The sequence below is a fragment of the Dermacentor albipictus genome, chromosome 2 (genome assembly GCF_038994185.2).
Source record: "Dermacentor albipictus isolate Rhodes 1998 colony chromosome 2, USDA_Dalb.pri_finalv2, whole genome shotgun sequence".
Classification (NCBI taxonomy): domain Eukaryota; kingdom Metazoa; phylum Arthropoda; class Arachnida; order Ixodida; family Ixodidae; genus Dermacentor; species Dermacentor albipictus.
In genome coordinates this window covers 83,145,330-83,217,418 of record NC_091822.1, presented here as the reverse complement: position 1 = coordinate 83,217,418, position 72,089 = coordinate 83,145,330, and the positions used below count along the sequence as shown (strand labels likewise).

The 72,089-nt window shown below is 43.4% G+C and overlaps 4 long non-coding RNA genes across 4 annotated transcripts; 3 read left to right on the top strand and 1 right to left on the bottom strand.

The window, feature by feature from the left end:
* The first annotated feature begins 5,379 nt into the window (after positions 1-5,379).
* LOC135895856 (uncharacterized) lies at positions 5,380-8,382 on the top strand. The gene is made up of 3 exons (XR_010562499.2): positions 5,380-5,424; positions 7,066-7,145; positions 8,109-8,382. It is a non-coding gene; the product is annotated as an uncharacterized lncRNA (long non-coding RNA).
* A 20,343-nt stretch (positions 8,383-28,725) lies between these two features.
* Positions 28,726-31,749, top strand: LOC135895859 (uncharacterized). The gene is made up of 3 exons (XR_010562501.1): positions 28,726-28,753; positions 30,426-30,505; positions 31,472-31,749. It is a non-coding gene; the product is annotated as an uncharacterized lncRNA (long non-coding RNA).
* A 7,546-nt stretch (positions 31,750-39,295) lies between these two features.
* On the top strand, positions 39,296-63,563 carry LOC135895843 (uncharacterized). Its single transcript, XR_010562494.2, has 3 exons — positions 39,296-41,083; positions 54,745-54,818; positions 62,986-63,563. It is a non-coding gene; the product is annotated as an uncharacterized lncRNA (long non-coding RNA).
* A 1,288-nt stretch (positions 63,564-64,851) lies between these two features.
* LOC135895858 (uncharacterized) lies at positions 64,852-68,613 on the bottom strand. The gene is made up of 3 exons (XR_010562500.1): positions 68,576-68,613; positions 67,097-67,176; positions 64,852-65,130 (listed from the first exon to the last, which is right to left on the bottom strand). It is a non-coding gene; the product is annotated as an uncharacterized lncRNA (long non-coding RNA).
* Between the last annotated feature and the right edge of the window lie 3,476 nt (positions 68,614-72,089).

Sequence of the window (72,089 nt, the reverse complement as noted above, 5' to 3'; positions counted from 1 at the left end):
GGAGAAAATACACAACCAATTTTTCCTCAACAAGTCTTCCTAATACCGCTAAACCGCAGTTGTATTGATGAGTCGCCTTGATTCTGCTGTCACACAACACAACCAATTCACGAAGAACAGTTTTATGCAAACATCGTTGAGCACGGCGTCCGTCGTCCGAACTGCGGAAAATAGTCTTTGACATGGGGGGCTCTACTTTTTGTGTTGTGGACATAATGTCCACTGCTCGCCTAGTGTGTACTTGTGCATTTTGGTGCAGGTTTATCACGCCCATCAATCAGACCAGGTGGATGTCAGTGTCTAACACACAATGTCAGTGACACTGTGCCATATAATTTCTTCGCGCAATAGTCTGTCCATTGCAGAATACCGCAATTACAATAGTCACTAATCCTAATTAGTACGTAGATGGTTAGATTACTCGCAAATATAAATGAAAGGACTAAATTTAAAAAAATTAAATTATGGGGTTTTACGTGCCAAAACCACTTTCTGATTATGAGGCACGCCGTAGTGGAGGACTCCGGAAATTTTGACCACCTGGGGTTCTTTAACGTGCACCTAAATCTAAGTACACGGGTGTTTTCGCATTTCGCCCCCATCGAAATGCGGCCGCCGTGGCCGGGATTCGATCCCGCGACCTCGTGCTCAGCAGCCTAACACCATAGCCACTGAGCAACCACGGCGGGTTGAAAGGACTAACAAGAGCGCATTCATGCTTGACCAAATCTACGTAAACATATGTTACGTGCGCTGATATCAGAAGCAAAGCAAGCGTTTTGGAATCAATGTCGTTTAGGATGGTATTTTCTCAAGCAAAAGAAGGTACAACAACACTTGACATTCCATGCCCATCGAAACGTTCATCATTAGTATGTTTCAGGAGCATAGTTGGAGGCGCTGTAGAATTGCAGCAAAATTTGTTCCTCAAAGAAATAAATCTGGGGGCATATCGTCGGACAATCACTTTCGGTGATACTACTACCTTCGCGTGACGTGGAGCTCACTCCGTCCAACAGGTCATTCTGCCTTGCTCAATCAGTCAAGAAAGAAAGGGGGTTAACCGAGGCACCCGGTTTTTATGAGCCATATAATAAGAAGCCAACAAACACTGACACCAAGGACATATAGGGGAAAATACTTGTGCCTAATAAACGAAAAAAAGAAATGATGAATTACTGTAAATTGAAGTGGATGAAAAAACAACTTGCCGCATGTGGGAACCGAACTGACAACCTTCGCATTTCACGAAATGCGAAGATTGTGGGTTCGGTTGCTTTTTCATCCACTTTAATTTCCATGCATTTATCGGTTCTTTATTTCGTTTATTAAGCACAAGTAATTTCCCTTATGTTGTCCTTGGTGTCAGTGTTTGTTGGTTTCTTATTTTGTGACTAATAAAAATCGGGCCCCTCGGTTAACCCCCTTTCTTCTCAAGAATATGATGAACGATGTGCCATAGATTTCATTAATATAGGGCATAAATTCAAAGATTCGGCCGAGGTACGTTTAGAGCCCTGCATCGTGACCATATTATCCGTTAAGTGTCCGTGCTTAAGGGGAACAAAATAGTTGTGTATAATTTTTTTCTCACATTAGGTCACAACACCTACGTAGCATAAAATATAGATGATTATTGCTTCCCCATTTCTGTTACTGTATGTCATGACTTTGCGGGCATTCCTAATTAATTGAATAGTGTGACATGCGCGAGCTAATCTGATATTTATTCTGACAGACACATCTTGAGGCCATGTTTGAAAGATCGCTGGTTCCTGTATCGCAAACCGAGGGTGGAGACAAGCACAGTAATGGAAGAGGCTACTAGCGTTTGCTTAATGTGCTTCGGTATGGTCATCATAACTTATCTTATACCATTGACGATTGATCCGCCGAGCTCTAACGTACATCTCTTGCACTGCGCCGAAGCGCCTTTAGTGAGAAGTCCGCCGGTTGGGGTGGATTAGTGGCTATTGCGTTGGGCTGCAAAGCGCACGTTCGCAGGCTGAAAGCAAGGCCGCTGCGGCCGCATAATGGGGCATATGAGAAAACGTCTAACTCATATTAGGTGCGCGGCAAAGAACCCCAGGTGCAGAAAAATGAGGTCCCTTGTTACGACTTCCCCGGTAATCAGATCGTGGTTCTGACATGTAAAACCGACGAATTTTTTGTAAGGCACTCTCAGCTGACACACAATAGTTCTCGTTGAGAAACTGTATGAAGTCAACAGGTGCTTCTTCCCTTCGGCAAGAGGGGCCCGCTGACAAGGTAATCCCTCTTGCAAAAGGTAGCGTCTTCCATTGCCTTCCAGCGTGAAACCAGCTGGTTTTTTGCCACTGCATCATACTTGGGATGCTCGGGCACACTGGAATCACTGGGACGCCAGTGAGAACGCTGCAGAAGAGCTGGGTCACACTGCGCGAGACGCTGGTCTCAATGCCATGACTCTGTAGCGCACTGGTTTGTTCTGTACACGTGCTGGTTCTCGCTGCAGTTCGCTGGCTCAGACTCGAAACTGCAGTGGTAGCGCTCGTGCCACACTGGTTCCAGTACGCAAGGCGCTGCTGAATAATAAATGCTTTATATGATTTCATCGCAAGATACTAGTCTCTTGACCTAAATTGTGTGGACATAAGAGTCTATTTCCTGTCGCAGCTTGGAGTTAAGGCGCCTCAGCGGCACTCTCTATGCATGCATAAATATTCGACCCTGAAGATCACTTTCGTTTTTTTTTTCCTTTTTCCTTTCCATTGGGTGGATAGGTACATTCTTGAACAAAACAGAGCAAACGCAGAGAACGCACCATCATTTAGTAGTTTCTACTGCGAGTCATGGCCATTGTCGTAGTGTTATGGAGTTGACACAAAAAGCAGAAGTCGTTCAGACGCGTTTGAACGGAGCCCTGATTCTAAGCCTACTGTAGCTTGATATCATCGCAACCATAACAAAGCTGAGGCCATTTGTGCACTTCCACATTTCCTAGTTTACAACGATATATTAGATAAAAGGCCTTGGGGCTCAGATACATACATTTTAGTATTCGCTAGGTACCAGCGCCGAGATCGTTCCCTTCAAACGAAGGTTAGGCCAAGCGTATGCACCGAGTCTGTCTACACACTGTCGGTCCGCCTGGGCTCAGAAATCAACATATCTAACAAGAATAATTACCCCATATTTCAGCTTTCGCATCAGTAAAGAATTTTTTCGTGTGTACAGCGTCAACGCAAGAAGCGATGAGCGACGATGTGACGCGTTATAAACGTGCGTATATGTGCTGTAGACTAAGGCTGCCTGCATAAGCCTACGCTCCTCGGAAGAAGATATGGGACTAGACAGACTTGTCGATTGAAATGCTTCGTTAAACTAAGAAAACATTGCATATATCCCTTGCGCGAAGAGCAAGAAGTGGTTATCAAAATCGCCAGTAACATCCTATAGATCGTCCTGAGTCGGCGGTTAATTTAGGATTTTTTTTATATTAATATACCAATCGCAAAAGAAAATTGGTGCTGTGGCACTTGCAAGCATACTGTTGAACACGGACAACCTTTTCTTTCTGATAGAGGCGTAAGTTTTAGTTGAGGGGCGACAGCGCATCAACTATGTCTGTGCGAGACTTCTCTCTATGCATATAAAACTGCTTCTGGAGGTTGACATGGCAAATTATCCACGTCGTGCCATGTGCTGGCCTGGTGTACTGGTAAAATACCCAGCTTGAGATATGCAGCTCAGATAACTGAATCATGACTTGCCCAAACATACTTTAAATATTTTTTGCACTAAAATGCTCTCTGCTGCATTTTGTATTAAAAAAATATATACGGTTACGAGACATCGCAATTTTCATGTTGTAGAACTACTTTTCGGACCAGTGTCCAGCGCATCCCAATATTCCACGCCTGACCGGCGCCCCAGCATCCTGCGCGTGACACTGGGCTCATAATCCAGCATCACACTTCACATTGGATACTGGGATTTGCAATAGCAATGCCATGCGCTGCTTACCTTGCGATGAAGGAACAGGGAATGGTAGGCTCATCATGGGCTTATAAATATCTTCTGTGGGCACTTAGTGAAACTGAGAGGCCCGCCAAGTTAAGGCTGTCGAGTGCAGAAAGACCTAAGGCGACTGAGACACACCAAGCCTGCATGGCCAATGACTTAAGAAAAGAACCTTTTTTCTACCTGTGGTGCTATGTCATCGCACGTCCACGCTATGGTCTTTGCAGATCACCGGCAACTAAAACGTTTGGTCGACAACAGAGCTCCACGACAAAAAAAAATTAACATGAGTAACTCTGTAGGGATGCCTCAGTCCTGCTGACCACTGCAGAAGGATGAAAAATAACTGCGAGGGTTCTTGAATAAAGACTGAGATTGATGCTCTAAAGTTTTATTGATGCAAATTATTCATCGGCACTTTCAACCGTCTCTCGTATACTCTCAAGTAAGGGCAATACAATCACTTGACTCTTCCTACGAGTACGGATAACATCATTAAAGCCATCTTTTCTCACTTCCTTCACTATCACCTCAGATGTCCCAACTACACCTTGCTCGCTACAATGCAATGCCTTCTTTTTCTCGCAGTATACAAATAGGTTCTAGAGCCCTGCATCGTCATTGCAGAATGAAGTAAAGGGTGGTTAGCAATGCTTCGTGGAAAGGTAAAACTATTGGCAATGTTCTGAAATGTAACCAGTGGCTAATACATTGGAGGCGATCTTAAGAATGTTGGCAAAGTATGTATTCGAGATCAGCCTCAATAGCGAATTTTCGCAACAATAGTGCCACCGGCGTTAGCACCAGCACTAGTAACAGAGCAATGGTACGTGCATATTATGTACTGAACCATGTTGTGGATACCTAATTAGCGACTTTCACTTATTACGAATTCACAAAGTATTCAGAAACAAATTTATTAGCGCCCACCGAAAGAAATTTAGCACACAAAGCCTCGGATATGTTTTCGTTGTCCATGGAGCAATCCGCTGAGCGGGCGTTGTATACACGCAACGTATTTAGTGGAGTAGTCACAGAAGATTCTAGGACACTTCCTGCCCTTATACAAGTAAAAAAAGAAACTGTGCCGAGTTCAATTGCACAAACCTTGAAATTTTGCCGCAGAATTTTTTCTCCTTTCCACTTCCTCTCCCACTAAAGAAAAGGTGTATCCTGATTCGTTTGCCTGATGTTCGACGCATTTGTTGAGGTCGTGCAGCCAATCGTAGAACAGGTAGCCTTATTTTTGTTCGTTGCCTTTTTATGTTACGCAAACGGCGCTCGCTCATTGGTTAATTATTTGTGCTCAATTCTCCGTTGCCTATTATTTCATTCCCCGTTTTCCCGAACAACTGGTATAAAAGAAGTTGGCGCAGCAGCGTTGATCCATGTTTCGACAACGAGTTTTGGAAGTTACAAACGGTGAGTGTCTGCTTCGTTTCTTACATAATAGAAGTGTTGGGTTTGTGTGACTAATACTAAAATATTACCAAGCAAAGTCAGGTGGTGGTTATATGCTTGGTTTCATGAAGTACTTTGTGAATGCATGAAGTAGCTAAACCTCACGTTACCAGGGGCATTAGTTATGAGTGCCCGCGAGGAGTTACATTTTAGAAGGCAACAAAGCTTTTGACTCTGTTTGTGTAGCGAAATTGTTCGTGTGACGGAAGGTTCTCGAAAAGGCTGTATGCATGTTTTAAAGTGTCCTGAGAGAAGTGTATGATACATGAAGTTTAAGTTCGCTTTGGTTTGGGAGGGCGTCCAGGGTTGACATTATGGATAATGTTTATTTGCATTTGCAAATTAGCGTCTGAAGAAGTGTTGATGAACACTCTTTTTCTGATTGTATCGGGGGTAATCAGATACGCCTTTAAATATGCCCCTGGGTAATAGAAAAACTAAACAATCATTCATACTGCTACGACATCTACAACGTCTTCAATTTTCCACAGAGTGGGCGGCACGTCATAAGACGTCTACATAAAAGTTTTCATTGTGTAGTTTTATTCTGAATGATTCTTTTTGAGGTCCTATACGAAGTGTGTACGGTCTCTTTTGACTGAGTAAACTAAACTTGGCGCTGACACTGAATTTGTATGTCCATGGTGGGTATTTAGAGCGTTTGTGGGAATTTTTTTTACAACCCTATTTGTAAGATTGTTACAATTTTTCACAAGCAATATTTCCAGTCTCCTACGAATAAAACACTTAGCTCCTAGTTCTCCTTTCTTTAATTGCAATGAGGGCAAGTTACAGTAGATGTTAGGCGAACGTTTGAAGTTGTTCGGTTAAATGTGAGATCTGCAGGCTACTCCAGAATACTTATTTAGCCTTGGTTTCTAGTTTATGCCTGTGTGTGGTAAATCTCACGAGTGCTTTCGATGTGCTAAATGTGACAAATAGTTTATGATTGGTCAAAGTAGGAAACATGGTGCGCGCGAGGTAGAGGCGATGTTTACTGTGTCCAAATGGAAATATTTGTTGCAAATTAATCGTTCAAGAACTACAAAGTGTTATCCAATCGTATTTAGCCGCGTTCCCCATTTTCCACGAGCACCAAAATGTCCCACCGCATAAAAATGTCTCATGGCTATAACCTGCCACGTGACTATAACATTACATTATGGTAGATATATAGTAAAAAGCTTATTCAAGCTCTCCAAATTTTTAACGGGCGTTTAATTGACCGCATAGAATGCTTCACAATTGAACAGAAAGATTGGACTGTGGCAGCCTGTCCCTATTCAGTAGTAAAATACTTGCAGCACCACTGGAAATTGTGAAATAAGCCTTATCTAAGCACACGTTTCAATGACATCGTACAACAATGAAATGTGACACCGAGCAAAAACTTGCTGTTGGCACGCTTAAAATAAGTGGTTTAAGAACGGGCGTTAGACGTTATTTGTGCAACTTCTCGAATTAAATTGTTCTGTTGGAATAAATTTGGCTGTGATTTTGCATTAATAAATACGACTGCAATGTTCATTGTTGAAGGGGAGAAATGCAATAAAACAAGCGATAAATGAATTTTCACATAGATGAAAACTCATTTTTTCACAGGTATCATCTACCAGATCAAGCTAAAATGAACGCCAAGGCAATCCTCACCGTACTAGCTGTTTACGCTATTCTTGTAGCAGGTGCGTATATGTAGCATAGTGATAAATCATTGTCTTTCACAGTTGCCGCCTCTATTGTAAGTTGAACTGATGAGCTAACTTTGTAAAGGGTAGTATTTTTGCATCGTTTAGCCCTGAATACTGCTCCCTGCGCAATCTGAAACATGTTCCTCCTAAAACATGTCACCACATCAAAAATAGTCTTTACGACATCATTACCTCAATTGTGGCCAATGACTAGGCTTCTGGTCACGCTGCACCTGGTCACCTTTGCTAATCATCTCCGATCATAATGACCCTAGGGGTTGTGTTCACCTGGCAGTCGCTACCCAGAGCACACATCGTCCTACTACAGCACCTATATTTCAGTGAAGACATGCTTTTCTTTTTTATGACTACCTGTCTTTAGAACGGCATACTCTTGCAGTTCTGCTATAGCAAAGAAATTAATAAACCATTTTACCAACTATACTTACCGCTTTTGTTCCATGTACTCGATTCCACGTAAAATGTTCCCGAAATTTGCAGGTTTCTTGCGTTTTTATGATATGTATGAAATATTCGCTTTTCTTTATGGATCCTTGGAAGTGCTTAATCCGTCAGTGAATTTGACATGCGGTTGATTCCTAGTATCTAACGTGCAAAAGCAGATCTGGTGGTATGACACAAGCCATACTCGAGCACTGCAGTATTCTTAACCAGGTTGCAAACTCTCAGTGCATGTGCATTGTTCCACTTCACCCACACTATACCATGGCCACGGATGCCGAGAATTGAAGCCACATCATCGCGCTCAGCAGGAGAATGCCCTGGCCGGGGCGCCACAGTGGCGAGTGAAAACGGGGCATGCACGTGGGATGAATGCAGAAAAAACGCCTACTTATTTTTCACCTTTTTCTTCGTTACGGACTCCAACGACTTAATTGTTTTCCTAATAAATTTAACATCGCAACAAAGAAATTTATATCTTTCTTCCTTGACCAGGCACTTCAGCCTGTGGCGGCGAGGGCCGCTCCGAATCAGGACGGTGCGGTGGCGGCGAAGGCCGCAGCGAACAAGGAGCTGCCGAGGCCCGCCTGGACAGCGCTGCAATGTCCGGCGAATCGGCTCGCTGCGGTGGCCAATCCGGTCGGTGCGATGGCTAGCGACGCCCTCGGACACGCAGCCGCTTTCACGCAAAGCCAGCAGTATTTGGCCAACTTTTGGGTGGTGGTTTGAAGTCACTGAACGGAACGGTTTCGAAATAAATTGGCTTGGCTTTCACTATGACTTTGTTTGTTTGAATAGCCCACTGTAGCCGAAGTGCAGAGGAAGCACCACAGATGTACTACTCCAAACACGCATGAAATGGATGTCCTCATGCTTCTTACAGCGAAGCTGTTTATGCGAACCCTGTGCCTTCGTTGTCGGAGTAAGCTAAAACCATCATCATCAGTAATGGCTCGAGCGTCGTCGTCTACTTGCATAGCTGGCATAGCGCATTCGCCCCTCGGTGTTACAGGGCGAATGCGCTGGTGCCACAGCTCCCGCGTTCGTCGTCGCCGTCGCTTTCTTCCACAGCTGGCTCCATTGCCGTTCGTCGTTTCAGCGTAGAATTCCATTTCACTTCTTTAGTCGTAATAGGGAGGCCGCGTTTACGGAGGTATGAGCCATTTCTTAAGGGGTTATGAGCAATTCATTGTCATACGTGATGGATGGATGGATGAAAAACTTTATTAGGGTCCTTCAGGGCGCGCACTAGCGCGCAGCGGGCCGCTCCCGCGTCGGGACAGAGAGGCCGAGTCTCTCCGCCGCGTCGGGGGCTGGATTTAATTTTGAGACGATTTATTTTTGAACAACCGTATTTGGCAATGCAAGGCGGATGCTGCTAAGCGCGCCACCCAGCCAACTCGAGACATGAAACGCATGCGACAACGGCGAACTGCTAGCGTACCGTAATTGACGTCGTTCTCACCGTTGGAGCTGAGCTTGTGTGTAACGTCATTAAGAAACACAAAAAAGTCCATTGTCAAACCAATTGAAGCAATCGTCGAAACGATTGCATGCCCGCATCTCCAAGTGGTGGGCCTTGCGACCGATATAAGGAGCTTTGGATTAGTGGTTTCGCACATTTCATTCAGCTACACCCATGGGAAGACCACGTGGCGGAGGAGCTTGTATGCGAAAAAAACAAAGAACAGCAAGAGAGAGAGAGAGAGAGAAGGGAAGACGGAAAGGCGGGGAGGTTAACCAGACCGAGTCCAGTTTGCTACCCTACGCGTGGGGAGGGGAATGGGGAGTGAAAGAGGAAGAGAGAGAACTTAAGTGTAGGATGTCTATAGTCGGGCACTCAAGTCCGTTGCCTTCAGGTAGCAAAAAGCGCTCTAACTGCTTTCTGGGCCAATGAGCTGTGAGGCCAGGCTCCCAAGATCTTCGCTTCCGTGAATGGCCTGTCATCCAGTCTATTTAATGCACACTGGAGAGTCTCACGTTGATTATCGAAGCGAGAACAGTGGCACAGAAGGTGACTGATGGTCTCTTCACACTTGCACTTAGCGCACATTGGTGAATCCGCCATTCCAATGCGGTAGCTGTAGGAGTTGGTGAATGCTACTCCTACCCACAGCCGACACAGCAGTGTTGCGTCACGTCGTGGAAGGTTCGCTGGTAATGTAAGTTTTAGTGATGGGTCGAGGCTGTGTAAGCGACACTTAGAACAGCAAAACACACAGAAAACCTTCACGCGCAAAAAAAAAGACCGGCGGAACTCCAAAGAAAATCACTCATAACGCATCCTCAGCACGCGAAGCACGCAAAAGCGAAAAGGAAAGAAGGGTGAACGAAAACACTCACAATAGAGACCGCTTGCAAAGTTTGACTTGCATGGTGCAACACTCGATGTAACTAACGCAGTTGCGCTGCTCGATCGTCTTAACTGACTAGAAGGGGTGGCGATAGTTTTCTACCCAATGAACAGCTGTTGAAAAACGTGGTACGGATCACCAGTTATGGGCAGCCAGTGTCAGCGTAATACGCAACAGCATCAGCGTAATGCACAACCTAGCGAATGGTGGAAGCAGTTTTCAGAAGCTCATGCTGCGATTTTACGTCAACAATATTACTGCTCATCTAGAGGCCCACATGTCCAACTTCTTACCTAAATGGGACAGCGAAAGGCAGTAGGAATGCATACTTTTCTTATAGCGCGCACGGCCATGAACCATACAGTTTCGTAGAAATCGCCCTGCAAGTTAGGTGGCTCTGCGAGCATCATAATAATACTTGTACGTACTTTCTTAAGCATAGCTTTTCGTATCGTCAAAGGACATTTATTTAGAAAATTCGTATCCAGGATTTTGAGATACCGACCACTACCACCATGAGGGGTGAGGGGTGGGGGAGGGGCCAGAGGTGCTGTGCGGTCAGGTCACTTTATGGGAAATGAATTATGATAATTGACTACACAGCAAAGCTTCTTTATACACTCAGCTATTTTCACTCAAATCATTCTCGCTCTCTGTGCGAAGTTTGGCTTCAGTGCAGTATTATTTCTGAGTTTAATGGAACTTCGTTAAACCTCTACAAATTCCAAAGTGATTTGTATATAGTACCAGAAAAATGGGTGTTCCTCAACCTAATCACTGAAAACACCTAATCAATGTGTCTAACTTATCCTACGTGTGAAGTTTTGTATAAATTTGCAAAGTTTCAGGGGGAGATTAACAAGACACTCTTACAAAGCATACTGCAACAAAGCCCCATTACGGAGTTATGTGTTGTTTATGATAACATCAGACGGCCCAAAACAGGTGAAATTTGCAGCGCTTTTATGGAAGTAGCATTTGTGGCAGGTGTAAACATATCTAGAAAACACAATGGGTGGAAGAAATTCCGTCAAGTGTGTTCACTTTGTTCAATTTTTTTCCTCCACCGAATCACAGAGCATTTAGGTGGTGCAGCGAAAGCAACGCACAAAGTATAGCCAAGGAGTAACTTCGTAGATGCAAAGAGGGGACACTCCCGTAAGCCCCTTGCGCCGATTTAGGCTCTCAGCCCATCTAGCGGAATCGCCGAAATGCCCACCCTCCAAGATGGTCGCCGCACGCCTCCGAATCTCGAAGGACATGATTTCATTCTCGTTTCTTTTATTATTTCTCTTTTGTGACCAACATCACTGCGTAAATTTCATGCAGGTGCTTGTGCTGCGGTTAATATGTGGCGGCGATGAGGGCATAAAAGTGTTTTACTTTATGTTACTTTGATTCAAATTCACATTCGTTATGTTTCAAGCCGCAACAATTATGGCAAGTGTTAATGAGGAAGTAGGAATCTATCATTTATGATACTGCATTTCTATTCACTCATACCAAAAAGAGTATCGCAAATAAATGTGTCATGTTCCTTCAATATTAATGAGGTTGCTGGACAGCCAAGAACACGAAAATAGCAGACAACAATTTATTGCAGCAACATTGTGGGAAAACTAGCAGACACACGAAAACGGTAAGAAAATGCGAAATTCAAGTTATGAAGTACCATCTTCATCGTCATCATCAGTCTGGTCCCGCCCACTGCAGGGCAAAGGCCTCTCCCGTACTTCTCCAGCTACCCCGGTCATGTACTAATTGTGGCCATGTCGTCCCTGCATAATTCTATACTCGGAAATTAATAGCATGATAGCAATAAACTGTCCACAAGCATAACAACACGCAAAAGACGTGTTGCAATTACACAGAGAATGAAAAAATAACAGTACAGGCAAGCCAGTAACTATTTCACTTAAAATTGGATTCCTTTAAAAGAATAAATATGATGCTTTTTATAGTACTTCTATGAATGAGCGTGAGTCAAGGTAGCAAGTTAATGTCACTGGTTGCACGCGAAAATAAAATGGCTACAAAATAATTGGTCATGCACCAACATCCTCATCTCGAATATGTAATCCCGTGAGTCCTTCATTAAACAGCTGCAATATATTGGCATCTCAGTCAATTAAGCACATCCACTGTGTTGGGTGTCTTCACCTGCTTTGTTCGAAGTCTTGCAATCGCCTTCACATACTTGGAAATTTTCCCTTGAACATGCATGATCTCCTTTGGCTGTAGAGTGGATCTTGAGGAATGAATAGTCGAGATTCCTGTAATACGTAGAATGACAGGCAGAAGGACAGCAATGCTGGAGCCTTCAAAGCTTTTGAATGTAGATGCTACGTTCCTTCGTGTAATGCATATTTTTCAGATCTAAGGTCAAGGAAGCACGTATATAAATGCTAAGAAACAAGAAACTTTCTACAGTAAGGACTCCATAGATAACTAAAAAAATGAAAACACGTATTTTCAACACAATGCAAAACAGATAACAGCGCTCGTGCGCTCATAGCATGCTACAGTGGTTGAGAGGGCGCACATCATTGCCATACTGCAAATATTGCATGAGTATAGCTTTAGAAATAGCCACATTTCTTTTGCAAAACTGGCGCACCATGCTTTTTCAGTAGCCGCTGCACGCAACCTTAATGAATAACTCAACATAAACATCTCGGCACCCAACGGCATGTATTCATTGGCCGCATTTCTTAACCAACCATTTCGTTTTATTTTCTAACTTCGTCATTGGTTCGAACGTGCCTCGCAGCACGGAAGCTGTCACGTCCCTGCTGCGGAGGCATCGCTGGCATCGCCACTTCTTGCTGTGCACATTAAAACAAAAGCATGCAAAATGAAATTTTAGGTTGAAAACAGGCAGCAGCTGTTTATGTTTTCAAGGCCGCCATGCCCGCCGCCGTGGCTCGTTCATGCGAATAACATTGACATAACAAAATAGGAAATAAGTCTTTACCAACGTACGAAACATCCTTTTGTGGCCTTACCATGAAACGGCGATGAAGCAGTAGTATCATACACTGGCATGAAAACCCCACAACGATGCTCGCGCGCATTGTACGCAATATTATAACGACGCCGCGAGGCCGACGACGGGGCCTTAATGCGCTTCGCACGTGCCTGGTCATTCCACCTGTCAAGCTGATAGCCACGGACGCAGCCACAACCACATTTTTTATGTGCTCGGCCACCTAGCAGAATCGGCGAATCTCCTAGCTCGGCCACGAAACGGCTGGAGTCTCCACTCTTGTCATTCACTATGTTACTCTATGGTATAGCTACGAACGCACAAGGTGGAACAACCTTCTCCCTAAATAACGAAATTAATCGAAGAGCAGTTTCCGCACAGGAGGTATAAAAAAAAGGCGTTGACCACAGCAAAAGCAGGAATATAGATTTTTGAGCTAATAACGTTGTATAAAACGCAAACATCGATGTCCAAAATTCTAGAGCATGAATCACGTTCAATAAAACATTGCCTTATAAATACCAAAATTCGCAGTGATTATCCAAGTTGGCTGAGTAATATCGTAACAACATCAAAACAAAGTAAGGACACCACTGAAATATGATAAGGATCATGACGCTTACTTGCATCTGTAGGTTAGGTGGCGTCTCTTATTGGTATATCTAGGCTAGGGAACAAATAGTCACTTAGCCTTCTTAAAATAATCAGGTTTTGCTACATCCATAAAAGTCTAGCATTTAGCCCATCTCCTCTTGCAAATATATTTCTTCATCAAAACCGATTTCTCCATCATCTATAGTTATATATGCCTTTAGCGATTCCAGTTCTATTAATATCTTCCTTGAACATGGTGAAGCCCAAGCCATGCTTCATTCTGTCCGCGTTTGCTGTACATTTTACTCTGATTATAAATTCATTGACTACGGTAATATACTAAAATTGCGGATTGACGCTAAGAAGCAAGACAAGAAAGCAGTGGCGCCTTTGTATGCCTAGTTACCTTGTTTTGCAGTTTGTGCTATTGTCTTAGGAAAATAAACCGTTGGCTTAAATTTGTATACTAGCCTACAAGTAGTCGTAATTAAATACTATCTAAAAGTATAAAAAAGAAATGTCAAAGTAATATGCTAATTCTTGACCTCTAACAGCATAGGTGCTGATCACGGGGGGGGGGGGGGGGCTCCGGGGTTTGAGCCCCCTCCAGAGTTTTCCAGGGGGCTGAGCCGAGGCCAAAGCCTCCCCCCCCCGCGCCTCCCCAGGTACACACACCTAAAGTACCATTACCAGAGCTTCGTTACCCACATCATTTCAGATTTCTATTGACTTTCATCGACCTTTTCGCTTGAAATTTTAGTGGGGGTATTAGCTAACTGCATCATTGCTGGCGCGAACATGCACGGCTTTTAATTCACACTTTCGCTCGAACTCTGCAAATCCTCACAATAGGAGGACACGTGCATTAGAAGCACTAGCGGCGGCTGCCTCATCCGTATTTAGTCGCTTCAACATTTTGTTTAAAATTTGCACTATAAAAACATGCACATATACAATATATTTAAACAAACACACGCGACAACTGTTATTATATTTTTCAAAGAAATGGAGGAATCGAATAAAACATATTTTGAAAAGTATGGATAGCCCATGCCTACCGAATGAATATGTTTTTGCATGTTCACCATGCTTCAAATCGCTTTGGATGCATTTTTGACCATGAAGCCCTGATGAAGTCGTTACAATAAATTCTTTATCCCGTTTTCAGGCGCACCTGCATTCATGACTCAACCGCACATAGTTTATTTGCTCCTTTTTTCACGCATTCTGTCCTTTTGCCATGTTGAATTCAAGCGTCGGCATGATTCCTTGAACTGTATGTTTGTATGAATGTACTTGTATGTTCCCACCATCATTAGACCTTGTAAATGATCGCAGTATCTATACACAACTGAAACACAAGTAAAGAAAAAACCTGCAGACATCAGTGACTCCTTCGGCAGAGTCTTATTAATGGCGTGTGAAACGCACTTGAATGCCGTGTGTCTCGGTATTGTTTCTCTTTCCAGTATGCAATACTAACTACCCATGCAGGCAAACATTTGTAATAATTTGCCACATCTATTAGGGATGGCAACATAGTCACTTGCATGCGAAAGTGTAAATATATACAGGCGTCCCAATTAACTATCGTGCACCAAGATCAAAAAAGAGGAATGCGTTACTCGATGAAAACATCGTGCACATTGTTTACATTACAGTGCAGTAGCTGTCAGTAATTTTTTGTTACTGATGTATTATTATGTAATCGTAATTAAATATATAACTCTATATGTACTATCCTGATTATCAAAGTGCCAATGACGCATTTGAAGGCACAGCCAAGGGACATCTAACTGCGCTATTTTCAGCTGCGTACTAATTGCGTACTAATTGTCTTCCGACTGATAAATAAACACGGCGAAATGTGCAGAATACCGCGTGACTGCGCTCCCACCCGGATCATAAGGTATCGTCCTCGAACAGACTACCTCTGAGTTTTCCAGAACCAAATAAAGGAAATAAAGAAAAACATTGTGATCGAGCTAGTGCTTATATGTCGTGCCCTGGCTGAAGTAACATGTCGCGTTTGTTGTTAGTTGGAAACAAGCTGTGATAGCTCTTGTAGACAAAGTGCACGGATGTTGTTGGCTATTTGCCACAAAACCTATCACCAAAAAAGCGAATTGACCAGTCAATGCAAAAGTATCAAGGTGCGGTTTGTTTCGCCCCAGTCGCCATGTCTTTCTCTAATGAATAGAATCTGAACACGACCCTTCTTTTAGGATCTGCAAATAGCAACAACAAGAAGGCCGCAAATGTATATATCAGTCATGAAAGTGTGGCGGTAGACCAAACACATCGACTATCATAAGAATTTATGAAAACCTGAGAAAAATCGGCAGCTTCAAGAAACAGCGGCGGAGGACTCCACCTTTGAGTCATAGCCTACGCACGGATGTTTAAGCATTTATGGCCACAAACCCTCATGCTTGCGTGCGGGACGTTGTCATCCAAGCACCAATTTTCAAGTCAACAGTTTGGATTTCGAGTTCGGAGTCGTCAGTATGGAGTTTGGAGGTACCTTTCAACGGTACCACCTTAACCAGCACCAATACTTGGAAGATAGGGACCTGTAAAATCGTCAAGATTACTCGAATGGGGTCCAAGACACTGTCCTGAGCCCTCATTCGTGGGCGAAATCCGGTCATACACGACGGCCGTCTATATCCTTGCTCAAGATACCAAGTTACCTCGTAGATATTAGTCTTTCCACCGACTGCATACGCATGATGTTAGCGATACTGGCCGATATGAGGCAAGGTTCGCAGGATCCTTTCGAGACTTGAGCAATGACACCACCTATGCTGTCTTCCGCTTTACGGAGATCTCTCCTGTGCTCCAGACGTGATTAAATATGTCCGGAAGGGCTCGCCTTCACTCGCATGGTAGATTTGTCAGCACTTGACTGCTGATCAAATCGGGACCCACTGCACAGCGTCTCTTTAATCAGAAAAGCGCCAAATCGAACTCACGAAAGGTGAATGGCGGGTCCATCGCATGGAATGATTGAGATGACAAAGGATTCGTCATTCCTGGTGATCTGCTAGATTTGTATACATGTGCAAAATCTTCTAAATGGGTTGGTAAATGCTTTCCTTCTTTTAAAGGAAGTACATGGAATGGCTTGTGTGGGCGAATCTTTCCGGACAGGCTATTGATTACTCCCCATATCCTCGTCATGGGAGTAAATGCCGACGAGCTCTCACAGAAAGCAGCCAATTGAACTCATCTTAACTTCTTGCCTTACGACGGCTGACAGCGTTTATCATGTTACATTCAGTTTTCGCAAATGGATTTCCCTTTTTTCTCATTAGTATCCGCTGTGCTCTTCTACGCGCAGTGCAGAGATTCTTTTGTTTCAAGTCAGGAGTAGGGAAATGGCCTGGCAGTTCTAACACTGCAGTAGCCACTCTCTTGCTCCGCAACATATCTCCGAACAGCTCACCAGAGGATTCATTCAATGCTTATCTGTATGTATGCCAGCGGGTTGCAGTGCATAATTGTTGACCAGCAGTCTGAAATCCGATGATGTTAATGAAAATTGCAAAATGGTCGCTGTACATCCTGTCTGGGGGTGTGGTCGATGATACCAAAATGTCTGCAGAGTGTAACACGAGGTCTATGGCGCTCCATGATTCAGGTGGCCTGAAGAAAATTGGTTTCCCGTCGTTTGCCACACATAAGGCAGCAGCATCAGCGGCAGCGACAAGTTCTTTGCCACACAAATCTACAATCTTTTCTCGCCAAAGCGAATGATGTGTGTTAAAATCGTTACAGATGGCGAGGCGAGGAGCAACGAACGCAAATGTTCTTTACAAACAGCTCCACGGATACCTTCCTTCGTGGAATTACGTACACCGACGCCACACTGAGTTTTCGGTTTCCTAGGCACACTTGCACAGCGACGACTTCCAAGAAGGTTGAACGAAGGTCATGCACAGGTAAGGTGACGTGAGGAATTTCGCGCCTGATGTATATCATTGCACTGCCATATGCCAATGAAGGCATACTCAGATTGCCGTGTCTGATTTACCCTGGGATTGTCCTTCTATTTGGGAGACCATCATCCGAGAGGGCTAGAATTGGTATAGCCATGTCTCGAAGGAAAATATTGAATTCGCACAGGCGCTGTAGAATGCCGGTGAAGTTCCATTGCCTTATAAAGGGAGCTTTCGAACGGCGGATGAACCAGGTGGGCGACAAATTCGCAACATGCTACTGAGGGTATGCAAAAGTAGAGCAGAGTATTGATGACTCAAGAGCCAGCACTGCTTCCAGCATATCCTTCGTTGAACTCGCAGGGATGTTCGCGACTTGTGAGTGTAGTGCCGTGAACAAAGCGTGTATCACATGTTGGCACTTTTCCTGCTGAGTGCTTCCAACTGGTACTTGTGGTCAGTTCACTGTGGCTGCATAGGTGCACTTTTCAAATTCATTTGGAACATGTACTCTAGCGGCCTTGACCAGTTGCGTTGGCTCAATAACTTGCTTTGACGGTGTGAGACGCTGGAATTCTTCTTGTTCGATGGTGCGCTTGCATGCTTTGGACTCTAGAGACACATTTTATTCATTCCCCGAGCGGCTCTCCTTGCAGGATATCGGCCGTAGCTGACTGGTAGATCGTCGCCACAGTTTCCACAAATAAAAGTCTATTTACATTCACAAGTATTAAAGTCATGAGGTTCCCCACAATGATTGTATCCTGTTCCGATTGTATCCCTGTTCCCCACGGCAGTACATAGCTACATATCCGAAGTGTTCGCACTTACAACACCGAGGTGGTGTCTCCACGTAGACAACCTCATGTCTCATAAAACCAGAGTTAATCTTCTCCGGGAGCACAGAACTTGGAGCAAATGTGAGAAAGACTGAGTCAGTGCGCCTTAACACCCATTCACATAACGAGGTGTGGACCCGATGGATGATTCTCATCGCATGAAATACTGCCTGAGTTCTAAGGTAGCTGAGAATCTCTTCTTCCGAGTACCATTTTAGGACCCTCTAGCAATGCGCGCGTTTTTCATGTAACTGTGTGGAACACAGGCAGATATGGCCAGGCCACTGATATGCATGGTCTCTAGAAGGACGTTAGCTTGTCCTTCTTTCTCTACATCCAAGAGCAATGCTTCCTGTGCTGTGAAATGGTTCTTCGCTGGGGCTCCATAGAGAATCGTTTCAATCGGAGTATTTAGGATAATAGGGTTGAATTGCCTTAAATCAGCTCTTTCTGACGCTGCAGGGATTACCACAGGAGTGCTCACCGTCATGTCTTTACGATGGCGCACGATTCGGAAGCCAGTTTCGTCCACATCTAGGTCTGAAAGGTTCGCCTCGTCATGGTCCACGATGATTGTTGACTCGTCCTTAGCTTCCCCACTGTCTTGTCGCTTGCAATCAGGCAGGCTTGTACAAAACCAGCTGGTATTACTGACCCAGTGTCTCCGCTTGAGAAGTCATGGCGGAGTGCTCGTTGGTGCCAACTTAGGTTTTTCTAGCACCTTGTGAGACGACGGCTGGCGCAGCATCCTTCGGTCTAAGGTACGGCAGGTATGTTTTCGAGTCGTCCGACGTCTTGACTCGTTCCGACCAGTAAGATGACCAGATAATAACAATAAATGCCAGAAGGCTTAAATATAAAAGGAGCAGCAGCTTCTTCGTTTTTTTTCCTCTATTTTAGGGGCTCCCAAGTTCTTAATGCTTTGTTGTTAATCTGCGGGATTGTTTCCATATTGTCCGCCTAATATTATCAACATCCGGACATGTAAACCCACTTTAGGCCCTGGCAATGAGATTGCACCAGAGGCCAAGTCCGGTAATGTATTCCGAACATGGACAGATTGCTGCGAACATTGCGATCCCTATGATTTCCAGCAACATGGTAATCGCATTTCCTTGTATAGGGAAGAAGGGGAAATCAACTGCTTAGAAAGGACCTCTGCAGTGTTACTGAGGTAGATCTGGCTGGAATCTGACAACTTCCTTGAATATATAAATAAATTTCGTTTTTCACTCTTAGCGCTTCATTAGCACATCCCTACAGCTGGAGGGTTCCAGCACAGAATGCGTCCCCAAGTCCCAACAACAAAGATGTGCAGGCCTATTTCGGTGGTATAAAATGTAGCGCGTGATGGTGACCACCTTGACACTTACTTATATGCCTATGACCTTGTGAAATTTAAAGCCACGCCCTACACCAAGCAAGACAACTGGAATACTGTTAGAACGTCCTTCACCACAAATTACCTTTCACAGTGGTCGCCGAGCGAACACTCCGTTACTGAAAATTCGATTGTTCATAGCTCCAATGCTCAGCTAACGCAATATCCGTGATCCTGTTTTAACATAAACGACTTGTTCGCAAAGGCAAGTAATTCACATCTGTTTTATTCAGATAGTCAACGGGTTTCTTTAAAACTTCATAGAGTTATTTTTTTATTCAAGAGAACTTTTGTAGCCTGTTCTGTAGCTAACTTAGCAAACTCATAACCTTCAAAGGCTGCCTCTTCTGAAGAAACATTTGGCGCTACAGGTTCTAGAAATGTAGGCATAAAAGGATCCCCATTAACGACGAAGCTCCGCTCCATTGCAAACATATTCCAATGCGCGTTATAAAATGTAACATATGTGTTGTTCCCACTGAAGGGTGACCTTAAATGCCCCTGTATCTGCAAAACAAACAAAAATAACACCCTGCTTTCCGCTGACTGCTTGACATAATGGGGTCTCTGGCATCCAGAAAATTTTATTGGCTCGTAATATTTATTGCGCACCAGTTTCACGCCCGATGATGTATAATACGGCTGCACGCAGGAACTAATTAATTATCCTCGTAAAGCAGGCGCTTGTAGCAATGTCAGCAGTCAAGGAAAAGACACAAACACGCACAGGTTTTTTGTTTTCTACAAACGACAGGACGGGCACTGGACTTCCAGCTAGTGTTTGTTTCAAACGATCATCCGTTTTATAGTATGCATAACAGGTACATCATGTACACGTCTTCGTACAAAAGATTGAAAAATTCACCTGTTCATGCATAATATTTTATTTAGTCAATTCGCTCATGTGTGTAGATATTTCGAAAAAAAAAAGTCTCTTCTTTCTCACCCAACGCCAAAGTCGGATAGCTGACACAAACATCCCCTGCTTTCCTTATAAAATACGCTTGAACTGTGTCCTGCTCTGTTTTTGTTTTTTGTTTATTCAAGAAAGCTGTGTTAGCAAGCCTCAGTGTGCAAGCGTTTTATATGGTGTGTTTGGCCGAGTGGCTTCCGCATGCTTTTCAAAAGTCATTATGGTACTGTCTAGTCCTGTCGTTGAAGCACTTGCCAGATTGTTCAACATAAACACATCCGCAACTTAAGCATATCTCATACATAATATCTGATGTGTAGAGGGCGTAAGTAGTTTGGTGATTAGTTTGGCAATGCATGCGTTGCTGCTCCTTATGAAGGTTACACATGGCCCACAACTCCCTGGCGCTGAAAAAACTATATTTACATTGTGTCAGATTGCAAACATTTTTCAATTATTTTAATCTTTATGGAAGCATGGGATTACATGCACAGGTCTGTTGTCACAATTATTGTTTGGTCACTTCCTTGCCTGCTTTGATTTTAGAAGTATTGTCTCACAGGCAGATGAAATAACTGATACTGGGAATATTCCACGTTTCAATCTCTCTATTTCGCCAGACACACTATGCTCAATCTGGTGAACACATGTGTTTCGCGAAGCAACATTAAAGCAAGTGGTAGCGGTGTTTCTCTTCATCAATTTTGAGTGTGCGCAATTGGAAGATAGAGCGATTTTCTTTCATTTGGGCTTGTATCTCCGTCACGCTTGCCCATGTTCAGAAATGAATATCTTAAGGTCAAGAAACTGAATCTTTGGATAGTTAAAATGTAAACCTGAGCCCCTGAGAATTGTTAGCGAATAATTTGAGACAATCTGCTACAGCGTCATCAAGACACAGATGTGGTGATTTCTCAGGGAATATTAGATAACCCACAACTTACCTAAAACACGAATAACTGGTTTTGCGATTAGCTTCGCGTTAGTGCGGTTGTGAAATGACAATGAAAAATGTCACACCATATGGGGGCTATGGACAAACCAATTCAGATTCCTGATCTTTGAATATAATAAGAGCCATTATGACTAATGGCGGTCGAATGTAAGGGAAATTGTAGCAAGATAAGAAAATTGTCGCAGTTCATCAACAGCAAGCCTCAGAATTTTAGTTCAACCATTTCATTAATTCCTTTTTTTTGCGAGCAGCATTTAGAGTACCTTCACGCGTCACAGGGTAGTATAGGTCCTTGACGTCTAATGAGAATGCTGTAGATACTGCTCGAAGACCATCATATACGTCGAAGATAACTTCATCAAAGCACCTCACCAAGAAAGAGCCTACGATTGTTAACCGCTTGAAGCGCTCTTGCAAGAACCATCTTATTTGGAGTGGCCACGATAAATTCTCGGAGACGATCACGTGCAAACCATAATCAGGCTTGTGGGTCCTGCGCCTGAAGAAGACTTCTAGATAACCTTTTTCGGAAACATTTTGACTGCTTTACAGTGCAGTTCAGCTGCGTGTCTCTCAACAATTTTACTGTTGCTTTCTTTTGTTCCTCTGAATCAAATTTGCTCATTTTGAAGTTCTGTATCACTTCATTGGCCTCGCTTTCCATCAGGTTTCTTGGCTGCACCACAAGTACTGCTTCTTTATCCGCTTGTAGATTGGCCTCTTTCAGGCGCGTCACTATCTTGTTGCGCACAGGTTGTGACACCTTTCCATAATAGGTATTCTGTATCACGAAGTTAACGGTGTCACTCATGGCAAGTTAACGCTCACTTTATTCGGCTCTATCACCTACGTTTCTTGCTAGGGCTAAGAGCTGCTGTCTGCTGAGACGAGGCTAGAAAGTGTATTTCGGGACTTTCTCGAGGACCTTACTTACGGTGCAAGAAGACTTCCACCTCCCAAAATGGTGACTCTGGGTGCTTCGCAAATTTTCGCCGCCTGTTTGCTGAAAACGTGAGCCTTGTATTTTCACATATGAATTCCGTAATCTGTCCTGCTAACTTCTTGTAGTAGCTCAGCCTTCTCATTTCTTTGTTCGGATCAATAGCTCCTTTACATAACACCTTCAGCCAGTCATTCAAGAATAGAATTCAGAATAGTGCGTATTTTTATTGCTTAAGAGCTGTGTACCTTGATTGGGCCACTCAAATGGCATGGATTCTTTATATTTTAGCTCTTAAGAAGAGAGTTAACCGCTTTGTCCCAACAAGACTGCCCTAATAACTTTATACCGCAGTGGCATTATTGAGTCGCTTAGATTCTGTTGTCCTAAAAAAAAGCAATTTAACGAATCGTTCTAGGCAAACAACATTGAACACGGCCTCCGTCGTTCGAACTGCGGAGTGTAGTCTTTCACACAGGAGGCTCTATTTCTTGTCTTCTGGACGTAATGTCTGCTGCTTGTCTAATATATATATATATATATATATATATATATATATATATATATATATATATATATATATATATATATATATATATATATATATATATGTTCAATGTGGTGCCCGATTATCCCGCTCATGAATCCGATCTGGTTGGAGTCAGAGTCTAACACGCAGTGCAGTGACACTGTGAGAACGCAATTTATTCGCGCTATAGTCAATCAATTGTGGAATATCGCAATTACAACTGTCAGACATCATCCTTAGTACGCAGGTTGTTAGATTACTCACAAATATTCAGTGAAAGTACAAACAAGAGAACACAAATTGGATTACTGGTATCATACACAAAACAAGCGTTCTGGAAGCAATGTCGCTTAGTTTGTTATTGGCTCAACCAAACATATATATAGATAACAACACCTTACACTGCATGCCCATAAAAACGTCCTTAATTACTATATTTGATGAGCCTTGATGGAGGCCCTGAAATCGTTGCAGCAATGTTTGCTCCTGTAAGAAAGTCATCTAGGGGCGTATTCTCGGACGATCACTTTCGGGGATACTATCACCTTCGCGCGACGTGGAGCTCGACCAACCAATCAGGTCATTCGTTTTGCTCAATTGGTCAAATACGTGTGCACTAAGTGCGCACTTCGCCAAGTGCTCCCAGTTATTCTAGGCAACGATAACTTGGAGACGTTTTTGTCGTCTTGATATCACTGCAGACATCACCTCCTTCATCATCTTTACGATGTCTGGTACCATACTACAAGTTTTCATGAAGTAAAGTGGTAACACTTACGTTACTGTTACATTCGTTGCGGAAATGTAAGCCTGTACGCCTTGCTTGTCGCGCCCAATACATTGCTGATCTATTCAAGCGGGGTGAAGCCAAGCGTTTGCCGTTCTGTGTATGTGCATGTAATTCTTTTTCTTTTTGTCTTCCTCAAATTGTTTTTGTATATTTATTAAACTATGAGTTGCTGTGGAAGAGCCGACAAGGAAAAGCACTATTTCGAATATCACTAAAGAAATCGGGCAATCTGTAGAGCTGCCACACAAAAACTGTATACGTTCCTTGAAACGTGCGACACCCTATTGGGTATGAACCAGTGTTTTTGCTTTATACATTTCTCAAGCATTATTTACGCTCAGTGACCCCGGTGTCCCTAAAGCTTATGCATACAAGTGCATTTCGCGATCTCCCGCAATTTACGACGCAAGCAAGCACTAATCTGTAAACGTTCACTTAGGCAATATGCGCGTACACGTAATCATTCGTTAACGCACTAGGCAATCGTTCCTGGAGAGTTGCTCTGTTTAATGCAAGACATAATTGTCCTTAGCCTTACCGGAACTGAATACGAAAGGAAAGCATGTCGTGAGAAGCTATCGCTGCCTATTTTCTGGGTGATGAGAGCACAGGTGCACTCGTTCTAAAGCTAAGCTTACTTCGCCTGCTTTCGCTGCTTTGTCGGGGCTACCTGCCTACCGGGTGCTGTGTGGTCGGTCGCGATCTCGGCAGATACATTTGTGAGCATCTATTGAAAGCTTATATGTCCCCTCTGAATGAAAGTGCTGGCGCACGAAATAATATAATTTTTCTTTGCTCCTCACCAATTCGCACCTCTATCTTGCGTAACTAAATAGATACCATGCTACGTAATACTTAAATATATATTGTTGGCTAACAGGTACCACTCTAAAGCACACAGATCTGTTTATGGAGCGGTGAATTTCTTTAGTGAGTTTTGTGTTTACTTTATTTGCATTGATTTAGCTGTATGGTAGGCGTCACTGCTGGTGTGCCCAATCTTAGCCAATCCTCCAGAATGGGTTCGTTCTACTTTGACAAAAGAAGTACAGAATCCTTAACTGTGGCTTGGTATAGCAGCTGCCAGCACCAGTCTTTCCTCGACAGGTTGGGTATTGTCATCATAACTGATCTGATCTTAGTCCATTGACGATTCATCTGCCCAGCTCTAATATACTTCTCTTGCACTGCGCCGATGCGCCTTTAATGAGAAACCCACCCTTTGGGATGGATTAGTGGCTATTGTGTTGGGCTGCAAAGCCCACGTTCGCAGCCTGAAATCAAGGCCACTGCGGCGACATAAAGGGGCGAACGCAAAATTGTCTGTCTAGCACACATTAGGTATACACTAAACAACCCCCGATAATCTTATTGTGGTTCCGGCATGTAAAACGGGTGATTTTTTGTGAGACACTATCAGCTGACATACAACAGTGCTCGTTGAGAAATCGTATGAAGTCAACAGGTGCTTCTTCCCTTCGGCAAGAGGGGCCCGCAGGAGCACTTTTGAAACAAATTAAAGAAAAGAACAAAATGTTCTCTCGTTTTTTGGAAACGCGATGCCCGGATGATTTAGTTAAGTTTAAGAAGTTTCGATATTTTATTGTGGTTCCGGCATGTAAAACGGGTGATTTTTTGTGAGACACTATCAGCTGACATACAACAGTGCTCGTTGAGAAATCGTATGCAGTCAACAGGTGCTTCTTCCCTTCGGCAAGAGGGGCCCGCTGGCATTGTAATCCCTATTGCAAAACGTTGCGTCTTCCGGAGCGTTCCAGCGTAGAACCAGCTCGTTTTTTGACACAGTATCGCACTGGGGATGCTCGCGCTCGCTGGGATCACTCGGACACCAGTGAGTACGCTGTATAAAAGCTGGGTCACACTGAACGAGACCCTGGTCTCGCTGCCATGAAGCTAGGATGCACTGGTTTGTTCTGTACGCGCGCTGGTTCTCGCTGCAGTTCACAGGCTCGCACTGCAAGCTTCACTGAATGGTTGGGGTTGTGCTGTAATGGTTCCGGTAAGCAACAAGTGTAGGCTCTGCTAAATATTAAATGCTCCATAGAATTTCATTGCAAGATGCCAATCTCTTGTCGTAAATAACGCTACATTTAGGGGTCATAAAAGTCGATTTGACGCTAAAGATCAGTTCGGTTTCATGACGTTTTCCTTTCGACTGAGTGGATAGCTACATCCTTGAACGAAACCACATAAACGCACAGGACGCCTTGTTATATAGTAGTTTGCACTACGAGTTGTCGCCGTTGTCGCTGTGTTATGGAGTCGAAACGAAACGCAGAAGTCGTTCGGACACGTTCGAACGGACCCTGCGCTCTAAGCCTACCGCTGCTTGAGATTACCGCACCGATAACAAAGCTGACGCAATTTGTGAGCTTCCACTTTCCCTAGTGCACTAAGAATTATTAGATAAACGGTTCTGGGGCTCAGATACATAGATTTTAGCATTCGCAAAGTACCCGCGCCGAGATCTGTCACTTCAACCGATCTAGCGTACCCGCCGAGTCCGTCTATGCACTATCGGCCTACCTGCGCTCAGGAATCAACACGGTAACAAGGATAAATTACACCATATTTCAGCTTTCGCGTCAGTAAAGCATGTTTTTTTGTGTCTACAGTGTAAGCAAAAGGAGCGATGAGAGAAGATGTAACGAATTGCAAACATGCGTTTATGCGCTGTTAATGAATGCTGCCAGCACTAGCCTACGCCCCTAGGAGGAAGATATGGGACTAGACAGACTTGTCGATTGAAACGCATCTGAAAACTAAGAAAACGTTGCGTATATCCCTCCCCCGAAGAACAAGAAATTGCTCTCAAAATCGGCATTAACAACCGATAAAGCGTCCTGCGTTGGCCGTTCTTTATTGCTTTCTCCGAAGTTAAAATACCTATCGCAAAGGAAAATTGGTATTATGGCATTTGCTAGCATAATATTGAACATGGAGAACTTTTTCTTTCTGACATAGGCGTAAGTTTTAGTAGCGTGGTGATAGCGCATTACCCAGTCTGTTCGACAGGTTTCTCTGTGCATGTAAAACTGGTTCTGGAGCTTCACATGGCAATTTGTCTACGTCGTGCCATGTGCTGGCGTGATATACTGGTAAAGCACCGAGCTTGGGATCTGCAGCTTAGACATCCGAATCCTGCCTTGTGTGAACATCTGAATTTTTTTATTGTTTATTACTTTAAAATCCGGTCTGCTGCTGCTTGTGTTATATATATATATATATATATATATATATATATGGGGACCAAGCATCGCATATTTCACGCTGTACAGCTGCCTTGCGCACCAGTACCCAGTGCCTCCCAGTATTCCGCGCCTGCTCAGCGCCCCACTGCCCAGCGCAAAACACTGGGCTCTTAATCCGGCATCAAATTCACACTGGATTCTGGGATTTGTAATACCGATGCCATGAGCCACTTACCTTGCGATGAAAGAACAGGGAATGGGAGGTTCATAATTCGCTTATAATATCTTGTTATTTGCACTTAGGGAAATATGGTGGCAAGGAGTGCCTCGAGGCAAGCGACTGAAAGTACGCCAAGTTAGAGCTCTTGGCTGCTGAAAGACCTAAGGCGATTGAGACACACCAAGCCTGTATGTCCAAAGCACTAAGAAAGGAAGCTTCTTCTACCTCTGGTGTTATGTCATCGCACGTCCACGCTATGGTCTTTGTGGATCATAAGCAACTAAAACGTTTGGACGACCACAGAGCTCCACGACAAAAACAATTAAGATGAGGAACTCTGCAGAGCCGAAGTGCGAAAGTGTACTGCTGGCCACTTCGTCACTATGGGTTCTGCAGAAGCAGGAGAAATAACGGTGACGGTTCTTCAATAAAGACTGAGATTGATGCTCTCAAGTTTTATTTCTCCAAATTATTCATCCGCACTTTTATCCTTCTCTCATATACTCTCCAGTAAGTGCAATACAAGCGCTCCACCGCTCCTATGAAGTGTGGATAACATTAATAAAGCGGTCTACTTCACTTACTTTATCATCGCCTCAAATGTACCAACTACATCTTGTTTGTGACAAGGCAATGCCTTTTTTGTGCGGTTTAAAAATAAGTCCTAGAGCACTGCATCGTCATTGTAGAACCAATTAGAGGATGACTGGCGATGCTTCGTAGAACGGTAACAAAAAAATTGGCACTGTTCTGAATGGCAACGAGCAGCTAATACGTTGGAGGCGACCTTCAGAAAGTTGGCGATGCATGCATTCAAGGCAAGCCTTGGTAGCGAAACTTCGCAACGATAACGCCAGCGACGTTAGTGCCAGCACTAGTAACAGGAACAATGGTACGTGCATATGATATACAGAACAATGTTTTGGATGCCGAATTAGCGACGTTCGTTTATTGTGAATTCACAAAGTATTCAGAAAAAAATTTATTAGCACCCACAGAAAGAACTTTAGCACACAAAGCCTCGGAAAGTTTTCGTTGTCCACGGAACAATCCGCTGAGCCGACGTTGTATATACGCAACGTATTTAGTGGAGTAGTCACAGAAGATTCTAGGGCACTTCCTGCCTTTATACAAGTAAAAAAAGAAGCTGTGCCCAGGTCAATTGCACAAACCTTCAAATTTTGCACCATATTTTTTCTGCTTTCCACTTCCTGTCATTCTAAAGCAAAGGTGTGTCCTGATTCGTTTACCTTATGTGCGACGCATTTGTTGAGGTTGTGCAGCCTATCGTAGAACAGGAAGCCTGCTTTTTGTTGGTTGCCTTTTAGTGTTACCCAAACGGCGCTCTCTTATTGGGTAAATAATTCTACGCAATTCTCTGTTATCTATTCTTTCATTCCCTGTTTTCCCGAACAACTTGTATAAAAGAAGCTCGCGCGGCAGCGTTGATCCAGCTTTCGACAAATAGTTTTGGAAGTTACACATGGTGAGTGTATGCTTCGTTTCTTACATAAAATAAGTGTTGGGTCTATGTGACTATTACTAAAATGTTACCAAGTAAAGTTAGGTGGCGGTTATGGTTGGTTTCATGGAATACTTTGCGAATGCATGAAGTAGCGAAACTTCACCTTACCAGGGGCATTGCTTATGAGTGTCTGCAAGGAGTTACATTTTAGAAGGCAACAAAGCGTTTGACTCTGTTTCTGTAGCGAAATTGTTCGTGTGACGGAAGGTGCTCGGAAAGGCCGTGTGCATGTGTTCAAGTGTCCTGAGAGAAGTATATAATACATGAAGTTTAAGTTCGCATGGGTTTGCGGGTACGTCTATGGTTAACATTAGAGGTAATGTTTGTTTGCATTTGTAAATTAGGGACTAAAGAAATGTCTATCAATTATACTTTTTTGATTGTATTTGGCATTACCAGATAAGCCTCTAAATATGCCCCGGTGTACTTAAAAATGTTAGCTACAATGATTCATACAACTACGAAATCTACAACGTCTTCAATTTTACATAGATTGGGTGGCCCGTCTCAAGGCGTTTGCATAAAAGTTTTCATTGTGTAGGTTTATATTGCATCTTTCTTTTTGAGATCCTATACGAATTGTGTACGGCCTCTTTCTACTGGGTAAACTAAACCTCGCGCTGAAACTGAGTTTCGCTTGTGCATGGTGGGTTTCAGAGTGGGAAATATTTTTGCAAACCTATCTGAAAGATTGTTACAAGTTTTCACAATCAACGTTTCCAATGTCCTACGATAAATACACTTACCTCTTAGTTCTCCTTTCGTTGTAATTACGGCAGGTTAGAGTTAATTTTTGGCGAAAGTTCGCACGTTAAGTGTAAGATTCGCAGGCGAATCCTGAATACTTATTTAGGCTTGATTTGAAATTTATGCGTACGCGTGGCAAGTCTCACCAGTCCTCTCGATGTTTTAAATGGAACACACAATTAGATTGCTCAAAGTAGGGAACAGGGTGCGCGACGTAGAGGCGTTGTTTATTGTGTACTAATGGAAATATTGGTTGCAAATTACTCATTCAAGGACTACAAAGTGTTATCCGATCGTAATTAGCCAAGTTCTCCAATTTCCGCGAGCACCAAAGTGTCCCACCACATAAGAGTTTCTCATGCCTATTTTCTGGCATATGACTATAAAATAAATTATGGTAGATAAATAGCAAAATTTCATTAGAGCTCTCCATATTGTTAACGGGCGTTTAAATGGACTTAAATGGAATACTTGGACTGTGGCGTTCTGTAGCTATATTGTATGAAATCAGTAACATTAGGGTTGGTGCGTATATCAGTGTATTGCCAGTGCCATATTGTGGCTTTAGAAGCAAATTACTTGCTGCACCACTGGAAACTGTTAAATAAGCCTTATTTCCGAATGTTTTCATGGCATTCTACAAGAACCAAATGTGACACCGAGCTCAAACTGGCAGTTCACACATTAAAAGAAGTAGTTTAAGTACGGTTGTTAGACGTTATTTGTACAACTACTCGAATTATACGGCTCTGTTTGGAGAAAATATGGCTGCAATTTTGCAATGTTGAAGACGACTGTTATGTTCGTTGTTAAAGGTGAAAAATACAGCGAAAACTAGGCATAAATGAGTTTTCACATAGATGAATACTAAATTATTTTTTCACAGGTATCCTCTACCAGATCCAACTAAAATGAACGCCAAGGCAATCCTCGCAGTACTGGCTGTTTACGCTCTCCTTGTGGCAGGTTTGTATAAATAGCAGAGCGATACATCATTTTCTTTCACACTTCCCACCTCAACTGTAAATCTAACTGATGCTATAACTTTGTAAAGGGTTGTTTTTTGCACCCCCTAGCCCTTAATACTCGCCCTGCGCATAGTATCAAAGTTCATTCAGAAATTTGTCACCACATCAAAATAGCCTTTACGGCATCATTACCTCAATTACGACTAGGCTTCTTGTCACGCCACATCAGGCCATCATCCCTAATCATGTCCGATCAATATGACCCTAGAGGCTGTGTTTGCCTGGAACTTGCTACCCAGAGCACGCATCGTCCTACTATTGCACCATTATTTCAGTGAAGGCATGTTTTTCTTGTTTATGACGACCTGTATTTAGAACGGCATATTCCTGCAGTCGTGCTACAGAAAATAATTTAATAAATGAGCTGTAGCAACAATATTTAACGCTTTTTATTCGATATGCTCGATTACATGCAAAATGTGCCCTAACCTAGCTGGTTACGTCCGTTTTTAGGGCACGTACGAAATATTCACTTTTTTTTACGGATCCTTGAAATTGCTTAATCTTTCAGTGAACATTACGCGCGGTTGATTCATAGGACCTAACGTGCAAAAGCACTTCGGGTGGTATGAGACAAGCCGTAGTAAATCACTGCAGTGCTCTTAACCGGGTTGCAAACTCTGAGTACACCTGCATTGTTCCATTTCGACCAAACTATAGCATGGCCGTGGAGGCCGAGAATCAGAGAGGCAACATCGCGCTCAGCAGGAGAATGCCCTGGTGGCTGAGCCACAGTGTCGAGTGAATCCTAGGCTTGCATGTGGTTAAATGTGGGAATGAATGCAAAAAAAACGCCGACTTACTTTTTCACCTTTTTCTTCGTTACGGCCTCGAACGACTTAATGGTTTTCCTAATGAATTTTACATCTCAAGGTGGAAATTGATTCCTTCCTCCCTCGCCCAGGCACGTCAGCCTGCGGTGGTGAGGGTCGCTCCGAGTCAGAAAGATGTGGTGACGGAGAGGCTCGCAGCGAACAAGGAGTTACCGAGGCCCGCCTGGACAGCGCTGCAATGTCCAGCGAGTCGGCTCGCTGCGGAGGCCAATCCGGTCGCTGCGATGGCTAGCGGCGCCCTCGGATGCGCAGCCACTTCCAAAAGAAGCCAGCAGTATTTGGCCAACTGATTGGTGGGGGTGGAAGTCACTGAACGGAATGGTTTCAAAATAAATTAGCATTGCTTGCATTCTGGCTTTGTTTGTTTAAATTTCCCACTGTAGCCGAAGTACAGAGGAAGGTCCACGGATGTACTATTGCAAGCACGAACGAAATGCATGCAAACGCTTCTTCGTCTTCTTCTATTTTAAGGGGCTCCCAAGTTCAACATGCCTTGTTGCTAATCTGCGGGATTGTATCGATATTGTCCGCCTGATGTTACCAACATCCAGGGGACGTAAACCAACTCCAGGCCCTGACATTGAGGTTAGACTAGAGACCAAGTCCGGTAAAGTATTGCGACCATGGACAGACTGCAGCGAACAGTGCGATCGCTATGGTTGGCAGTAACATGGTAATAACATTCCCTTGTATAGGGAACAAGAGGAAATCAACTGCTTTGAAAGTACCTCTGCAGTGTTACTGAGGTAGATCCGATTAGAACCTGACTACTTCCTTCAATATATAAATTAGCTTCTTTCACCCCTAGTGCCTCATTCGCACGTCCCTACAGCTGCAGGGTTTCTGCACTGAATGCTACCCCAAGCCCCCACAACAAAGATGTGCAGGCCTATTTCTGTAGTATAACATGTAGCGCATGATGGTTACAAGCTTGACAAATAGAGTTATAGGCTAATGACCTTTTAAAATTTAAAGCTATGACCTAGACCAGGCAAGACAACTGGAATACTGTTAGAACGTCCCACACCACAAATTACTTTACACAGTGGTCGCTGAGCGAAGTCTTCGTTACTCAAAATTCCATTGTTCATAGCCCCAACGCTCAGCTAACGTAATATCCGTGACCCTGTATTAACATAAACGACTTGTGCGCAAAGGCAATTCTCATCTGTTTTATTTGGATAGTCAACGGGTTTCTTTCAAACTTCATAGGGTCATTCTTTTCTTCAAGAGGACTTCTGTAGCCTAGTCTACAGCTAACTTAGCAAACTAACCTTCAAGGGCATAACCTTCAAGGCCTGCCTATTCTGGCGAAATATTTGGCGCTACAGGTTCTGGAAATGTCGGCGCAAAAAGATTCCCATTAGCAGTGAACCTTCGCTCTATTCTAACCATATTCCAATGTTCATTAATAAACGTAACACCTGTGTTGTTCATACTCAAGTGTGACCTTCAGACCGCCCTGACACGAAGCCAACAAAAATAACGGCCTACTTTCCGCTGACTGCTTCATATAATGGGGTCTCTGGCAGCCAGCAAATTTTATTGGCTCGCAATATTTACTGCGCACCAGATTCACGCCCGGTGATGTATAATACGGCTGCACGTAGGAAATAATTCATTATCCTCGTAGAGCAGTCGCTTCTAGCAATATCAGTAGTGAATGAAAAGTCACAAACATGCACAGGTATTTCTTTTGTACACACGACTGAATGAACTCTGCACCTCCACCTAGCATTTGTTTCAAACGATCATCCGTATCATGGTCTGAAAAACCGGTGCATCATGTACACATCATCCTACAAAAGATTGTAAAAGTCTATGAGTTCATTTATAATATTGCATAGTCAATTCGTTCATGTGCATACGTAATTCGAAAAAAAGTCACTTCTTTCTCTTACAACGCCAAAAACGGATCGCTGACACACATATCACCTGCTTTCCATATAAAATACGCTTCAACTGTGTCGTGTGCCTCAAGATAGCTGTGATAGCAAGCGTCGTGTGCTTTCGCAATTTTTGGTGTGTTCGGCCAAGTGGCTACCGTATGCTTTTCTAAAATCATTATGATGCTGTCTAGCCCTTTCTTTGAAGTACTGGCAAGTTTGTCATACATAAACGGACCTACAACTTAACCATATGTCATGCAACACATTTAAAGTGTATACAGCGTATGTAGTTTGGCGATTACTGTGGCATTGCTTGCGTTGCTGCTTCTTCTGAAGGTTACATACTGCCCACAATTTGCTAGCACTGAAAAAACTATATTGACATTGTGTCAGTTTGCGCACTTTTTGAAGTTATCTTAATATTTATGGAAGCATGGGATTACATGCACAGGTATGTTGTCACAATCTTAGGTTGGTCACTTTCTATAATGTGTCTTGCTGCATGGAAAGTTACATAGGATGACACAGCTAACATTAGCCGCGCTGTTCAACGAGAGAAACACAATGAAAGAACAAGGTGCAAGATATGAATAAAAATTCTACGATGTTTGGTCGTCGATTTCACGACCAAACACCGTAGGTACTATAATGTTATCGGTCACCGTGTTGTTTATATAATTTTTGAATGACTTGGCTAATGTTAGATGGGATACACGGGATACTGTTGCACCTGAAGGCGGCAATCTGCATCCTTTCGATGCTTCCCACGAGACGAACCCTTCACCCGCGCCCGCCCAGATGGCGATCGCACCGAACGGCCACTATTTAGGGCAACTAAATACGTTCCCTCGAGGTAACAACCACGGCCGTATTTTTTACAAGTGGTAACGACCGTCAAGCCCAGTCTCCTCCCACTGACAAGAGACCATCATGGAGAGGCAAATAACTGCGGCAAGGAAAAAATGTCGACGACTTTTATGGAAACAGCGTGGGCCTCTGCTTCCCCATTATCTCGTCAAGTATCGCAATGGTGTCTGAAGTTTGAATATCAGGTGGGTTCCAAGGATGGACAAGAGGCCGAGCCCGGTAAAGAGTCGTGACCATGGGCGAATTTAAGTGAACCGTGGAACCTCTCTGATTGGCAGGAACACTCTTATCGAATTCCGCTGTATAGGGAACTAGGAGAAAAGAATTGCTTCCAAATGGCCCGTCCAGCCCTACAGAGGCCGATCTTACTGGAAATTGACTACTTCCTTCAATGTATAAATAAACCTCTCGTTTCATACCTAAACTGAGACTTCCTTATCCCTATGCCTGGAACGTTTCTGGCCTTACTGCATCGAGTCCCAACAATACAGACGCGTAGGTCTGTTTCTGTGGTTTAAAAATTGATGGCAGGTGCCTTGACGCATAGAGTTATACGCCCATGCCCTTGTGAAGTTTAAAGCGACTATCTAGAGGCGACACCAAAGCTGGAATCCTATTAGAGTGCCCTTCACCACAAATTCTCATGCCACAGTGGTCGCAGAGAGAATTCCTCCTTTCTCATAATTCGACTGCTCTTAGCCCCAACGCTTGGTTCATGCGGCATGCCTGATTCGGTTGTAACGTAAAGGTCTTGTGCTCTAAGAGAAGTAACTCCAGCATGTTTTATTCGGATATCCAGGGCGTTCAGGGAAAACTTCATAGAGTCCTTCTTTTCTTCAAGCGGACAGTCGTGGCTCATTCTGCAGCTCAGTAATCGCATAAGCTTCAAGAGCTGCATGTTTTCACTCTGCATTTGGCGCCGGAGGTTCTGGACATGTCGCCAAAAAGGGTGTCCTTCTTTCAGTGAAGCTTCGCTCTACTGTACGCATATTCCAATGTGCGTCATAAAATGCAGCAAATGTGTTCTTGACCCTCGAGTGGCCTTAGGTGCGCCCTGACTCAACGACGCAAACAAAAATAACGAGCTACTTTCTGCTGACTGCTTGGCATTGTGGCTTTTCTGGCAGCTATAAAATGTTGTTGTCCCATAATATTTATTGCGCACCAGTTTCACGCTCGTTGATATATCGTGCCGCGGCACAGCGGAAATAATTATTTATCCTCATGCAGTAGTCGCTTCTAGCAATTTAAGGAATCAAATAAAAGAAAAAAATACGCGCAGGTTTTTGTTTTCTACGTACAAAAGTACGTATTTTTTCTGCTTCATATCTCTGTAGCTTCATTCTTCATTCATATGGCATGGTTTCCTTAGATTTGTGCTCTGCAGAAAGAACTTGAGCAATTTGTCCCAACAAGGCACTCCTAACAGTGTTGTACCTCAATTTCGTTGATGAGTCAGCTTGCTTCCGTTGTACAGCCATTTTACGAATAACGGTTCCACGCACATAACATTGAACACGGGCTCCGTCATACAAACAAGGATGCCTTGTTCACAGGAGGCCCTGTTTCTGGCGTTGTGGAGACAATTTCCGTTGCCTGCATAATGTGTATGCGTGCAGCTTTATCTACCGACAAATCGGACCTGGTTGATATCAGTACTCAACACGCAGTGCCAGTGACACTGTGGCAACTTAACCTCTAAGCGCTAAAGTCAATCCAGGGCTAAATACCGCAAACGAAATGACCTCATATCACTCTTAGCGGACTGCTAAATTACTTGGAACTATTCTATGAAAGCACTAACAAGAGAGCATTTACACTCATCAAAATTTGTGTGTACCTAAGAAAGGTTTGTTGGGATAATAAACAAACCCAGCGTTTGGAAAGCACTGTTGTTTGCACGGTTATTTTCTCAACCATGAAAATAACCGAGAGAGCCCGAAACTGCATCCCAAAGAAACGTGCTTTATTACTGCATTTCAGGGGCGTAGGGGCAGGCACTGTAAAATTTCACCGAAATTTGCTTCTCGAAGAAAAACATCTCGGGACCTATTCCCTAACGATCAGGTCATTCCGTTTTGCTCAACCAGCCAATGAGCCCTAAGTGAATGTTGTATCCCTGAAAGCGACCTCAAGAGAATACCTCCACTGAATATACTTTAAAGATCTAAACGACAATTATAGGGTTGCGCTATAGCTCAATAGTTATCAATGCATTCATTATTTGTTTTTGTTTTGCATTGCAGCATAGTGAAAGTAACATTGTGGCCTCGCCAAGGGCTCTTGTACTATTGACAACGATAACTCGGGAACATTTATGCAGTCATGATGTCTGCGCTGTCATCACCCCAGTCGTCATCGTCATGAAATCTCGTATCACACTACAAGTCTCCATGTAGTACAATCGCAACAGATCAGTAATTGTTACAGCCACTGCGGAAATGAGAGGTGGTAACACATATCTTGTCGGGCCCCATACATTGCTCATCTATTCAAGCGGGATGAATCGGGTTGTGTTCGCCGTTGTGTGATGTGCTTCCCTAATTCTTTCTTTGTTTGGATGATGGAGTTATTGCGGTATGTTTATGAGACAATGAGTTGCTGTGTAGAAGCCCACTAGGAAACGCATCATTTTTAATATCACTATTCAGCCAATTCGTAAAGCTGCCGCGATGAAACGCATTTAGGTTCCATATAGGTTCCATATAGGTTCGACATCACCCAGTCTTCTTGCCTTACACAGTCCTCATAAATTCTTAACGCTCAGTGACGCCGGTGTCTCTACATCTTATGCATACAAGTGCATTTCGCCATGTCCCGCAATTTCCGACGCAAGCAAGAACTAACCGCTAAAAGTTCACTTAGGCGATATGTGCCCAGAAGTAGTCAGTCAATACTGCACTAGGCAATCGTTCCTGGAGAGTTCCTCTGTTTATTCCATGACATAATGGTCCTTGGCCTGACGGGCGCTCTATATCAGAAGAAAACGTGCACTGAGAGGCTATCGCTGTCTGTTGTCTGGGCGATGAGAGCACAGGTGAACTCGTTCGAAAGCTAAGCTTACTTTGCCTCATTTCGCTGATTTGTCGCGCCTACCTCACTTGACATAAAAATTGTAACAGCGCAAACAAATGCAACCACAAAGTACCAAGGAAGAGACACAAACATACCTCGCTGCTGGGTGCTGTTCGGTCAGTCGCTATGTCGGCGGATGCACTTGTGGATATCTATAGAAATGTTGTGCGTCCCCTCCGAATGAAAGGGCTAGCGCACGAAACGACACAAGTTTGGTTTACCAATGACATATAAGCGCCTCTGTCCCACGTAACTAAAAGTATACTTCCCTACTTATTACCTAAATACACAAAGTAAACTCACAGGCACCTCTGAAGTACACAGTTTTGCTTATGAGACGGTGGATTACCTTATTGGGTATTTTAGTTTCTTTATTTCTGTTGATTTATTCGCTTCGTAGGTGCCCCTGGCAGTGATCCCGTTCTCCAGCAATCCTCCAGAATGGGTACGTTCTACTGTGACACAAGAAGTACAGAATACGTAAATGTAACATCGCGTTACATCTGACATCACCAGCTTCCCGCGAGCGCATATGTCTCACACTGCATTCATTTGACTTGAAGTTTTTATTGAGGCGTAGCTTTTGATCGATGTAGTTCATATACATGCAATGTACATGCTATAAATGTGGAGCCTATATGCTGATTAAGAAAACATTTTACGCTATTACACGTTGGATAGCCTGAAATTTAAAAAATCTTTATGCATCGGTGTTAGTTCTAAAGCATTTATTTACAACTTCACTAAAATATTCGTTGGCACAGACTTCAGAAAGAGGGTTGAATTTGCGCATTCCTTAATGGTGATTTTCCTTGTAGGCAGGACTAACGCATCAACGCATCGCTGAGTTTGTCATCAGTAATCCAAATATAAAACACTTTCTTGTTAGTGATACAAAACTCTTTGCTCCCTGTAGATTCAAAGCTCGATGCTCTTCAGCTGCCGGCCAAGCCTTCTAACCACTTAACCAAGTTTTCCCATCGAACTGACGCAACACTGGCTGCTTGTATGCGTGGCATCGCAATGAGAATACTCTCCTTGGGCATAGTTCGTACAAGACTACACTAAGCGTTGCGAAAATCGAAATGGAGCAGCGATGGTGAGAGAAGGATGACAACGGAGCTTCCAATCGTTTCTTCGTTACCCGCAACACTGAACAACGCAGAAGCGACAATACACGCCACATGGCAAGTGTTCAAAAACGGACAAAATTACGACTTTCCAAACGTCTGAAAGTGATGTTGCATTCTGGAACAACAGTTTCATTTCCACGTGTACCCCAACTTATTGAACATTCAACACATCTCGATAGAAATTAAACACACCTCGATAAACATTTAGCACATATCGGAGTATGTGTCAGAGAATTTATGGTATCGCCACATTGTAAGACGGTGTCAAAGCATTGTAAACAATAGCAAAAAATTCATCGGCGTTATACAGCACCTAGACAAATATTATACATTGCTACTATGACGTTTATGGTCCCTTTCGATCAGATCCCAGCATAGAGGCGACAGCTCAGCATAAACGTTAGGGTGCTTATACTATACGCGCGCTCAACGCACAGAGAAGTAGCGGAATCTGGAACGCTGTCTTGGTTCCGCAACCGAGCCGATTGGCCGGAGTGTGGGTGTAGCCCGCTAACCTCGCTTTGTCATTTTACCGGAAAAATGCACCGAATACTTCTGGTGACCATCCAACCCTCCGAGAGCGAGCGACGCATGGACCATCTATAGCAGGACAGCACTACGACGGTAACGCCTACGCCAACCGCAAGAACAGGCCTCGACCATGCGCAAAATAAAATGCGCTGCAAAGTCCTCTTAAACTATGGGGTTTTACGTGCCAAAACTACTTTCTGATTCCGAGGCACGCCGTATTGGAGGATTCCGGAAGTTCCAACCATCTGGGGTTCTTTAACGTGCACCTAAATCTAAGTACACGGGTATTTTCGCATTTCGCTCCCATCGAAATGCGGCCGCCGGGGCCGGGATTCGATCCCGTGGCCTCGCGCTCAGCAGCCCAACACCATAATCACGGAGCAACCACGGCGGGTGTATATAAAGTCCTCTTGTTGATCCCAAGTTGGTCCTTTGGGACCAACCCCAGTAAATCCAGTAGCCGTCCCAAAATGGAGAAGCCGAACAGTTATTGTTCATTCTTTTACCCCCATTTTCTTTTGATATTAGCGTGAATAAAGCTAATATGTATTTTTACTTAATCCGATAGCATTATAGGCGGACTTGACAAACTTTGCACATTTCTCTGAAGAAAAACTCGCAAGTGCATCAATCCTTGTGGTATAGTGCAGTGGCCGCTGTCATGTTATGCTGGGCCCACTATCTCTGTGCTGAATGCGGTCGCACGAAAGACGAACAGTATTATAACGTTTAAACAACTGATTCACAAAAACATTGCTTCCCATAGATTCCGCCATGTGCGTTCTATGAGGCACCATTGTACATACATGAAACATCTAGGCCTTTCAAACTTGAAAGAATGGTATCGCATACATTAACAATTAGCGGCAGCTAAATTTTGCCCGAATTTCGCAAAGTTCATAATCAATTACTTCTTTCCTTCTGGGCTGGAGCTCATGAGGATGTCGCCAAGCGATAGCCTGCAAGCACCGCAAGTGCGTTGACAAGGGTGTGTCTCTCATCAGAGGTTGTTGTGCACGGACTACTGTAGAGAACAAGTTTTCGGGCAATGGGGCGTGTAAATGGTCCTGGTATAAACTGACAAAGTGATCTCGTTTTGTTTACACTACATATATAGTTTGCGCTGTTTTCTTATGGACTTTGTGAAATAGGCCATATTTCCGACTTCGAATCCCTAATGGTATTACAACACACTCACCCGTTTTCCAAGGAAACACAGGCACGTGCTAGTCTTACTTGAATATAACAATTAAGAAGAACTACTTTTTAAGCCGTTTCCATAAAAACCTACTTGGAATGTAAACAAAGCCATTAGGGCACTTTGAAATATGGTGGTGGTAACGATGTTGCTACAGGCGCGGTTAGCTTGCCAGTTCCGGCTGCGAAATGCTCCTCCTGAGCGCTCCTTTCTGCGGTACTGGCGTGAACTTCGGACATATTCTGCATGCGCTACTTCGCCTGCGGCACCGCCGCCACTAGAGAATGCGCTATGCGGAAGCCATGCTTCCCGTGTTCACGCTTCCCTTCTGAACAACCATGATCTGATAGTTAATGCTGACAAAAGTAATGGAAGGACATGCTTCACAGATCTCTGGCTGTCCTAGCACAAACTTAGGACGGGGACAAGCACAATAGTTGAAGAAGCTGCTGGTCTTCGCTGAAAATGCTTGGGTAGACTGGCAGCGGCGGCAGCATTGGAGACACACGGCTCACGCTTGCGTGTCGTATTTTGGTCCTTACAGATGCCTACAATCGAGATGACAACAATTCTGCGTTGACCAAAGCCGCGCGACTGCGCACGTCTTCCCATCGGACATCGTGATCTACGATCGACAGCAGCCGTGACGCCCACTACGAACAGCTCCGGATAAAAGGGGATGCTGGCACCTTGAAGCTTCACTGGCAGCGGCGGCAGCATTGGAGACACACGGCGCACGCTTGCGTGTCGTATTTTGGTCCTTACAGATGCCTACAATCGAGATGACAACAATTCTGCGTTGACCAAAGCCGCGCGACTGCGCACATCTTCCCATCGGACATCGTGATCTACGATCGACAGCAGCCGTGACGCCCACTACGAACAGCTCCGGATAAAAGGGGATGCTGGCACCTTGAAGCTTCACTGGCAGCGGCGGCAGCATTGGAGACACACGGCTCACGCTTGCGTGTCGTATTTTGGTCCTTACAGGTTAGAAATCGCATCAGTACCTACTTTTTATGACTTCTGTAAATACTGCTGTTGCCGCTGCCATATCTTGACTTGTTGTTCTTGTTTTCTGTCACCATATTTCTCTTATTCCGAGCATGACACCTGATCCTGAAATGTTAAAAATGTTGAAAGAAATGAAGCAGGAAATTCGGGACATGCGCGCTTCTCTGGAACGGGAATTTAGAAAGGAAAACAGAGACGTAAAAGCTAGCATGGAACTGATTAACCAATGTTTCGAAGAAATGAAAGCTAGCATGATAGCCATCCAAAAGGAAAACGCAGATATTAAGGTTCAGAATGCTTGTCTTCTGTCTGAGTGTGCACTCCTTAAAGAGCAGGCGAAAGCGAATGAACTAAGAATGGTACAACTAGAACAATACTCAAGAAACAAAAACCTAGAAATCAAAGGTATTCCAGTTTCGCAAGATGAAAATCTCCCGGGGATTTTGCAAAACATTGGCCATGCTGTCGCTGAATCAATTACACAGGACGATGTTGAAGTATGCCACAGGATTCCAACGAAAGGCTCATCGCAGCCACACATTCTTGTACAGTTTTACAGCAGATCGAAACGCGATGCAGTTTTGGAAAAGGCTAGAAAGAAAAGATTTTCAACAGCTGATATTGGTTTCGCACAGTCTGCCCCAGTATACATAAACGAGCATTTATGTTTCGAACTAAAGAAGCTGCTGGGCATGACGATTGCGAAAAAGAAAGAAAAAAATTGGCGTTTTGCATGGACAAGAGACGGCAAAGTTTTCGCGAGAAAAACTGAGTCTTCCCGAGCAATGCGTATAGCTTGCATCTCGGATCTTGATAAGATCGACTAGTAAAAGGATGTTTTCTTTCAACGACGTCATACCTACTAACACCTCTTTTCCTACTTTTCACTCACCTTGCGAAATAGGCAACTTATATGCAAAAAACAAGAATTCATTATCTTTCATTCATATTAACGCACAATCAGCCAGAAATAAGGAAGATCAAATTGTTGCTCTCACTGCCTCGTTTGGTTTCACCCCAGATGTGCTCATGATAAGCGAAACCTGGTATAAAAATGAAATAGATGTGCTTAGGTTGCCCGGTTATAAATCATTCTTTGTAAATAGACCCTCTCGAAGAGGAGGAGGTGTTATGTTGATGGTAAAAAACACCCTGCAGTGCGAACTGATTGAGTCGTTTTCCTTTGTTACTATTGATTATGAAGTGATTTCAATTAAATGCAATGATAATGTATATTGTGTGGTATACAGACCTCCAGGTACAAACATATCAAGATTTCTGTCCTTTATAGAAGAGTACCTTAGCTGGATTAACGATAAATGTTTCAAGCTTATCATGGCAGGTGACATAAACATTGACTTGTTGAAGACTTCTAAACCGCGTGATGAATTTTGTAGGACGCTTGAATCTAATGGTTTCGCAAATGTAGTAAACTCTCCCACTCATATTTCGGCTGACTCAAGTACGCTAATTGACGTCTTCAAAACGAATATTGACGATACAAATATTTTATCCGGTGTTGTAGGCACTCACATCAGCGATCACCTCCCAATTTTTTTGTTTTTTAAACACAACACATCTAGTGGAACCACGAACGACATTCCTTTGACTGTACGGGACATTAATGCACGTAGTTTAAACAATTTTCGCAATGAAATATTGCGCGTTGACTGGTCACTTCTACTGCTTATTACAGACCCCGAGACAGCTTACGAGTATTTTCATGAAAAGTTTAAATCTGCTTACGAGAAATGTTTCCGGTACAAGGTATTGAAACCTGCGCGTAAATGTAGAAAGCCATGGGTTACGAAACAGTGTTTAAAAGAAATACGCACAAAAAATATCTTATTTTATAACTTTATTTCAGCGCGGTCGGAAGAAACCTTGCGTCAATTTAGGGTCCAAAGGAATAAAGTAAACAGTCTTCTGCGTCGCGAGAAAAGGATGTACCTACAAAACTTATTTAATGTTGACGTTATGAAAAAGACAGACATTGTTTGGAAGCGTATTAGCACACTTCTTGGACGAAGCAGTTGTAGTGAGACTATTAGAGAAATTACAATTAATGGCAATGCAATATCAGAAAAGGAACTAGCCGAATCTTTCAACAAGTATTTTACCAATTTAGCGAAGAGTTCTCACGATCCAAATTGTTCGCAATATCTAACTAGAAGAAACAGCCAATCTGCATTTTTGACTCCTACGACAGATACAGAAATAATCGACACTTTCTTATCTATCAGAAATAGTAAATGTTGCGATGCCGATGGTTTTGAAATTGGGCCTGCTAAGTTCGTTCTAGATGCCATCACTCCGGCGTTGACACACATTTATAACCTTGTTTTGTCAGATGGTACTTTCCCAAAACGCCTCCAAGTTGCTAAAGTTAGTGTTACACAAGGGCGGTGATAAAAACGATTTAACTAACTATAGACCAATATCCATCTTGCCAATTTTTTCAAAACCTCTGGAAAAATTAATTCACAGTCGCATTACATCCTTTACAACTAAGCATAAATTAATAACAAACATGCAATTTGGATTTACGAAAGGTCAATCTACTGAAACTGCCCTTCTAACACAAAAGGAAATTATACTAGATTCTTTCGAACGTCAGCTATGTACATTGGGTATTTTTGTCGACTACTCAAAGGTGTTCGACTGCATTAATCATGCTACCCTACTAAAAAAATTTAATTATTATGGTTTCCGAGGCGTTTTTTTGAAGTTAATAAAATCATATCTCCAACACCGCATGCAACACGTAGTTATAAACAGTTACGCGTCGGATTTGAAACCACTTATCGCAGGAGTACCACAGGGCAGCATTTTGGGCCCCTTGTTTTTTTGTATCTATATTAATGATCTAGTGACTATTGACAAAGACGTAAAATTTATTGCATATGCAGACGACATTACAATTCTTGTGACCGAGAAAAATGCTGAAGATCTCATAATCAAAGCCAACGAGGTGCTGTCAAAATTATCATCTTGGAGTATGGCGAACTCGCTAACAATAAATGTTAATAAAACAAAGGCTGTGCTTTTTAGGCCGAAAAATCGAAATATTGACACTGGTACCATCTTACAGCTTAACAACTCTATTTTACCTATTGTTCCTTCTATTAAGTGTCTTGGAGTTATATTTGAGCAACATTTGTCGTGGAATGCCCACGTGGAACTGGTAATTGGTAAGCTGTCTCGAGTGACTGGAATACTATGCAGGTTGCGTTTTTTTCTTCCAGAAAGTATTAAACTTATTTTGTACAAATCACTGTTATTACCCCATATAAACTATTGCCATCTAGTCTGGGGCACTACAACGCTGTCTAATATCAATGCACTGCATAGAATACAGAAAAAGGCTCTACGTTGTATACTCGATGTACCTTACTTAACACATACTAGTCCTCTATTTGAAAAGCTTAATTTGCTGTCAATGCCTAACATTTATGAATATATGTTACTACGAAATTATATGACCAGTATTAAAAGAAACAACGACACCCTAAAACGTATTTCCAACTTAATAGTAAAACATAAGGCGGTCAGTACAAGGAGTTCTGAAATATGGGATCTACCAAGGCCTAGAACAAATTATACTTATCAAATGTTACGTTTTCGACTACCCTACCATTTAAACAAGGCAAACATAAAGTAATGCTTACTTCTTAGCTACGATAAACATATATCTAGATGCGAATATGTACATAGACGTATGAATCTTCTTTTAACAGGCTCAATTCTTGTATAAACATTTTATTCTCATTGTGCGTATCGAATCCTTCTGTATATGTTACTGTATTAAATAATGTTATATATTGTGTCGTAATAACGATGTACATAGTGCTGCATTTGTTTTATTATATCTTGTGTATTTGTGATGTATTTCATGAATAGCTGTTGTTTTCGTACTTTTCTGTGTTTTCGTTACACTTAATCATAGTTATCATGATTAATGTTTCGTAATTATTAGTGTGGAAATCCTATTTTTCCAATTACTATTGTATTTAACCATGCTAATCCTTTGTTGCATTTGTTGCTGCCTGTAAAACGGGGTCATGGACCACGTCAAGCCTTGCTGGCTTTTTGTCCATGGTCCTCAGCATCTGTTGTATATTGAAATAAACTTGATTTGATTTGATATTGTCATCGTAACCAGTCTTATCTTAGTCGACTGACGATTCATGTGCCCAGCTCTCGGCTACTTCTCTTGAAATGCGGCGAAACGCTGCTAATGAGAAACCCACCGGGTTTGGGTGGATTAGTTACACGTGCGTCTAAGTGTATAAAAATTCCTCATGTGACCTGTTCCTAGTTGCCTCGGGGCAGGATCGTTTAGGAATTTTTCAGAAGGCGCGATGGTGGTGCCGACCGACGCCGTGGCGTGTTCGTTCTCGGAGGGATCCATGGTGTGATCGTTCGCTGGCCCGCGTGGACAACGCATTGTTCAGCGTTGCTTATGTGCTTGTGCTTCGGTTGGTTGTAGGATCTGTATTACTTGGCAGAAAGCCTTGAGTAGTGGTGGCGTGCCAGTGCGGCTTTGGCCTCGCTGAGCTCTGGCAGCACAGCATCTGCGTTGTGTGACCCGTACTTGCTTGAGAACCCGGCGGTGGTGACAAGTGAAATGTCGTAGTGGCCTAGTAGCCTAGAACCTAGGCAGCGTAGTTCAGCGAACCGCGATGTGGCATCGCCGTGTCCGACTTTGCTTAACGGTCATTGCGGGATGTGCTGCTCGCTAGAAGTCATGTAACTGCGACTGCGTAAACCATCCACTGTGTGCGCTGAATGTGTGTTTGATGTGGCGTGCTTGGAACGAGTGGCGCAGACGTGCAGTGGAAGTGGTGGAGGAGCAGAGTTGCTTAGGGGCTCCATCTACGCGTTCGCAGATATGTGCACCCGTTTTGGTCTCATTAGCGGCTCCCGCGGGGTAGTGGTGGGCTACTTGCCTAGTATGAAGTTTACGATGCTAACACACAACATGTTCATGTTTTTTCCATGCTATATGTAATTTGCATGATGACCGAGTTGAAAACGAGGCATATGTCTGTGTTCTTTGCGTTTCTGTGTTGTAACTTACTTTCTTTTGTGGAAGTTCTGGCAATCATATTACATAAGGAGTACGAACGTAAACATATAAATGTATTTATGTGTGTCGGAAATTTTGAATTACCCATAATACCTTTTACGACTGATAAGTGGGCTACACGACCTGTGTTATTTAGCTACCTTTTGTTGCGACGCTCTTTCTCTACTGTTGTAAAAGCCATTTGTTTATTCACTGAATATAAATGCACTGCTTCTTCACCGCAGTACATTTCGTTACGCGGTAAAGCATACAAAAAAGTGGGAGGGGGCCGCTATAACCCAGCATAGTATGACCAATTAGGCGACGTCAGAGGCGGCGGGTGCGCGAGTGTATAATTAAAGAACTCCTATTTTGACCAGTGACAGTGGCCCCTTTCAAATTTTAGGATGCTTCACCGCAATACCTTGCTTAGGCTTCGCCGTGAAACCTTGTGTTTAAGGCAATCCTCAAAAGCCCAATTAGGCAACGTTTCTTTTGTAGCTAGACACTGCAATACAGGGGTGTAAATAAGCATTGTGCAATAAAGCATACTAAGAATGGGAAGGGCAGGTACGTTTACACTGTGCTCATTATTTTCAATTGTGATATAATTTGCGAGTGCATCTGTGCTCGTGGTAAGCTTCATTGACAATTTTTTCTACATTAGAAATTCATATTGCAGGGAAGCTTACTAAAGCACCTTCGCAATTATGGAACGCATTATTCACCTTCAGTGCAGGAGCGCAATGCGGATTCATGCCCATGCTTTTGGCGGGACTGCACAAGCTCTTTGTGATCTGATTCGTTGTTCATCAGTGCACTGGTGCTTTAAACTGAAGAGCTCAAGCTGATATGGACGCACAATTTTTATTAAGGGGACAAGATGTTGCCAAGATGGTTGCACCACAGCTTTTTTTTTTCTTCCAAGCACCTTTTCTACTTGAAGCTTCGATTGCAGTGTTTCCAGCCTCTTTGAGCCAGCACATAGTGTACATGAAAATCGGACACTGATTGGGAACATCACCTATGCTCTCTGCAGTAAGCTGTGCACAGGAGACGTTCCTGCCGATCTATAATAAAAAATTGTAGCATGACCAGACAAAATAGAACGGGGTGGGCTGCAGCAATACTGTGTTAAATGGTGTTTTATTCTTTCCTGCGAGTGCTGAACTTGAGCTTGTTGGTTTCAGGCCTCATGGTTGTTACTAACAGAAGAGTGTGGTAAACGACAAGGGCTTGAAGGCATCCATTGACCTTACTTGTCTCATGGTGTCGCTTCATAAACACAGTGAACCTCCAGAACAACTAGGAAGGGAGGTTTGTTGCAATTGCTTCTGAATTGTATTACCACCAAACTAACAGTGCTCTCAATGACAACTTTTGGACAGAAGAATGCTTGCACCCAGCAAAGTCGTAAGAAGGAAGTATTCAGGATGTGCAAAGTGGGCCTTTTGAAGCTGGCAGCATTGCTGAAGTGGCTTTGCGTGTCTCCCCTCTTTATGGGTACACAAACATGATTTCCTCTTTGGCAGGGATTGTTGAAGAGGTTGTTACATGGCAGTAGTGCTGGATGTTTAGTCGCAGAGAGGCTTGTCTTTGTCCACTGTCAAAAATCTGTTCCTTCTCCAGTGCCCTTGTAAAGTGCCTACTTTTTGGACGCAATATGCCCCCCATGCATGGATGCATTTTTAGTTTGTAAAGACGTCTATTACCCCTTGCCTCAAGCTGGTCGTCGCTGATGTCACCCAAGAAGGCACTGGGGAGTATGGCGATGCACACTTCCAAAAAACTGTTGATACCAGTGAAACCAGATTATTGCAGCTGCTGTTTTTTTTTTTGTCCACTTCATCCTCGTTAGTTACAATGAGCAGTAATTTGTCCGAGCAAAAAGCATATGTAGTTGGTCGTGCATAGCCTGCGCACTGACTTGTTGGCGTGCTATAAAAGAGACATGCCAGAGAACCTTAGCATAATGACTATATGTAAAAACCTTCTGATGTGTTGATGACTTCCTTCTCTTTACCACCCTTTGCCTGATGAAGCCAGCCACTGGGTCAACCGGAAGTTCAGCAGGCTTCTCAGTAGTTCTCCCAGAGTCTCCTTTACCAGGGTGCTGCTCATAGATATTTCTTGACCTTGCGCTGCACTTCAACCATGGCCACACCTGCTAAATCTATAGCATGCGATCAAAAAAGGGCTGTACCTCATGTTGCTCCAAACTAATGACATGTGCTACAAGGCCTTGAGGAACACCCTCATTTATTTACACCCTCATCATACTGTATGAAGCTTCGCATGACAAGTGCGGCAATTCTGGATGCAAAGGGATATGCTGGTTTTTTCAGCGTTATTCCTGTCCAGCTTGCTGAAAGCTATCCTGAATGTTTCAAAACAAGACTGCTACCGGACAAGAAGTGCATAAAGCAAGGGTTGCTATAACCACATATGTCACACAACATGAAGAAGGCTATTGCGTGTACAGGCGGTTTACTTCATATCCAACAATCTTGGTTCTCCTTTTGCAAGGGAGCAAACTCAACTTGCCCCAAAGACATGGCCTGTGACAAACTATGTACGAGAGGCTGTGTCCTCTCCAAAGCTGAAGATGTGTACGAGATCCTGACACCCCGCAGCGGCCTCTAAACTGGGCAAAGAGGCTTCTATAACAACGACTGCCTTTACTAATGTGCTAATAACAAGCAAACGGACAGAAATTTGGCTATTCATTGGGCCCAGCCGCAGGTGGAAGCCACTCTTCCACCAGATGTGTGTTGGTCACAGGAACTGGAGCTATACAAATGCAGATAAAACATTCATGTTTGAAAGTAGTTGAGTTGAAATATATTCTGCACAAGCAGCGCTACCTGCAGCGCTGGTACCTTATAGCCACAATTCATGGCTGCACCGCCATGCACAGGCCATATTCTTGAATTATTAATTTCTATTTACTATATTTATGGTGGCCATATATTGCACCTATATATCATCCACATTGTGGGCAATATATCTATATCATGTCAATTATGATAGCCATTCCTAATCTGAAATGCATAAAAAGAGCAAATATAGCCAGCAAATTGTAATTCAAAAAGACAAAGACATCCAGTGCACAGGATGAGTGAGATACCTCCTTTCATAGAAAGAAATGTCACGTCTCCTGTCACCAGCAGTGGGTAGCTATCTTTCAAGCTTGAGTGACAGTAGCAAAACTTAGCAAATGCTACCACACTCAAATGAAACACGGCCTTGGACATAAAAAAACGGCATCATATTGTACAGAATCAAAGGGCAAGACTCCATCCAAGAACACTCTTTGGCACCAAATACTTGGCATGGTGTTAAAAATGGTAACATGCTCTGCCCATAAAAAAGCAAGAAACCCGGAAAACACTCCTTAAAATGTAATGTGCACGGGCTGAAACCAAGAAAAAATAACGCAAAAAACGTTTCGCTAAGTCTTTCAGTGATTCAAATTGTCAAACTGTCTCATCACTTCTTAATGAACCTACACAGCTGGAAAGGAAGGAGAGAAAGCCCAATTCCAGGGCCCCGTAACATGCCACGAAATAAGTATACTTTGCTCACCAAGGTTGCCTCTGGTTTAGTTGTTGTCGGACTTTGCGCAACAATTGGGTATAAGCTTTTCTTGTTTAGAATGGTTTCCTATGGTTAGTTTTAGCACATAGGAAAAAAATGACCATAAGAGCACAATGTGTGTGCATAGCCTACGCACAAAAAGCCACTGCTTTCTTAGTTTTATTTTGTTTTCTACTGCTATTCACAAGTATTTAAGTGCCTTAATAGCAGTAATAACATTCTACTGCAAAACACAAAATTGGGCAAGCTGTGGCATAAAGAAAATTGCAGTTTCACTCATAATGCGAAACATTGATGCAGTTGCTGGTGAAATATGCGCAACCAGCTTGCTTCATGCGGTGTTTGTTGGAGTGAACACTTGCCAATGCAAGTCAGTAATCTCCTTTAGAGAAGTAAAATAAGTGCGACTCGTATTTGTTTGTGGGCGCTGTATCTCCCAGTGATGAAATGGATAAGATAGGATATGAATCAACTTTATTTGTCGAACGGGTACTGCTGTTTGTACCCGGGGCTAGGCTGTGAGGCGCCATCACCCAAGCAAAATCTTCCGAGATCCTCGGCAATGGCCCTGGCCCGCTGGACGGCCCACTCCTGGTCTTCTTCAACTGCGAGGCTTTTCTTTCGAGGAACCCGTATAGCTTTCCTTTGTAGCCTTTGCTACGAACGGGTGGATGTCTTATTTTCCCTTTATTAATTACTTCTTTCGACCTTGCGGGTTTCTGCAGAACTATTACGTCATATCCAAGCAGCACACCAGTCGCTTGCATCCTCTTACCCAATACTATTATTATAACTGTAAAGCAACCAATTTCGCAGTAAGTATGATCAACCTGCTACAATATGCTAGAAAGTTTCAAGCTTTAAGGCGTGTCGGTTGGGTGTTTAAAGCACTTCACCACACCCTTGGCCACTAGACTAGTGCTTTCCAATATTACTTGCTAATCGACCCATGAGGCGTTTACATTGTTTTTCTCTGCTGTAAGATAAGTTTGACAGTCCTAATAAAATTGTTGAAGTGAAGGTCTGGGCTGTTGTAATGCCCATGTCTTTGTAAAACTGTTGGTCTGACACTGTCAAAACATTTGGCAACTTTAATAAGCTTCACCTCACTACACGTTTGTTTTGCGGTGGGACCATGCAGCATGTGCAAATAAAAATACCGGCAAATAGAGAGCTCAAGAGCACCTAAAATTATAGTAAAGTGGGCGGGGCTGTATTTCCAGGGTCACGGACACCAAAGCTGGAACTAGGGCTTCCATACATCCCGTCACCACAATATCTTTGTTTCATCGTTTGTTTCATCGAATTGCACAAGTGTGTAGCGGTAAAGTTATTGCAGACGCAAATACACATTAATTCGTCCCAACTTTGCAGCGAAGCCTGCGTCCCAATGCTAAAACTAAGAGCGCGAAAAATGGGCAGAGATGCAGCTGAATATCACAGAGCACGGTATTCAGCTCCAGCTACCTGTGTTTATCATGCCCTTAGTACCAATAATATTAAACATCTAGTCTTCATTTTAGTTCGCGGAATTCTCGCAGACCATGGGATGTCACTGAAGCTCCGTTACGTTCACAGCGCCACGCGATAATTGTCGTAAAACCCACGCTAAAAGCAAATCACATGAAGTCACGGATAGCGCACTAGCACTGAACACGATTGAAAATATGCGCTGCCCATTCTGAAGAACGCGAAAACAGTTGTGAGCAAACACCACCTTAAGCATTATATTACTTACGTAACGTAAGTCATGGCGAACAACACGTACTATACCTTCGCATACGACGTCCATCAAGTAAAGGTGCATGCGCGATGTGATGACGCTGCCGAAAAGGGGCGAACACGGCGACGCTGCTGCAGAGCGCCGGTTCGCAAATTGCGTTGCTGAGGCGCTACGCCACTTGAATACTTCGATCGTCAGAACCACTGAATTCTTCAGAAATACAGGTCTCGCACCACAAGAGTTCACCTAGACGAAAAGCTAGCATGTCACACCATTAATACTGCACGACTTTTCGCCAACAAATACTGAATTCACTGCGAAGACATCTTACGACCAGCGGTTGGTCTGAGCCGGAGATTCAAGGCGCCACATGCGCCACGGCATAACATGGCGCCACCATCGCGCCTTCTCAAAGGACCCTAAACCATCCTGTCTCTAGGTACCCAGGATCAGGTCACGTGAGAAATTTTTGTACGACATTTAGACGCACGCATTACTTACTATTGTGTTGGGCTGCAAAGCACACGTTCGCAGGGTGAAATCAAGGCAGTGCCGCCCCATAAGGGGGTGAATGCAAAAATGTCCATCTACCGCACATTACGTGCACGGTAAAAAATTCCAGGTGGGAAAAAATTATAAGATCCCTAATTACGGTTTCCCCGGTAATAAGATCGTGGTTGTGGCATGTAAAGCTAACTATTTTTTTGATGAGGTAGTATGAGCTGAAGTAAAATGGGTCCCATTGAGAAATCACCTGAAGTCAAGAAGTCCCTCTTCCCTTCGGCTAGAAGTGCCTGGTGGCCTTATGATGCATTGAACCGATAACCTTGCGCTGAAACAACAGTGAATGGGAGGCTCATCATGCACTTCTCATGGTCCTGTTATCGGCACTTAGCCTAAAGTGGCGGCAAGGAGCGCTCCGGAGCAACCGGCTAAAAGGCCCACCAAGTTAGTGCTCTAGGCTGCTCAAAAATCTAAGGCGATGAAGACACAATATGTCTGCATGACCAAAACACTAGAAGGAAAGCTTTTCTACGTCTAGGTGCATGATGTATTCAAGACTATTCTCAGTAGCAAAACTTCACAAGAATAGCGCCACCGGTATTAGTGCAAGCACGAGAAACAGAACAAAGTTACGTGCATATGATGCACAGAAGAATGTTGTGGATACCAAATTAGCGACTTTCGTTTGGTTCAAATTCACAAAGTATTCAGATAGAAATTTATCAGCGCCCACAGAAAGCGCTTTAGTATACGAAGGCTCAGCAATGTTTTCGTTGTCCACGGAATGATCCGCTCACCGGACGTTCAACGCAGTCGACATATTTATTCACAGAAGATTATAGGGCTCTTCCTGCCCACATACAAGTTAAAAAAATCTGTCCTGGGTTCAATTGCCTAAACGTTCAAATGTCGCACCACGTGTTTTTGTCTTTCCACTTCCTCTCATTATAAAAAAAAATGTGTATCCTGATTACTCGAGCCGCCGCACGTGGCCTTCCTTGGCAAAGGACCCTCCCTTTGGCCACCCAGCGTCGCTTACCTGACGTGTCACTCATTTGTTCAGGTTGTGCGGCCAATGGTCGAGGAGGAAGCCAGTTTTTTTTTGTTTGTTGCCTTTGTTGCGCAAGCGGCGCTCTCTTATTGGATAATTCATTCCGTGTGGTTCCCACTTGTGTATTCTTACATTCCCGTTTTTCCTGAACAACTCGCATAAAAGAAGTTCGCACGGCAGAGTTGATCGGCGATTTGACAACGAGTTTTGAAATTTACAGACGGTGAGTGTCTGCTTCGTTTCTCACGTAAATTGAGTATTGTTTTTTTTTTTGCCTAGATACAACATGTTACCAAGCAAAGTCAGGCGACAGGTATTCTTGTCTTCTTTGAAAACCTCTTGAATGCATGAAGTACCAAAACTTCACATTCACAGGGACACTGTTGATCAATGCCGACGAGGAGCTGCATTTTGTAATGCTACCAACCTTTTCACTGTGTTTTTGCTGGCAAATTGTTCGTGCCACTAGAGGCGGCCTAAGAGGTTGTGCACAAGTTTTCCGGTCCCTGAGAGAAGTAAGGGATGCATCGAGTTTAAGCTCGGATGAAAATTCGGTGTTTGGCATCTAACAGGTAGCCTGAAGTTGGGACTTTCGTCTATAGGTCCTATGCGAAGCCTGGAGGGTCTCCCTAGTGGGTAAAGTAAACCTGGCAGCGAAACTGAGTTTGCAGGTGCATGTTAGGTAATTAGAGCATTTGTAGAAGATTGCTTTTACCAGGCCATTCACAAGATTGTTAAAAGCCATGTTTTCTAGTGTCCTTATATAAATGTATGTAGTTCCTAGTTCTCGTTTCGTTGTAACGAGAGCAGGTTACAGTTTATACTTGGCGAAATCTTAAAGTTGTCTGAATAATTGTGGGATTTGCGGGCGACTCCTGAAAGCTTGTTTAGCCTTGGCTTGAAGTTTATACGAATCTGTGGTAAATATCACCCGTGCGCTCGATGTGATAAATTTAACAATGGGTTACAATTGTTGAACGTAGGGAACGGAGTTTGGGTGACGTATAGGCTGTGTTTAGGTCAGGTTAATTGAAATATTTGTTGTACAATACACATTCAAGCACTCCAAAACGTTCTCCAGCCGTTATCAACCACGTACCCTATTTTCCGCAAGCATCAATATGTGCCACCACCTAAAAACATCCAATGCCAAATTATCTACCATGTGTCGATCAAATGACATCATCGTAGAAAAATAGTAAATGCTTATTCAAGCTCTTCAAATTGTAAACAGGCTCTTCAAGAACCACGTGTAATGCTTAACCATTGTACGGAAAAATTGAACTGTGCCAGCCTGTTCCTATTTTGCATGAAATTGGTTACATAAGAACTGATTTGTCTGAACGTGTATTGTCTGTGCCTTAATCGTATCTTTAGCGTCAACTACTTGTTGCACAGCTCGAAAGCGGTAAATGATCGTTATGTGCAGATGTCTCATAGTATAGTATCAGAACAAAATGTAACTACGAGATGAAAGGTGTAGTTGAAACACTTAAAATGTGTCCTTTAAGAACGGGCAATAGACGTTACTTATACAACGGCTTGAATTAGCGGAATTCGTTTTCGACAAATTTGGTTATGGTTTTGCAATATCGAATACGACTGTCATGTTAATTGTTCAAGTCTTGAAACACAGGAAAAACTCGGGATAAAAGAATTTTCGCAGAAATAAAAAACCTACTTATTTTTCACAGGTGTCACATCAAGCCAAAAATGAATGCCAAGGTGATCCTTGCAGTACTGACTGTTTACGGTCTACTTGTTGCAGGTTTGTACAAATAGCACATCATTACCTCATATTCTATTGCAGCTCCCCCCTCTATTGCAAGTCCAACTGATAATACAACTTTGTAAATTATTACTGTTTTTGCATCCCTTAGCCCTTACTGGTGCCTGTAGCAATGATGTTCTTTCGGCACGTAGTACCGTTGTTCATTGAGAAAGGTATCAGCATGTTGATATTGTCTTGACGTCGTCATGATCCCAATTGCGACCTATGAGAAAGGTTCTGGTGACGCCAGACATGGCCATCGTCCCTAATCATGTCCGATCACGGTGACCCTACTGGCTGTTTTCGCCTTGCAGCCGCTTCCCAGAGCACACATCGTGATACTATTAGACCATTATTTCAAAGAAGGCATGTTTGTCTTGTTTTTGACTACCTGTCTTTAGAACGGCACAGTGGTGTGGTCTTCGCGCAGGTGGAAGCTAATAAAACCTTTCTGCAATTTATAATTCATGCTTTTTTATTCCATATGCTCGATTCCACGTAAAATACACCAGAAATTTGCAGGTTACTTCCTTTTTTATTGCGACTTGTATGAAATATTTCCCATTCCTTAATGCAGCATTAGATTTGCTTAAAATTTCAGTAACCATTAGATGCAGTAACCATTCGGAGTACATAACGTGCAAAAACAATTCTAGTGGTATGAAACAAGCCATAGTCGAGTACTCCATTGTTCTTAACCGGTTTGCAAACTCTGAGTATACATGCGTTGATGGAGTTGCAGTTTATTTCACCACAGTGTTTCAATGTTTACATATTCATACGTGAGGCAAAGATACAATGTGTGGTGTGGAATGCGGGAAAAAAACTGCGATATAAACGCAGCTTGACTGGTTCCACATCCCAGCAATACGAGGCAGAAAAATGAGAGCCTTCATAGTCATGAAAACAAGTGAATAGGCACATAAACATATGGTGAGATTGGCACAGTAAGGAATACAATTATAAAAAACGTAAATGTAAAAAGATTTGCACTCCTATAGAAGAGAAAGGTAATTGAAATATCGTAAAAAAGAAATGCAGCATTTTATGCCGCATTTTTTGCACCGAGAAAACAACAAGGAATAGAAATGAGGTGAAACAGCGCGAAAAAGACGAGGACACAAGGAAAACCTCAGTTCTAAGTATGAACCAACTAGCCCTCATCAAGATCTTACTAACAAGGAATACATCGTGTCAACAAAAAAAGATTGGACACATCCTGCCGCAAAAGAAGGTGCAATTGCTCTAACAAAAAATTGACTTTGTTCAGTATGTGGGGGAGTGAATGTTTCAGCATTTCGAAACCACAGTTTATTCAGCATTGAGGGACCTTCCAATAATCACTCTATCTAGTAGGTGGAGACGAGGTGCGGCGCTCTAAGCATGCTATGGAGGTAAGATTATTATTTCATTTGTTAAATTCAGTTTTCAAAGACACTAATAAACAATATTCATACATGTTATGAAATATTAACACTTAGAATTTATTAAAATAGGACGAAGAACGCTTATTATATTCCGCAATATAATTTTTTTGAAGCACGAGTGATTTTTGCTTACATTGCACGGTGCCAGTGCCCGAAACCGAAAGACCCTAGCGTACCTGTGAACAAAAAAGCGTATTATAGGTAGTTAACACATGAGTAGTTGGTAAAAATGATTGACATCTCCTAAGCATGCCTAGTGCCATACTGAGCTTTTTTCTTACCATTTCACTATGGTAATCCTATAACACACGCTCATGAAAAATTATTCCGAATGCTTTAACTGTAGAAGAAAAATCAATCGCGGAATCCTTCAGGTATAGCTTTGAGGTAGCTGTGTGCGTTGTTCTCTTCGATTGAAACAAAATGGCTGTGGTTTTTGAGCAGTTGATTTGTAGGGAGTTTATGGTCGACCATGCCTACAAGTCACGTAGTGCTGCATTTACTACTGAAATAAGGTCATTTACGTCCACACCTGTGAAAAACAAGGAAGTGTCATGCGCATATATGACGTATTGGATTATCTGGTTTATGTTACTGATGTCCTTGACGTAATAAAACGTTGGGGCTCCAGTATACTGCCTTGAGATACACCTTGAGTTACTTTTTGCAAAGATGATTGTTCTGTGTTTATGGTTACACACTGTAGCCTATTGCGCAAATAACTGGTAAATAAATTCAGTGCAGTGCCTCGAATGCCGTATGAGGGTACTTTTTGTAAAGAGTATTATGATTTATCTGGTCAAAGGCTTTAGACAAGTCAACAGATATACCTAGTGTAAGTTTCCTGTCCTTTGTAGTGCCGAATATAATTTCCTTTTCTCGTAGCAATCCTACCTCTGTCGACAGCCCTGACCTAAAACCGTACTCAGCCGGCTTAATTACCGAGCGTTTTGCAAAGAAATTCAACAATCTTATAAATGTTAGTTTTTTTCTATAAGCTTTGAAAACAATGGTAGAACGGATATGGGCCTATAGCTTTTCAAATCATTTTGGTCTCCTCCCTTAAAGAGTACTGTAACGTTTGCATGCTTCGTACATTTTGGGCGAATACCTGTGGCTAAAATAAAGTTTTAAATGTACGTTAAATGGACGACTAATATGTCTACAAGAAAACAGATTGGAGCGTTCTTCATACAATCAATATCTTCAGATTTACTTTTGTTTAGTTTTTTTAAAAGACACATAACCTCGTACTCATCTCTTGGGTAAAGATAAACCGAGGAAACTACTTGTGCGGGCATGTAATGTACTGCAGTAGTGTCACTGATGCTGTATGCCAATGAAGTAAGGTGATTATTAAATTGCTCAGCCAATGCTTTGCACCTGCATTTTTTATTTACTTACTTATTTACTGTAAGCATTTTACAGGCTCATACAGGAGTGGGTCACAATCGAAACAACAAGACATTTTTGGTCAAAACAGAAGAAAGCAATGGAAAGGGTATATCTTACAATTCAAAGATAAAACATGCAAACAAAACGACAGACCATAGCAAACAGTACAAGGCAGATCACAGAGGGAAGAGGTAAGAGCTACGAACAATTTAGATGTGGTGGGACACGGCCAAAACACAGTTGCGCAACGCAACGTTGCACCGAAGCAGTGAATAATCGGAAACAGACGTAACCCTAAAAAGTGCACGCATCTTGCTTGCAAATCGTTTGATGGAGTCAACATGTGCAATAGGTTCCGGCAGACAGTTCCAGGCTTCAATTGCAGATGTAAAAAATGAATATTTAAACGTGTTGCAACGCGCAGAAAGCTGTCCGATGTACTTACGATGATTTGTTCTTTCCGAATGCTGGAAGGGTTGCCTAATGCGATTTGTTTTAACTTTATTTAGTTGTCCTTTATAAAGAAGGAAAAGGAACTTCATGGCAGCGATACGCCATCCTGATATTAGAGTCGGGATATTTGCTTGTTCATGTAAAGCAGTGACGCTGTCGTACGGCGAGTATCTGGAATAAATGAAACGGAGTGCCATGCGCTGTATTCTATCAAGTTTATCAAGAGGTAAGACTGCTGCAGGGACCATACAATACTGGCATATTCAAGTATTGGCTGAAAGAGGGTTTTCTACGCAATTGGACATGGGATGGTGCTGTTGCCGATTTCCGACGTAAGAAATTGAGCTGCCTTAATTCCTCTCCACATGTGATATCAATGTGAGGGTCCCATTTGAGCGAGCTCGAGAATGGCACACCCAAATATTTTACAGTATCTGATCTTATTATAGCTGCGCCTGTTATGTTGTAAGGGAACATGTCAGACACCTTTTTATGTATAAAAGTGATGCATGCTATTTTACTGGTGTTGAAATTCATTCCCCACCTATCACACCAATTCGCAATGCTGTTTAGCTAGGTGTTTAGTTTAATTTGATCATCCACGGACTGAACACTTGTGTAGACAACACAATCATCTGCAAAGAGACGTACGGTTACGTTAGGCTCAACACATGATGGAATGTCGTTGACATACACAAGAAAGAGAAATGGCCGCAGTACGGACCCCTGTGGCTCACACAGGGGTCCACAGAAAGAACTTCAAGGCTCTCTGAGTCATTATTGTTTACCGATAAATATTGTGATCTGAGTGCGTGGTAAGATGCTATCCACGCAACAGTGTTAGATCCAATGCCAACAAGTTTAAGGTTTTCGATTAATTCACAGTGACGCACGCGATCGATGGCTTTGGAGAAATCGACGAATATGGCGTCTCCTTGTAGTCCTGAATTAATTATCTCTGCAAAGTCATGCGAAATTTCCAATAGTTGTGTGACTGTAGAAAGGCCCTTCCTGAAGACATGCTGTTTAAGGTATATCAGGTTATCGTTTTCAAAGTAACTAATAATGGATTTGTTGATAAGGTGCTCCATTAATTTGCAACAGCAGCTTGGTAAAGAAGTCGGTCGGTATGTGTCTATGTGCAAACTATTGCCACCTTTTAGAATCGGGATTACTTTTGCGACGAGCCAGTTGAACGTAATGCAGCTTCTTGAAGCGACGCCGGAAAATCCTGTGTAAGAACGGTGCTAGTTGGGCAGCAAATTGTTTTAGAAACGTATTGGAAATATTGTTGGGGCAGGGCGTTTTTTTGTGTCAATGCTCAAGAGCAGGTTCAGTATACCTGGCTCAGTTAAAGCTACGTCAGGCATCGCTGAATGAGATGCAAACGAAACATCACGTATGTTCGATCCCCTTCAGCTATCTCTTCTACAGTAAAATTATCTTTATGTAATTTGGTAATTGAATTTAATTTGCTCCACATCTCGCTTAACCCCTGCAACACATTCAAACATGCAAGAATAATAACTGCGTTTGGCTATTTTCATAAGTTTAGGTAAATTATTCCTACACTTCCAAAACGAATCCAATGTGTCCGGATCGCGGTTTTTCAAGTATAGTTGATGCATGCTATTTTTCTTATTAATCGTTTTTAACAGCTTCTTTGTGACCCGTGGTTTTTGTGAACGTTTCGACTTCTTTATTTCTTTGTAGGGAAAGTATCGCTTGTAGGTACAGGAAATCATCTCCATAAAATTGTCATATGCTGCGTTTGCTGATGAACACGAGAGCACTGCTTCCCGACTAGTTCTGGAGATTTCGTCTCGAAACTGCGAAAGCGAGTTTTAAGTTATATTCTGGCACCAAAATTTACAGGTTGGCTTTGATTCAATATGGCACTTATCAGTAACTAGATATATTGGCAAATGATCACTAAATGGAACGTTAATTGTCCCAGAAAAGTCGCTTTCACATGGTAAATTTGTAATAAAAATGTCCAATAACGTGACGCTAGTTGCTGAAATGCGATTTGGTTCCAGTACAACATTTGACAACAAATACCAGTTAAGAAGCATGGAAAATTCCGCCTGTTTTTATATATTAGACATCATGTCAATGTTTAGGTCACCATCTAAAACTAAATTGTACGGATGCATATTAACATAAGAGAATATCACGTCTAGCTGCTGAAAAAAAAACATTTAAATTACCGTCACGTGGACGGTACACAACAGCGAAAAGAAACTTTCCGCATTTCAAACATATTACCACAATATCTGACGTACATGGAGATGGGTCCTCAAGCAGTTCATAATTTATGCCTTGTTTAATAAGCACACATACGCCTCCACCTCTTCTAAGCGGTCTGTTCAAGAAGACTCCGTTATGACCTTCTTGATACATGTCATCATTTGCCGAAAACCACGTTCCTGTAAACATAATTACAGAAAAAGAAAAGCCGAAATCACTAAGAAACATACATAATTCATCTTGTTTGCCACGCGCTGACTGTATATTAAGATGAAGAAAAGTTAGAGGCGAATCACATTGCTCCACTTTTTCCTATTTTCCTATTCCTATTCCTAGTTTCTGAAAGTTCAACAGGAAATCGTGTATTGTAATATCCGAATTTTTTGCGAAATAAAGTTTGCGTTCTAACAAGAGTTCAACGACAAAGGCAGCGACAACTCTCCTGGTCGAACAAATTTTACAAAGCATATTTAGCGCCAGCAAACAAGGACGGAAGGGAGACGACAACACAATGCGCTGTCGTGTCCCTTCCGTCCTTGTTTGCTGGCACTAAATATGCTTTCAATTTACCAACACGCCCAACAAATGGCAATGCTACAAATTTTACAACCACGAACAGGATAGGCTGCACAAATGAAAAATTGTAACCAAAGCAGGCTACAACACCACGAGTCCTTGTGCATCGTACGAATATAGGAATACGTAAAACGAGTTTTCCCAAACAATTTATATGCGGAACTGCTGTTTTTACATGGTAAAGCAAAGATTTCATGAACCAGCAGTGATGCAATTTCATGAGCATGCGCGGTACTTGACCTACTTGGCAACAGAAAATAAACATGAAATAAACCACCGATGTTTCCTTTTGCAGCAGTGCCGTAATATTTGTGCCCACAGCACAAACCGCCTCTTTCTCTGCGCCGATTTCAGGAAGAACTGGTCATTTTGTTTACATCATCATTGTTTCCAGTTGTGATTTTTGGTGCGTTATCAGTCTGCCACGCAAAGATTTTTTCATCACGCACCCGGACATGCTTCCAACCTGTCTCGCGCTTGCGTACCATCGCTTGACCAAGAAGTCGTTTCAATTCTGGGCACAGATGTTCATTTACGAACACCGCTGACCAAGAGTCAATGTCGAGATCAGAGCACTTCAAGCTTACTGAGCGCATTCCTCAAAAAGCTATCCCGCCTTTGTCTATGCTGGAACTGCACAACCACATTTTTGTTTTTTGCTTGGGTTGTGTGCCCTTGGAACTGTGTGCGCTCGTCCGATATCAATCGCAGCAAGCGGAACGGCCACCTTTTTTCCAATTTTTATGACCATTTCAAATAGGTCTTCGGAGGACTCGTACGGAATGCCTTTGATTTCGACATTTGCCTTCCGGGACTACTGCTCAGCCCGAAGTATCCTGTTCTCATAAACATTTACCTGCCGTGTGAGATCAGACCACTGTGCCTTTCATTCATAATTTGAAGCTGTCAGGGCTTGGTTTTGATTCCTAATTTGTTCATACTCCTTGTTTGCTGTAGCCAAAAAAGCTTTAGTATCCCTTAGTTCCTTGCGAAAGTTTCGTTCGATTGTGTCTTTGCAATCATTGAACTCCGCGCTAAGTTCACGCTTCAGCTCATCAAAAAGTAATCTGATTTCCTTCGACATCCTTAAAACAAATAGCTATACCAAAAACACAAATTGATACAAATGGCAGCAATGACAGCAGCGGCAAGAACAGGGAAAATCAAGAAGTGAACTGATTCCCAACCTGCGTAAAAGATGCGCACAGATCGTCAGCAGACATGAAGCCTGCTGCCGCCCTTGCTGCCAAGTGAAAGAGCAGACAGTGCGCTCGGTGCTTTTGTAGGGTCCGCATAGATGACGAGCCAGTGGGGCAGAATGGCCAGTGCCGCAGTCAAAGTGCCGTAGCTTGAACGATGATGCTAAGGTAGGAGACGAAGTTTTCCCATCCACGGTGATGCAGTCCGAAACGGTAGCGAAGCCAGCAGAGCCGGATTGCAGTTAAGGTATCAGCAAATGCCTACGTAAAAGATGCGCAGAGTTCGTGAGCACACGTGAAGCCTGCAGCTGCCCTTGCTGCCAAGTGAAAAGCCGGCGGTGCGCTTGGTGCTTTTGTAGGGTCAGCACAGATGACGAGCCAGTGGGGCAGAAGGGGCAGTGTCGCAATCAAATTGCCGTAGCTTGAAAGGTGATGCTAACGTAGGAAACAAAGTTTCCCATCCACGGCGATGAAGTCCAAAACGGTGGCGAAGCCAGCAGAGTCGGATTGCAGGATAAGGTGTCAGCAAATGCCTGCGTAAAAGATACGCATATTCCGTGAGCACACGTGAATCCTGCTGCCGTGCTTGCTGTCAAGCAACTTGGCCCACACCATACCATATCCACGGTAGCCGACAATCAAAGCCGTAACATCGCGCTCAGCAGGAGAACGGCCTGGCCGCTGAGCCACATTTACAGGTGAACACTAGGCATACAGGTGGGTTGAATGAGTGAATGAAAGCAGAAAAAAAACGCCGCCTTACTTTTTATTCCCTTTCATCGTTATGGCCTCCAATGACTTAATCGTATTCCTAATGAATTTCACGTCTCAAGATAGAAATTTATTCATTTCTTCCTCGACCAGGCACGTCAGCCTGCGACGGTCGGTGCCGCTCCGAGTCAGGAAGATGCGGTTGCGGCGAGGACCGCAGCGAACAACGAGCTGCCGAGGCTCGCCAGGACAGCGTTGCGATTTCCAGCGAGTCAGCTCGCTGCGGTGGCCAATCCAGTCGCTGCGATGGCTAGCGGCGTCTTCAGATACGCAGCTACTTCCACGCAAACCAACAGTATTTCGCCAACTGAAGCGGTGTGGTTTCAAGTCACTGAAGGGAATGGTTTCGAAATAAATTGACATTGCTTGCATTGTGGCTTTGTTTGTTTTAATAGCCCACTGCCTCCAAAATGTAGAGGAATGTTCACAGATGTACTGCAAATAGGTACGAAATGCGTGTCCTCATGCATTTTTTAATCCCAGGAGCAACTGTGGCAAATTACGATGCAGTTCACCCCACATGGGCACGCAGCGCTGAAACTTCGCTTGCTAACAACAGCACCGTAACACACGGCGTAGCCAACGGTGGAAACAGTTTCCAAACACTCATGCGGCGATTTTGCGTCAGCAAAGTTACTGCTCATCTTGAGGCACACATGTTGAACTTCTTACCTAATAGGGACAGCGAAACACATTAGGATCTTACGCTTTTCTTACAGCATGCGTGTCCATGAACCAAACAGTTTTGTAGAAATCACCCTGCAACTAAGGTGGTACAGCTAGCGTCGCAATGATGCTTGTACGTGGACTTCCTAAACTTATGCGTTACGTCTTCAAAGGACATGTGTGTGTGTGTGTGTGTGTGTGTGTGTGTGTGTGTGTGTGTGTGTGTGTGTGTGTGTGTGTGTGTGTGTGTGTGTGTGTGTGTGTGTGTGTGTGTGTGTGTGTGTGTGTGTGTTTGTGTCGTTGTGCGTGTCCAAAGTTTATTGCCATCACGCCATTAATTTTCGGGTATTCTCCTATATTTGCATATTGCAGTTTCTTCCCATCTTGATGTGTCGGCCACTTTTCTCATCGCCTTGATGCAAGCAATTGTTGTCTGCTATTTTCGTGTTCTTGGCTGTCCATCAAGGTCACTGGTATTGAAGGAACGTGGAACATTTATTTACGATAGTCATTTTGCTGTGAGTTCTTAGAAATACAATATCACAGACAATAAATTTCTACTTCCTCATTGTCACTTGGAATGATTGTTGCACTCTGTTACAGCTTGAAAGAGCTTGAAACATAATGATTGTGAATTTCTATAAAACTGACAAAGTGAAACACCTTTGTGTGCTCGTCGCCACCTCATACAAACGGCAGCACAAGCGCCTGCCCGAAATTGATGCAAGGTCACAAAAAGGAAATAATGAAATCAATGAAAATGAAATAATGGCCTCGAAGATTCGGCGGCGTGCGGCGCCCACTATAGAGGCTGGTGCGTTTCGCTGATTCCGCTAGGTTTGCTGAGAGACAAAGTCGGCGCAAGGGGTTTACGGCAGTATCCCCTCTTCACGTTTAATATATTACTTTTCCATTTGCGGTTCTTCAAGATGAAATTGCTTCAAATACAAATCTGTCCATAACGCACAACAATGAACCGCTCATACCCCCTTACGCGATGGCTCATACCCCCGTAAATGCGACCGCCCTATGACGAAGACTGAAGAGAGGCGGAATTCCACGCTGGATTGGCGAGCGGCAATGGAGCCAGCTGTGCAAAAAGACGACGACGCTCGAGCCATTGGTGGTGAAGATATGTTTAGCTTACTCCGACAACGACGACACCGGGCCCCCATAAACAGCTTCGCTGTAGAAAGCACGAGGAAATGCATTTAGTACGTATTTCAAACCGTACATCCGTGCAGATTGCTCGGCACTTCGGATACAATGGGCTATTAAAAGAAACAACGCCAGAATGCAAAAAAGTCAATTTATTTCGAAACCATTTCGTTGAGTGACTGCAACCACCACCCACCAGTTGGCTATATACTGCTGGCTTTGCGGGGAAGCGGCTGCGTGCCCGAGGACACCGCTAGCCATCGCAGCGACCGAACTGGCCACCGCAGCGAGCCGATTCGCCGGACATTGCAGCGCTGTCCAGGCGGGCCTCGCCAGCTCCTTGTTCGCTGCGGGCCTCGCCGTCACCGCATCTTCCTGACTCGGAGCGGCCCTCACCGCCGCAGGCTGACGTGCCTGGTCGAGGAAGAAAGGCATCAATTTCTATATGGAGACGTACGATTCATTTGGAAACCACTAAATCGTTGGAGGCAGTAACGAAGAAAGAGGTGAAAAAGTAAGTCGGCGTTTTTCTGCATTCATTCACCCATTCATCCCACATGCATGCCTGGTGTTCACTCGCCACTGTTGTTCAGCGGCCAGAGCGTTATCGTGCTGAGCACGATGATGCAATTTCGATTCTCGGCCACCGCGGCCACTGAATGGTGTAGGCGAAATTGAAAAATGCCGTTGTACCCAGAGATTGAAACCCGATTAAGATCACTGGAGTACTCGACTGTGGCTTGTCTCATACCACCAGCATTATTCTTGCACCCTAAGTACTAGCAAGCGACGATACCTAATGTTCACTGATGTATGGAAACATCTTTATTTTAAATCCGGCAAGATTTCACGACCCGGGCTCAGGTCTCCCATGAGGGGACTTCCATGGGTTGCCTCGTCACCGCCTCTCGGGCCTGCTGGTCTGCCCACTCTTGCTTTTTATGGTTGGAGCTGCGCAGAGCGGTGGCCTACTTCGACACAATAGCCTCCGGAGCTACTGCCATTTTAGCTGATATAACACGACACTCCCACAACACGTGTGAGAGCGCCGCTCTAGTTTCCTGACATGACTTACAAAGAGCACTCGGGCATTGCGCGGGGGAAATGTGCCGCAATCGCACCGGACTAGGAAAGGTTTGTGTCTGCAGTTGTCGCCGGACGACTGCCTGGCGACGTTTCAGTTTGGCGTGAGGAGGTGGGGGGGGGGGCAATAACCGCCTGCTTAGCTGGTAGTGCTTGGTGATGTCATTGTATCTGACCAAGCGTTCTCACGTGTTTAGAACCAGGAGTTCCGAACTCGAAGAGGCGGTCTCCGCTTCTGCGTGGCGGGTCAGTCAGTGCTACCTCGTTCAAGTTGGGGGGGGGGGGGGTTCCGTTGGTGGAGGTGGCGATGCACGCTAGGATTCACATGATCGCGCTGCTATCGAAGTGCTGTCGACCAGCTTTCCTAAGCATCTGGAGAGCCTCGGAGGAAATGCGCCCCCGCGTGTAGTTGCGAACTGCGGATTGTGAGTCGCTAAGCACTACATCGCAGAGGGGGTCGGTAGGCGCAAGCGCTATCGCTACCTCTTCCGCTGCTTCTGTGTATTCCGTTGCGAAATTATACGCGTGCGTAAGCCGGGAGGTAACGCCTACGACTACCGCGGTGAACCGGTGTTCACGTCTGTATTCTGCCGCATCTACGATGCGCGTAGCCCTCTTCCCACCCAAGGAGTGCAGCAGTGCCTTGGCACGGGCCTGACGTCGGTCGCGATTATATTCGGGGCGCATGTTTCCAGGGATAGGGGCGACGATGGTCACTGAAAGATTAGGCAATTCTAAGATTCCATTAAAAAGGGAATATTTCATACGTGTCACAAAAATGTATGTACCATGCATTTTTGTCGCATTTTACATGAAATCTATCATAGGGAATAAATTGCATTAAACGTAATTGCTACAGATTATTCTCTTTTGTTAGTTTCTTTGCTGCAGCAAGACTGCAAGGGTATGCCGTTCGAAAGACAGGTCAGGAAAGAAGAAAAACGTGGCTTCCTTGAAGTAATGGTGGGGTAGTAGTACGATTTGTGCTCTAAGAAGCGACAGCAAGGCGAACACAGCTTCTAGCATCATTATGATCGGACATCATTAGCAGTGATAGACTGGCGAGGCGTGACCAGAAGCCTAGTCATAATTCGTAATTGAGATAATCAAGACGTAATGATTATTTTAGGTGTGCTGGAACGTTTCTGAATGAACTATGATACTACGAGCAGGGAACAGTATTAAGGGCTAGGGGATGCAAAATTAGTAACCCATTACAAAGTTGTATTATCAGTTGGATTTTCAATAGAGGGGGGAAATGTAAAAGAAAATGCCATGATCTGCTATTTATACAAACCTGTAACAAGCAGAGCGCAAACAGCCAGTATTGCGAGGATTGCCTTGGCGTTCATTTTACTTCGATGTGGTAGACGACACCTGTGAAAAAATAATTATGTTTTCATCCATCTGAAAATTCATTTATGCCTATTTTTTATTCTCTTTATCACCTTCAACAATGAACTTGACATTCGTATTCGACATTGCAAAATCACAGCCAAATGTTTTCCAAGAGTGCCGTTTAATTCGAGTAGTTATAGAAATAACGCCTAACGCCCGTTGTTAAACCACATAATGTAAACACGTTAACTGAAAATTTGAACACATAGTGACATTTCGTTCTCGTAAGATGCCATTGAAACATCTGCATATAACGTGATTAAACAGTTTCGAGTGGTGCAGCAAGTAATTTGCCTCTAAAGTCACGATTATTGCACTGCCTGACATATCATCCCTAAGGTAAGTAATTTCCTACGAAAGAGGAACAAGTTGCCACACTTCAATCTTTCTGTACAATGGTTAAGCATTCCACGTGGTTATTTAAACGCCCGTGAACAATTTGGAGAGCTTGAATAAGGTATTTACTATTTCACTAAAAAAATTTCATTTTATAGTCACATGGCAAATAATAGGCATGACAAATTTTTCTGTGGGGAGACATCTTGGTCTTCGCAGAAAATTGGGAACGTGGCTCATTACGATCAGATAACGCTTTGGAGTCCTTGAATGAATACTTTGCAACAAACAGTTCCATTAGCACGCAATAAACATTGCATCTACGTCGTGCACACCTTGTTCCATACTTTGATCAATCATAAACAATGTGTTACATTTAGCACATAGAGGACACAGGTGAGATTTAACCCACATACGTGTAAGCACCTTGATAAGTATAAGCACCTTGATAAGAAAGTTCTAATCTAAGCTACAATATGCAAATTTTATGCAGACTATTGTGACGTGCCACCCACTTTGCCTAAATGCAAAGAAGTTGTAACAGTGGTAGTTCTCTAAATTATTGTAGCTTCGGTTCTCAAGTACACACAAGGTGATTTATAGGCGCTTCTGATATTCCAGATACAATCAGAAAAGGAATATTCATGAATGCTTATTTAGTCCATAATTTATAGATGCACTTCAACATTATCCTGCACATCAACCCTCACCGTCGCTCCAAACTCATGCTAACTTGAACTCGATGCATCATTGGCTTCTCTGAGGAAGCCTGAAAACATGCGTCCAGCGTTTTAGAGCGCCTCTAGACGCACCCACCGTTTCGCCACAAGAACACAATGAAATGCTTGGTGGCATAAAATGTAGCTCATCGCATGCACTGATGAACAGTGCTTGGTGGTCATGATGTTTTGCTACTTCATGCATACACGAGATTTTGAAGAAAGCAGGAGTAGCCATCACTTGATTTTGCTTCGTAACATGGGTGTATATCGGCCAAAAAATACAACACTCGCTTTACGTGAGAAATGAAGCTGGCACTCACCGTCTGCAACTTTCAAAACGCTTTGTCGAAACCTGGATTAACACTGGCGTGACAATTTCTTTTATACAATTTGTCCAGGAAAAAAGGGAATGAAAGAATAGACAACGGAGAACTGCACACAAATAATTATCAAATAAGAGAACGCGGTTTGTGTAAGAATAAAAGGCGATAAACAAAAAACTGGCTTCCAGCTCTATCATTGGCTGCAAATCTCACCATATGCGTCGCACGTCAGGTAAGCGAATCAGGATACATGTTTTTTTTTTACTGTGACAGGAAGTGGAAAGGAGAAAAAATGTAGTACAAAATTTGAAGGTTTGTGCAGTTGATCTCAGCAGTTTCCTTTTTTTACTTGTATATGGCAGGAAGTTCCCTAGAACCTTCCGCGACTACTGCACTGAATATGTGGCGTCCATACAACGCCCGCTAAGCGGATTGTTCCGTGAGCAACAAAAATATTTCGGACGCTGTTTATACTGAACCCACTCCGTGGGTGCTAATTGATTTGCTTCTGAATACTTTGCTAATTTGTCATAAATGAAAGTCGCTTATTCAGTATCCACAACATTGTTCTGTACATCATATGCACGTGCCATTGTTGTTGTTACTAGTGCTGGCACTAACGTCGGTGGCAATATTGTTGCGAAGTTTTGCTGCTGAGGTTAGTCTTGAATGTATCTTTTGCCAACATTCTGAAGAATGCCTCCAATGTATTATTAGCTGCTGGTTCTATTGCAGAACAAAGTCTGTTTTGTTTAATGTTCCACGGAGCATGACTAACAATCCTCTAATTCATTCTACAATGTAGATGCAGCGCTCTAGGACATAATTATGTACCGCAGGAAAAAGGGGGCATTACCTTGTCCTAGAACAAGATGCAGTTGAGACAGTGGAGGGGATATAGAAGTAGGCGACAAAAGATACCTTCAATGATGTTATCTATACTTGGTTGAAACGGTGGAATACTTGCATTGCCCTTACTGGAGAGTTTATGAGACAGGCATAAAAGTGCCGATGAATAATTTGAAGAAATATAGACGTCAGAACATCAGTCTCAGTATTTATCGAAAACGTCGCATTTTTTTCTCATCCTTCTGCAGAACTCATATAGCACCAAAGGGGCCAGCAAATCCGAGCCATCCCTACAGCGTTCGTCAGGTTCCTTTTTTTTTACCGTGCAAATTTGAGGCCGTCCATATGTTGCCTGTGATCTGTGGACCACAGACAACATATTAGTTGCCTGTGGAGAATACCTTTGTAACTCGCGATTCGCTGATGATATTGCCTTGCTTAGTAACTCAAGGAACCAACTGCAATGCATGCGCACTGACCTGGAGAAGCAAGCCGAAGGATGGGTCTAAAAGTAAATCTTCAGAAAACTAAAGTATTGTTTAACAGTCTGAGAAGAGAACAGCAACTGCAGTTTACGATAGGTAGCGAGGCACTGGAAGAGGTAAGGGAATAGATCTACTTAGGACAGGTAGTGACTGTGGATCTGGATCATGAGACTGAAATAACCAGAAGGATAGGAATGGGCTGGGGTGCGTTTGGCAGGCATTCTCAGATCATGAACAGCAGGTTGCCACTATCCCTCAAGAGAAAAGTATATAACAGCTGTGTCTTACCAGTACTCACATACGGGGCAGAAACGTGGAGGCTTACGAAAAGGGTTCTACAGAAATTGAGAACGACGCAACGAGCTATGGAAAGAGGAATGATAAGTGTAACGTTAAGGGATAAGAAAAGAGCAAATTGGGTGAGGGAACAAACGCGAGTTAATAATATCTTAGTTGAAATCAAGGAAAGAAGTGGGCATGGGCAGGATATGTAATGAGGAGGGAAGATAACCGATGGTCATTAAGGGTTACGGACTGGGTTCTAAGGGAAGGGAAGCGTAGCAGAGGGCGACAGAATGTTAGGGGGGCGGATGACATTAAGAAGTTTGTAGGGACAACATGGCCGCAATTAGTATGACCGGGGCATTTGTAGAAGCATGGGAGAGGCCTTTGCCCTGCAATGGGTGTAACCAGGCTGCTGCTGCTGCGGCTGATGATGATGATTATGACGATGATGACGACGACGACGATGATGATGATGATGATAATGCTCCGCAAAGACCATAGCGTGGGCGCGTGATTGAACGTAGAGACAGAAAAAGCTTCCTTTTTTAGGGCTTTGGTCATGCAGGCTTGGTCTATCTCAGTCGTCTGAATTGTTTCAGCGTTCAAGAGCGTTAACTTTCTGGACGTTGTAGTCGCTTGCTCCGGGGTACACCTTGCCATGATTTTTCACTAAGTGCCAATTACATGGCATTTATAGGCCCATGAGGAGCCTCCCATTCACTGTTCTTCCATCGCAAGGTTAGCGGCGCATGGCACCGCGAGGCTAGCGAGCGCCTTTTCCCCAAGGGCAGAGGCACCTGTTGACTTCACAAGATTTTTCAACGAGAAGCATGGTATGTCAGATGATACAAACAAAAAATAGGCGGTTTTACATGCCACACCCACGGCCTGATTACCGTGGAAGCCATAATGAGGGACCTTATACTTTTTGTGCAACTGGGGTTCCTTACCAAGCACCTAGTGTGCGGCAGACGGTCATTTTTGCATTCGCCCCTTTATGCCGCCACAGCAGCCTTGATTTCACCCTGCGAATGTGCGCTTTGCAGTCCAACACAATAGCCACTAATCCAGCCCAAGCCGGTGGGTTTCTCAATAAAGGCGCTTCGGCGCAGGGCAAGAGAAGTAGCTGACAGCTGGGCAGCTGAGTCGTCGATGATCAAAGATAAGGCCGGTTACGATGACAATACCCACGCATTTTCAGCGAAGACCAGCAGCTTCTAATATTATTGTTCTTGTCTACGTCCTCCATCTGCGCTAAAGTAACCAGTGATTTCTCAAACTTGGCCTTCACTTATGTCTGTCAGCATTAAAAATCACATTATCTTGCGTATGTCACACTCTTCAAAAAGTAAGGAACGCCGGATTACTCATGATGTAAATTAACAGAAATTTGAAAGCGTGAATTATCTTTATTGTATATTGCATCTGCATTGCGACCTAATATTTGCGAACTAACTGACCTTCAAAGTAAAATACGTGCGCAATGCATGGCTTTTCGCGTACCTCGAGCGAAACTTTAGAAACCTAGTAGTGCGGCTTAAACAACTCAAATCCATGGCATACCATTCGTTATATTCTTCTTTTACTTAGAATGTTACTTAGTGCGATTATTTAGTAAATTAGTCCCGTTTAAGAAAACAAAATTTAGGATATTTGTTCTAGGGCTTAAGTCACTTTTGAGAATTTGTAGTTTCCGCTGAGAAAGAAAAACCTAGTTGCTTTCACGTCATTTTCTTTTTCGTAGACCATTCTCCCGAAATTAAAAAAAAAGACCACTAATTAAGAAAGAAAATCTTCCAACACGCTTGCGCGTGTGGTTTCCAGCCCTCTCACGCATCTTTCTAAAGAACGAATTTTAGTATACCCATAAAGGAAGAAGAAAAACAGCGATT